The sequence below is a fragment of the Lissotriton helveticus genome, chromosome 2_2, assembly GCF_964261635.1.
Source record: "Lissotriton helveticus chromosome 2_2, aLisHel1.1, whole genome shotgun sequence".
Lineage (NCBI taxonomy): Eukaryota > Metazoa > Chordata > Amphibia > Caudata > Salamandridae > Lissotriton > Lissotriton helveticus.
In genome coordinates this window covers 268,891,009-268,963,097 of record NC_136060.1, presented here as the reverse complement: position 1 = coordinate 268,963,097, position 72,089 = coordinate 268,891,009, and the positions used below count along the sequence as shown (strand labels likewise).

The 72,089-nt window shown below is 43.6% G+C and overlaps 1 long non-coding RNA gene across 1 annotated transcript; it reads right to left on the bottom strand.

The window, feature by feature from the left end:
- Positions 1–32,889: 32,889 nt before the first annotated feature.
- Positions 32,890–53,529, bottom strand: LOC144821794 (uncharacterized). The gene is made up of 2 exons (XR_013608444.1): positions 53,346–53,529; positions 32,890–35,288 (listed from the first exon to the last, which is right to left on the bottom strand). It is a non-coding gene; the product is annotated as an uncharacterized LOC144821794 (long non-coding RNA).
- Between the last annotated feature and the right edge of the window lie 18,560 nt (positions 53,530–72,089).

Genomic DNA, 72,089 nt, shown 5'->3' with positions numbered 1-72,089 from the left:
AGAAATTGTGGAGCTTTGTCATTTCAAAGATGGACACCTTCTTTTTGTATTTATTGAAGTATGCACAGACATAATTAGCCTAACTTTGCACTAGTCAGTGAAACATGCATTTTAACTGTCATATCCAAAACTGCCGGATGTCAGCAGGAAATCAAAGGTAAACTTATTATACTTATATATATTTTTTAACTGTTCGTTTTTCACCCGATATGCTGTAATAAATCCTAATATTTGAAAAACATTAAAAATACTATGGGGCATGTTCACAAGAAGCTATTGGCGAATTAACGGCACTTGTGTGCAGCCAAAGTCGTGATAAATTTACCCCACCATTCACAAGCTGGTGCTAACAGCCCACAGCACCAGTTTTTCTGCGATAGCAGCCGCAAAGAAACATTGCCACATGGGACCCCCGCAACTATCGCTAATGAGAATAGGCGTTCCTGTGACAAAACCGGTGACAACACCACACCTCAACATTTACAACGACTAGCCAGACCGGCGATAAGAGCACAAAACATGCGATAAGGCACGTTAGCAGCAGGAAATTAACACTTGCCCTGACCTGGTGTAAAGTAAGTCGGATCACAGCCTGCACAACAAAAGGGAGCTTAGCCCACATCCACACCTGAAGACAAACAGATGACATAGAGCAACTGAACATGCAGCACAGACACCCAAGAGGGCCACAACACCCACCGACACCACACCCAGGACCACCCCTCCCTGGCACCCCCCGACCAAAGACATGCCACATCAGCTACAACGAAACATGTAAAAAATATTCCACCTGATGTTGTACAATCACAACTGGTGACATGCATGTGACGTCACAGAAATGAGCATCACACATTCACTTTTCGAAGCAAACAATGAAACTTTATTGAAATCAAACACAGAAATCAATGAAGACTCATGGCAGCTCCCCTCAACACAATCCGTAAGTCACAGGCTGCAAGACAAAAAACATGATGAGAAGGTGTGTCCTGCACACATCAAAGGACAGAGAGAGAGCGAAAGAGAGAGAGAGAGAGAGAAGAGAGGGGGAGAGAAGGGGAGAGAGAGAGAGAGAGAAGAGGGAGAGAGAGAGAGATAGTCAAACCTGCGCACCCAGGCCACACTGCTCACTTGCTGCCACCGCTGTGTCTCCAACACATCTTAGACAGAGCCATCATCTGAAACAGAGTCCAGAGACATGACTGGCACAGTACACACACTCGCACAAGATAACATCTCCCGCCCATCCACACCCAGGCAGAGGCATCCCAGCCTCTCCCGCCGCCCATCGGAGCATGCCCGCCCATGCATACACAGGCCTCACTGCTCACCTTCTGCAACCGGCGTGTAGACTGGAGGTCCTACCACACCAGGCAGCCACGCTGCGCAGCCCACCCTGTCTCACGTTTGGTGCTGGGTCTTGATTACACCATGGGATGGGGCATACCAGGGCACCCGGCAACATTGCAGCCTGCACAGCTGCTCAGCCTAGTGGGTGCCACTAACTCTGTGATCCCTGAAGCAAAGCCACATGGCGGTAGGCCCGTGCAGCCCGCTGGCACGGCCTACACGGCGGTCCAGCAAAGCACACTAATCCAGACCGCCGGGACAGGCCATCATCGCAGGCTGCACACCCGCAGAGCAGCTCAAGGTGCCAATGACTCAGTGCACCCTAAGTCAACATCCCGTGGCGGTGTGCCTGTGCCGGCCACAATGCGTGTGCAAACAAAACCCCTGTCCAACCCCAGTCAGCGTCCGGTGGAGCGGTGCCTGTGCGGGCTGCTATGCAGCGTGTGCCGCAAACCCTGTTCAACTCCAGTCAGCGCCTTATGGCGGGGTGGTAGGCCTGTGCAGGCTGCAATGCAGCGTGTGCCACAAACCCTGTTCAACCCCAGTCAGCGCCACGTGGTGGTAGGCCCATTCCGGCCTCAAGGCCACAGGTCCATCATCCAGTCACCACCGGCAGAGGGGTATGTGACGTCGTTGGCCCCTTATATTTGCGCTGTCACATGGCCTGTGCCGGTGGGTGTGGTGTGCGTGCAAACCAGCCCTCAGGGAGTGACTGTGACATATAAACCAGTGACCTGCACAAAAACAGCAAATAAGCCTGCGACGGGTAGCAATGAGGACCCCCCCCGGGAGCGTCAGCGGAGTGGATTGGCCTGCCATACGCCGGAACAGCGCCGGGCTTGCAATAATGACTTGGGGGCACCGGGCGTGGTTCAGTCCATGTCCGGACTAGAAAGTGGCTGGTGCGTGTGTCCCTGTTGGGGTGTCCACGGGACCTGTGCACACATCGCTATGTAGCACCCTCACACTGGCATCCGACAGGATGAGCATCATTATCCCTACATTCATCCACACATACATACATGAATGATGAAAGACATGACACAGCAGTGCGTCACTGGATGTTTATTGCACATCCAATGCAGTTCCACAGCCGGAGTGGTACAGGTCACTGCTGAATACACCACCCCATTAGGCCCGTGGAGGGCCAGCCAGAGTCCATCCGTGGAAGACAAGTACTGCGGATGAGGGGTGGAGCAGTTTGCAGTCTGGTTGCTGTGTCATTGGTTATCAAACAGGATGTGGCGGTCCATGTCGCTGTCCAAGGTGAGTGCATCTGAGTGAATTGGGGGCCAGTGGAAGGTCATGAGGCCATATGCGGGACAAACCAGGAACAGGCCAGGTGGAGGAAATGAATGTTACTGAGCCTTTCGGATCACAATCCCATCCATGTTGCTCTACCAGCTGCGGCACTGTGTGCCAATGACACCTCAGGTGCCGCAGGTGAGTTGTGGGCCGCACTGTGTGCCAATGACACCTCAGTTGCCGGAGGTGGATTGTGGGCTGCACTGTGTGCCAATGACACCTCAGGTGCCGCAGGTGGATTGTCCGCCACACTGTGTGGCACTGTAACATCAGGTGCCGGAGTGGTGAGGCCTGCCGCACAGGGAGGCATGGACACACCATGGGGCGGAGATGTGCATGGTGTGGGGAAGCAACATTCAACATCGCCACGCCTTGTAGCAGCAATGCCATGATAAGGATTTGCAGGGCATGGTAGATCCCAGCTACATTCCGCTTACGTGCAGCAGTGGCTGTCACCATTTCCGCCTCCATCCGCACCCTGTCCTCCATGAGCCTCCGAATGTGGGCCAGCTCACGGCTGGTATCGCGGGAGCCGCTCTGAGCCGACATGACTCCAACGATGTCAGTCAGGGCATATTGGAGACCATGGAGTGGGGCTACACACCCAAGGATGGCTTCAAGTTTAGTTTCTATGTTGCCGAAGCCCAACCGCACCTGCTCTGAAGTCTTCCTCTGGCACTCCAACACACGCTGTTGGAAGGCCATGTGTTGTTCCTGGGGGTCTTGGGGGAGTGCTGGGGCTGTGGGTGCCTCCTGCTGGGTACTTTAGGTAGTGGGTGGGGTCATCTCGATGTAGCTGGCTTGCCCTGATCCTGGAGGTGAGTGGCGATGAGGTCAATGATGTCTTGGATGGCTTGGGTGTCGATGCTGGTGTTGTCCTCCTCATCATCAGTGTTGAGTGGCTGGGACTGCTCTGCAGGAGGTGTTGACGGGGTCTCTCCGATGTGAAGGGGAGATGGTGTATTACAATGTGTCCACATGTATGTAGCCACATGGTACATGTTGACATTCAGACAGCATGGCATTGTACATTGTGACAGTCTGTAGATCTGGGCGAGGACCTAGAGTCATTGTGGGTGTGCACTGTGCTCTGCTTGATTGTGCATGTGTGCCATTGTGACCATCTCCACCCGTCCCCCCAATACCTGGTGGTCACTCACTCTGTTGCGGTTGTGTTGTGTCCTGTCAAGCAGGGTCTGATCCCCCGACTCCCTCCACAGTCGCCACACTGATGACTGTCAACACCAGCTCCTCCATGTCATCCAGCACGATCTGTGGGGCTGGGTCTCTACCTACAGTCTGCATTGCTACCTTCTGGTTGGCGGAGAGTTTCTCCTTGGTCTGCCGCTTGATGTCATTCCCTCTTGACCTCGACCATTGTCCTCTTGTGCTCCCCTACGGCATTCACCTTGTCCATGATGTCCCGCCATATTCCAGTTTTGGTGCCCAATGACACGTTGGAGGTGACGAACAGTTGTTAATGATAATCCATCACCTCCTGACTATGATCCTGTTTGCGGCGGACTGAACTTCGTCTTCCTCTCCTCTTTGCCCTTCCCTGTCCTTGAGGTCCCGGGCTGGTTGTCCGGGGTTCTTGTGGGGTTGCGCTCGTTCTCTGAGCCTTCTCCTGCTGCCTCCATGGTGCTTGGGTGTTGGTCAGCTTTTGTTTGGGTGTTTTTTCTACTTTTATGGTGAATTTTCCCGCCTGCCAGGTGTGTGTTGCAGGCCTGGCTCTGGTTATCGCTGTGTTCCTCATCGCCCTTTGGGCCATCGATTGATTTTTGCTTTTGGTGTTGTGGTTTGTGGTTTTGTCTCCCTGGAGGTTGTTGTATCACGGACATTTTCCTCGGTTTCGGCAGACTATCGCATGCTACCGCCTTCTTGTGAATTCCACGTTGACACAGGGTTATTTACCCACTATGGGCTGCGATGTTGAAAGTTGCGTTAGGCTACTCTTGCGATAGTAATCACACATTATTGTGAATATACCCCTAACACTTGTATATATAAAACTGTACCTGAAAAAATCCATATATTTCAATTAAAGCTTCTATACTTATCTGCTCAGAAGCAGCAGACAAATGACGAAGAAGTTGGTTGACAGGAGGCGTATATTGGACTGTGGAGTTCTATTTTTATTGTTTGTTTTTGAGTGTTCTATTAGAGATTATTTGAAGAGTTGCCACTTAGACGAGGTAAAATTAAAGATTAATGCATAATGCTAGCCTCCTGTCTTGCCATAAAATCCTCAAATGTATTCTGTAGAAAATGTTACTTATTGCTGGTTCCCGATTGGTACATATACTGTGAATCATGTACTTGTGTAGTGAATGAATGAAATTGTTTGTCTAAAGTCCTATTAAGGACCTGCTTCTCTCTGCCAAGGATGTCCACCTTTTCCCTTTTATAGAAGGCAAATCTATGCTGGATGTTCTGCAGAACTTTAGTGAGTTCTCCATGTATTGTTGATTAAATGTGTATATGCTCAATTGATTGATCATCTAGCTTATTTATTTCTGTACTTATACCATGATATAATTAGAGACTCCCTTTTGTGCGAAACCAAATTGTATATATACAGCGTAGTTATATCTCTGTAGCCCAATAAGGATGGACTAAACACTCAATTGTATATATATTCACAATGCTATGAACCATATATGACTCTGTTTTAGAGTTTTGACATACTCAATGAGCTGTACACATAAAACATGTTATAATCTTAATACACATCTATATATTTTATGTATAGATTTCAGTACAAAATTTATACTGCATGCATCATATTATCTTGTTTATTTATAACCCTGCATTAACAAACACTCTTCTCTTTGTTAACACTCTTCATGTATTCCACTTTTTCAACAAAAATTATTCCCATCCCAAGAGAACAACAATAGATCACTAATGCATGAAATATTCCACCATAAGTACTCATTCCATTTAAGAAAAGTCGATTGGGCATTTCGGCGGTGCTCAAGGTAGATCTCCCGGCTTCTTCAGGACATATTTATATAAAAAAATGGTTTCATATAATCAGTGTACTTGATTGAGAGATGTTGGACCCCTCTCACAAAAAATTGTATTACGTTGGTTTGACCCAATTACCTCCAGATGTTTATATGTCTTAATAGACTGACGGTGTTAGTTCACAGGTCCTGCTCGGTATTTCGTTGTGATGTCTTAAAGAGACATATCTCTTGATCTTCAAAGATGGTACTCCCCTTCGTGGGCAGATACATAATGGACCTCTCTATTTGTAAAGTATCCTCCTAGATCGCATCAATATGATAATAATAATAATAATAATTGCTTTATTGCATGATTAATTAAAACCTTCGCAAACAAGTAAAACATGTATTCACAAAAAGCGGCTTCATTAGATAATGCTAAAAGAGATTGCAGATGTGCAGTGATTCTATAAAATCGCGGTGGATTTAAAAACTAATAGGTGAGGCAGTTCATCAAAACGCTTATTCTCGTGGTTAGTTGCGCCCTGTGAAGAAATGTATATGAAAATGTTTTCGTTCGATTAACTGGTAGCCGTCCCAGGATGACTGCCGACAACTTAGGGACCGTGACAGTAGAGATCCGGTCAAAGTCCTAATGGATGGTGTAGTTGTACTTGTCTCATAAACCAAATAGCGTGGCCTGAAGAGCGGTATCTTGTGGTCCTTCTAGGCTTAACTTTGTGTTTGCTTCTCTCATAAACCGGTCAAGGCTGCAAGCAAGGTGAATTTTGCTGCCCTCAAAACAGGCCTTTGCCGCCGACCTGAATGATCAAACCTGGCTTGCGATCAGGAGCGGCATTAGAAACTGTCTTCTTTCCACTCCCAAGCCGTTGCAGATGCATAGTAGGTGTATTACATCTTCATTTTGGTCTCCACACAATCTGCAGCAGTTTGAAATGGCTGTTCGTTTCCACAGAGGGAGGTGGCACTTTGCTTGTAGAATTCCAAGCCTCAGATGTAGGAACCTTTCTTTTGTAATTCTTGAAAAACCTGTTCCTAGATATGATTGGGGGTTTGTAGACAAGTAACTCTGGATTACAAACCAGCCGTGGGCCCTCCTACTGAGGGCAGCTTTGTCTTCTACAAGAGATGCAATCTTTACTGATTTGTTTACCAGGTCCTTGAAATTTTTTGGGGATGAGCAGGAATCCCATAGGTCCTGTAAAGCTAGCAGCCTGATTGCTGATTGAAGGTAACTCATAGCTGGACTATCGTTTTTCCTTGTGATTTCCAACCACAAGTGTGAGTTCAATGTGCCCGGCTCTGCAACCTTTATTTTAAACCAGCACTTGGCGTAGGCCCCCTTCCGTGAGATTTGCTGCTTTTGAAGTCCAAACTCTAGCCTTATTTGGGCTGATGAGGTAAATTGCGGAAGATTGAATATTATTCTTAACGCCTTGGCGACCACTTTGTCCAAAGTAACCTCGTCTCTTCCTCTCATTGATTCACTTCCATAAGTGATCGAAGGTAGCAGTCACGCTCAAAGCACTTCTAATAATGGGAGAAGACTAGGGCCTGTTATTTTTTGCTTGATGTTTTTTAATTCAACTGCCAGTGCGATCCCTCTGCCTTTGATGGTTGCTTTCTGTTTGGTGAACGAGCCGTTTCTCTCAAATATAACTCCCAAATACTTGTACTCCTCTGTTGGCACCAGCGTCCGGTCCCCCATTGACCATCGCGGGTGGCGTTTGTTCATTCTTTGATTTAATACCATTACTTTGGATTTTTCCAGGTTTATGATCAGCCCGTTCTTATCGGCGAAGATACTTGTGGTGTTTATCAAATGCTGGAGGCCGATTGGAGTACGGCTGATTAGTAGCAGGTCATCTGCGTACAAGAGGTTCGATAGGGATAGGCCCCCCAGTTTCGGGGCTTGATGGTTGCACTTGTCCAGCTCAGTGGAGAGGTCTGAGACAAAAAGGTTGAACTGGGTTGGGGCCAGGACACAGCCCTGCTTCAGCCCTTTGGTGGTTGGTATTCTTCTAGACAGGGTGTCTCCCGCTCCGACTTTAATCTGGACCCACGTTTTAGAGTGGAGCAGAATTAGCTGGTTTAGAAGGTTTGTGGGAATTCTCCACCTTGCAAGTTTGGCCCAGAGTGTCCCCCTATCAACGCTGTCAAAAGCAGCTTTGTAATCAATAAAGCAGACGAATAGTGGCTTGTTGATGTTTTTGGAGGCGTCTATCAAGAGAGAAAGGGCGAGAATGTTTGTTGTGGTCCGCAGACCTTCCTGAAAGCCAGTTTGGTTAATGAGAATTAGGGCTTTTTCCTGAGCCCAGACTGTAAGTTCATTTAATAAAAGCCCTGCATAGAATTTGGCTTCAATGTCAATTAAAGCGATGAGCCTGTAGTTTTTTGGATCAGTTGTGGCGCCCTTTTTATGGATCAGTGAAATAATTGATCCTTTCCAGGAGTCGGGAATTCTCTCAATTTCCAGGATGTTGTTATAAAGGGGTAATAGTGCTTAGACTCAGTAGTTTGAGTCCTGCTATTATATGATTGGTGGTAGGCAATTTGGCCCAGGAGCTCCGTCTTTCCGACATTTCGTGATTCTACCCACGAGCTGCTTGGTTGTGAAGAAGATGGGAAGGTCCGGTCCTTCAAATCTGGGGTGCTGTTTGTCACATTGGTGCACCACTGAGACTTCTGCGGTTTCACCGGCTTCTTTTCTGTATTGAAGTGTCTCAATAGGTGCTTTACCCAGATATCCTCAGTTCTGTGTGAGTTAATTCCTGGAGCTGATGGGTTCTCAAGGGTTCTGACGGTCTGCCAAAACCTGGCGCTGTTGTTGTTTTTTGCGTCGTATGTCAGTTCAGCCCATATGTCAGATCGCATCAATATGTTATTGTCCCACTGGTCACTTTCCATTGTATACGTGACAGACAAATTTCGGTCATCTTGTTTTTATGATTAAATTCCAAAATATGACTAAGGGCAAAATGACACATTTTATAGTGCCCTCAATTGTAAAAAAACATTCAGACAGGTAATCACATTTGCTTTGTTTCTCTCAATGGCTCAACGTGGCTCCTTGTCAAAATACTGGCTAGACTTGGGGCTTGTTGTATGTAATACTAATACTTAAATCAAGATCCAACTTTAGCTGTTCATTTCAGAGGTCAATGTTGTTGAGTATTCTTTTAATTTCTAAGTGCTAAGAATTGAATTGCACCATTAATCTAACTGTATCTTTGTTTTAGCTCTTACCTATAGACAGTTTCAGTCTGGTGAAGGCTTATGTCCTCCCACCACACCACACACTTCACACAACAAGCACATACAAATACACAAGCTGAATTGGAGTTTGAACAGCTTCATCCAGCCACTGGGTATTGTGGAGAAGCTGGCTTTGGGCACTAGTTTTAGGTGTTGTCATTAGAGTTTGTATCAGCTCATGCCGTTTTGTTTATGTTAACTGCTTTTTAAAATAGTTCACTCACAATATCAATTATTTATTTATTTATTTTATTTTTTACATTTGTATGGCGCGCAGCTACCCAACAAGGGTTTCCCGGCGCCGATGACAGGAATGAAACGATTAAGGTTGCGTGGGATTTATGACTGATGGATTATTTCTGGAAAAGCCAGGTCTTTAAATGCTTCCTGAAAGTGACATAACTGGTTTCTTTGCGGATGTGGATAGGGAGTTTGTTCCAGAGTGTGGGCCCTAGGACAGCGAAAGATCTTCCTCCCATTCTCGCTAGCCTGAACTTCGGGATGGAAAAGTTTGCAGTATGTTGAGAACGTAGTACTCTTGTCGGGATGTAAGGGGTTGCCAGGGTTTGTACATATTTAGGGGCAGTACCATCTTTGATCCTAAACATATAGCTCATGGCCTTGAACCGTATACGGCTCTCCACCCTGAGCCAATGTAGGTCTCTCAGGTGATTGGACACACTGGAGGTTTTTGGGATGTTGCAAAGTAGTCTTGCCGCTGAGTTCTGGACCAGTTGTAAGCGGTTTATGACAGCTTTGTTTGAACCCAAGTGTAGGATATTGCCGTAGTCAAGACGAGATGTAATAAGTGCATTGACTACGGTCTTTTGCGTGTCTGGGGGTAGCATCCAAAGGATCTTTTTTAACCATTTCAGGATCGTGAAGCAGAGTCCAACCACTTTGTTAGCCTGTTGCTTCATGGACAGGGTGTTGTCAATGGTAACCCCCAGATTTCTTACTTGGGTTTTGGGTGTGGGAATGGAACCAAGCTCAGGTGGCCAGTGAGTTGTGTTCCACAGGTCTTTATTTTTCCCCAGGAGGAGGATTTCCATCTTGTTTCCGTTCAGCTTTAGCTGGTTTGTGGACATCCAGCTGAAGATGTTGTGGAGACCTTGTTTAAGACGGGATGGGCACAGTGGGTTAGACTCTGACAAGGAGAAGATGATTTGAGAGTCATCAGCGTATGTCATGAGGGTGAGCCCTGATTCATCCGCTATGTCGGCCAAGGGCCGGAGATAGAGGTTAAAGAGCAGAGGGCTCAGGATGGAGCCTTGTGGTACTCCGTGGGGGGCGCTAACCGTGTCAGAGCAGGCTACTGAGGATGTAATTTGAAAAGTTCTCTGTGACAGGAAAGACTCAATCCATTTTAGCGCATCCCCCCTGATGCCATATTTCCCCAGTCTGGTCAGAAGTGTGGAATGGGAGATGGTGTCGAACGCCGCACTCAGGTCTAATAGGATGAGTGCGACTGTCTGACCATCATCTAGGAGTTTCCTGATGTTTTCGGTGACTCCTAGCAGGGCTGTTTCCGTAGAGAAACCAGCTCTGAAACCCGACTGTGATGGGTGGAGAAGGCAATTCGCTCCAGTAAAGGTGGTGAGGGCAGAGTGAATATGTCTTTCCAGTAGTTTAGAAAAGATGGGGAGGAGTGAGATGGGTCGGTAATTTTCAAGGAGTTTCGGGTCGGCAGTGGGTTTTTTTAGGAGTGGACTGACCATAGCGTGTTTCCACATTGCAGGCACTGTGGAGAGCTGGAGGGAGGAATTTATAGTTTCTGCAATAATGGTCAGGGAAGGAACATCCAGTTTTTTAAGAGCATGGACCGGAGCTGGGTCCCTTGGGGAACCCGATTTAACAGTTTTGAGGGTGGAGATGAGTGATTCCAGGGTAAAGGAGGGCCAGGAATCAATGATGTTGATGTCATTCGACCAGAAGGGGACTGAATCAGCGGAGTCTGGGGTAGGGAGATTGTTCCTGATACCTGAGATGATGTTTTCAATTTTCTCATTGAAAAACGAAGCGAGATCTTGGCATTGTTTTTTATTAAGTGGGCAAGCTGGTGCAACCGTTTTCTCCCCAGCAAGGTCTTTTACAGTGTTAAATAGCATTTTTGCTTTATTTGACGCGGTATTGATGGTATTAGCTGCAAAAAGGGCTCGGGCTTTAATACAAGCTGAATGATATTCGTTTCTAGCTTTGTGGTATATGGCTTTTTTGTCGTAGGCGTAGTCTTTCCGCCATTTCCTCTCGAGGTTTTTGCATTTAGATTTAATCGTTTTCAGGGACTCATTAAACCAAGGAGCTGGGGGGCGATGAATATTACTTTTTACTCGAGAAAGGGGTAGACATTTTTCAACGGCGTTTTCAATCCAGGAGTGTGTGGCCCGAGCAATACTTTCCATGTCAGTGCCTATGCTTGGAGAATGCATTTCTAAAATGTCGTTTAGTTTCCCAATGTCAAGAAGTTTCCAGTTTCTTATTGTGGATATAGGCCAGGCGGCATTTGTTTTAGGAGGTGTTGGTAATTGCAGACAGAAGCGGACAAGATGGTGGTCTGACCAACAGATTGGGATAGTATCGCTCCAGCTGAGTTCAGGAATATTTGTGAAAATGGGATCTAGCAGATGCCCCGCCTTGTGAGTAGGTCCAGAGTTAAGTAGTGTTAAATTCAGAGCTGCTAGATCATCGAGCAAATTTGTGCAGGCCGTATTTGTGGGGTCGTCAAAGTGCAGATTGAGGTCTCCCAGGAGGGAGAAGTTTTTAGAGGCGAGGTGGAAGGGAGAGATGTGGTTCACCAGATTAGCGGCCCAGGAGTTGGCATACCCGGGGGGCCTGTAGATTAGGATGCCCGAGGCCGTAAAATTAGGGTTAAGGGTGATTTTAAATGAGGCTGCTTCACAGTCAGGAATGTGGACGGGTTCTAGTGTGCAAGTAAATTCTCGATTGAAAATGATAGCAATTCCTCCTCCAATATGACCTTCTCTATCTCTCCTGACTATAGCATAGTCAGGGGGGAGGGCAGTTGCTATGTCAGGGCCAGCGCTCTCATGCAGCCATGTTTCTGTGAGAAAGAGGGCGCTGGGTTGGTTGTCGAGTAGAAGATTAAATATATCTAGTTTGTGCTGCGGTAGGGACCTGCAATTCACGCTATAAAAGGAGAAATCCCAGGTCTCAGGTTTTGCTCGCAGTATAGGTATTGGCTTGCCAGGTTTGGGGTCTGGATGGGGCTGAAAATTAGTTAAAATCAGGTTACAGTTTTGGCAAGCTGTACTACTAGTGAGTGAGGGCACTAGCACACTGCAGTCATCGTGTTTTATAGGGCGCAGGCTTTTGAGATATGCAGCGCTCATACCTGTATGTTGGCGGCCCGATAGGGTGTTATTCCGTGCCCCATGCCCCGTACTGTCCCGGACGGGCCCAGACGGGCTGGTCTTAGGCTTGTCTTTAATAATTTTATTTTATCAATAATGTATTTTCAATTTTTTCCCATTTTGATTTTGTAAGTGGAAGGTTTCATCCACTAAACTGTGCTGATATCCTTAATTTTCCTGCACCCCAGCTCTTATACTTCCCCGATCTGTCCCCATCAGCACGCTGTTTTTAAAAACAAATGTAAATGTTTTTTCTTTAGAAGGGCCTAGCAGCTGTTAAGTGCTACCATGCTACTTGCTTTCTTTTTTTGCACTCCCAAGATTTGCTAGTTCTATTTATTTTGCCATTAGCCATGTTGGAACAGTAACATGTTTTTAAAAAGTCAAATGTGACTGCCATACATCCTGATGCATTCATTGTGCGCATGCATGGCAACATAAGCAGACACATATATTGTGATGCAATCAAACATGTTCATGTGCACAGTTACCATTTTGTAATTAAACCATTTAAAAACAGGTTACTGTGTTCATGAATAAGTGGCCGCACACCATCCATATGTCTGTATATGTCTCCATGCATGATACATGTGTCTTGATACACAGCGGCTAATTTGGCAATTTTATTTAACCTCTAACATGGCTGAGCGCTATGTTAGATTGGTAAAATAAGGGGGCATGGCTTAACGCCTGACGGAGATGGCAGCTCCCGTGTGAGGCTCCTCGGCGGTACCGGGCGGCGGTCTCCTCTTCGTGCTGCCTCGGCGCTTTTTCTTACATGAAGCGACCTCGGAACCTCCGCTTAACGGCTTCGGACCTCTCCGGCCCATTTTCATAGAGTATTTCACCGTGTTTGGGACAATGTGAGTCTTTCTCCTCCTGTCGCTATATCGCGACCGCCATTTTGTTTTTACATGCAGCGCTGAGGTGCCGATTTTCCCAGTTCATAATGGGTTGCTGTGGCTTTCTAAGACAGTTACTGCCTTTGTTCCTGCTTCCTTACTGCTCTGTGGGATAATTTGATGTTTTATGCACGTTTCCAGCGCTATTGACTCTGCCTGCAGTGAATGAAGACTTGTGACAGCCATTTTGTGTTTTTCTTCCTCCTCACCGCATTTTTTTTGGCCACCTCTTTGTTGTTTCTCTACATGGGCAGGTCCAAAGGCTCCTTTCCCACAGTAACTGCGACAAAACATATTTTTATCAAAAATTCGAAGGTTTTTACTCAATTTTCTCGCCTACAAGACTCTCTTCCCCCAGCTGACGACATGGCAGCTTCTGAAAATGCGTCGATATCTTCTGGGAAATCTCTCACTAAACGCCTCAGTCAGAATTCATCTTCGCCACCGAAATCCTCTTCACCTGTCTCAATGGAGGTGTCATTGGAGGAAATTAGGGCACTGTGTCCCTTTATGGAGGACACCAATGCCAAATTGGAAGATACCAATGCTAAACTGCAAGTTCTCACTCACACTTGGTCTCAACTGGATAACAGAGTTACGGCAGTTGAACAGTCCATTTCCTCCATCACGGACACTTGCACTAAACTTTCCCCTCTCCAAGCTCAAGTCTCTCTGCTCCAACGTCATGTGGAGGAGTTGGAATAGGCGTAATAATCTCCGTATTTACGACCTTGAAGAGGGACAGGAGGGGTCTGACCCACTTACATTCTTTAAATCCTTTATTCCCAGAGTTCTTCGTATGCCAGAGGGCACTGTTCTTAACATCCAGAGAGCGCAAAGACTGGGTCGTCCAGCTTCATCTACTGTTCCCTCACCGAAACCTCGAGGGGTAATCCTATATTTCTTGGAGTACACGGATTTATTGAAGGTTCTTTCTGCTGCCAAATCATCTCAACGTGTTACTTGGTCTGGATCCACTTTATTCTTCGCCCAGGACTACGCCAAGGCCACTGCGAACAGGAGGAAGGCCTTTCTCAACTTGAGACCTGCTCTTCGTGCAATGGGCGCTCAATATGGTCTTTTCCACCCCTGCCTTCTTAAGGTTACTTTTAACAACAGGACCACTACTTACGAAGACCCACTCTGTCTCCAGAGTTTCATAAATGCTCATAATACCGAATCCATGGATGCTTCCTCCTCCAATGTTGGCTGATTCCCTTTTATATGTTCCAAGTCTTGTTGGATGAATATTATATAGTCTAACTCTCCCTGTATCGTTCTTGTTTGACTTTGCTTGAATATTATATGTTCTAACTCTCCCTGCATCGTTCTTGTTTGACTTCGAGTTTTCATATTGTGTTTATATTTTCTCCCACAGCTTTTTCCCTTCCTTGATGTGATGCCTCCCGGTCCTCCGTCTTGCCAGTTCCCGGTTGTGCCATTCATCCTGTCTGGCTCTTCCCCTCCCCTCGTATCCTTGGATACTTTCTTTGTAGGTATGTTCTTCTCTCTTGTTTTCCTTTGGTTGTTTCTATGTAAGATGTACCGTTTACATCTTTCTTTATCTCCTGCTTGTACTCTTTTTCTACCATTTTTGTCCTTCTCTCACACTATTTCTCATTTTCCTTTCCCTCTTTTCCTCTATTCTATTTTTTCTTCTATTTTCCGCTTCTGCTGCCTTCTCTCCTTCTCCCTTTTCTCCCTTCCGTTCTCATTTCTTTTCATCTCCGTTTCCATTTCCTTCTTCCTTCTCTCAGATTCATTTTTTCTAGGTTTTTGCATAAATTGGTTTCATGCTTGTTTATTGCATTGTATGCTTTTTTCTCTAGCATGGTTGTTTTTCATGAGTTACAGTCCGAGTTATTTCATGCAATGTTAAAGGATTGAACAATCCCATTAAAAGGCAACGAGTGCTTTCGCATTTGGCTAGACTGAAATCTGAATTTGCCATGTTACAAGAGACTCACCTTTCTGATGATGAAGCTGCTAAATTGCAACGTCTTTGGGTTGGTCATGTTTTTTCCTCTCCCGTTTCTGGGGAAAAGAATGGCGTTGCTATTCTAGTTCACAAAAAGTTTAAGGTCTCTGTTACTCATCAAGAAATAGATTCTGATGGTCTATGGGTGTTCATCAAATTAACTGTTGATACTGTTCCTATTGTTATATTTAATGTATATGCTCCTGTTTCTGTTAATAATACCTTCTGGCCTTATATTTCAGATAAGCTACTTTCTTTTCATGACAATTATATTATTTTTGGTGGCGATTGCAATCAAGTCCATGACCCCATCCTCGACAGACATTCCCCTGTTAAATTTGTTGCATCTAAAATGCACAACCAATTCACTTCCACCATTAGACGAAGCTCCCTGACTGATATTTGGAGACTCTGTCATCCCGTTCTCCGAGAATATAGCTACTTCTCTCCTCCTCACAAAACTCAATCCCGTATTGATTATCTGTTTCTCAGTAAGTCACTAACCCAACATGTTCTTTCCTCAGATATAGGTTCCATCCTGATTTCCGATCATGCCCCTGTAATAGTTGATTTTGATCTTATCCCTTTCTCTCCTCCTTCTGGAAGATGGCGTTTTAATAACTCCCTTCTCACTGATTCCAAATTCTCTGGCCAATTCAGTTTTTTCGCAGATGATTTCTTTCACATTAATTCTATTCCTAAAACTTCTCCAACCATGATTTGGGACTCTTTCAAAGCTGCTGCTAGAGGCTTTATTATTAACTATGTTTCTCAAAAGAAAAAAAGCTTCGAGAAGCAGTCCTCTCTTCTTCTTGCCAAGATTAAAAAATTAGAGTACTCCTACTATTACTCTTCCACGGACTCATCTCTAAAGGACCTTCTCACCGCCAAGATCGCTTTCAATAAAATGTCTACTGATTCTGCGTCTTCCTATCTCTTAAAAAGTATTGCCCGCTATTACGGAGGTCAAAACAAAATGGGGAAACTTTTGGCTAATTATTTGAAAGTTAGACAAGACAGGACCCGAATTACTTCCATCACTGAATCTTCTGGTACATCTCATTTCAAAGATGCCGACATCTTGCAGGAGTTTATTACCTACTATAAACAACTCTATACTCCTGAATCTATTCCACTTCCTTCGGATCTGTCTTCTTATTCTCAATCACTCGTCCCTCCCCCATCTTCTCATGTTGACTTTCACTCTCTTGAAGCGAATGTAACTTTGGCAGAAATTTCTCATGCAGTCTCGGTCCTGAAGCATGGTAAAGCCCCTGGCCCGGATGGTTTCACCATTGAGTTCTATCAACACTTTTCAAAAAATCTCCTTCCCCATATGCTCCTCCTCTTTAATTCCTTTATTGCTAATGGTCTCTCTCAAGGTACATTTCAATAAGCTATGATATGTCTTATCCCTAAAGAAGGTAAGGACCCTGCTTTCTGCAAAAATGACCGCCCCATTTCCCTTGTAAATACTGATTATAAAATCTTTGCCAAATTGCTAGCTTTACGTATTGACCCTATTCTTCCTGAACTCATTGGCCCTGAGCAATCGGGCTTCGCCAAAGGGTGTCTTTCTTCTGATAACTCTCGGGTTTTCTTAAATATTCTTAGCAAGGCTTCTTCTTTTAACTCTCCTCTTGCGGCTATAACCCTGGATGCCGAGAAGGCGTTTGATAGGATTAGTTGGGATTTTATGTTTCACGCTCTTACCTGGATTTGTTCCCCCCCCCCAAGCTAATTTCCCTTATTTCTCTCTTGTACTCCGGTCCTAAAGCATCCATTTTTGCTAATGGAAACATTTCTGATTATTTTTCTCTTTCCAGAGGAGTTCGTCAGGGCTGTTCTTTATCTCCCCTTTTGTTTATTGTGGCCCTTGAACCTTTTCTCACTAGGATACGTCAAGACTCCCAAATTACTGGTTACAATCTGGCCCCAATCAGGTTGAGTTATCTGTATATGCCGATGACATTCTATTGTATTGCTCTAACCCTGAATCTTCTATCCCTTGTTTTCTCCGCCAGGTTGATGCTTTCTCTTTAGTTTCGGGTTACCGCCTTAATCGGGATAAATGCGAAGTTCTGCCTCTTAATATTTTATGTCTCAAACATTATTTTGACCATACTGGCTTCTCCTGGCAGCCAACCAAGGTAAAGTATTTAGGCTTATGGTTTTCCCCTACTATTTCCGGCACTCTGAAAGCTAATTTTGACTACATTAAGAAAAAGTTATCAGACTATCTCCAGGTGGCATCCTCTTTTGCTTTCCTGGTGGGGGAGATTAGACTCCATTAAAATGATGCTGACCCCTACTATTTTATACTCTCTATCTGTGATCCCTGTTCAGATACCTTCATATTATTTTAAAAGTCTGGACTCCGTTCTATCCAAATTTCTTTGGAAGAACAAGCCCTCCCGCATTGCCTTATCCTCGCTTAAAATGGATAAATCTAATGGTGGTCTTAAGTTCCCTGATTTCAAATCTTATCACTATTCCTTTATTCTTAAACAAGCCTCTCATTGGTTGTCTACTGATCTCCCTACTTATCCTCCAATCTGGTTATCTTTGGAAAAATCTCTGATCTCACCTTTTGACTTTCCTGAGTTTCTGACTTTTTCTGCTACAACATCCCTCTTACGTTCTCCCATCATTGCTCATTCTCATCATCTTTTGGCTCCATTATTATCCTCCATGTATCCCTCCCGTGCTTCTCTCCATCAACAATCTATTTGGCACAATAAATTACTTCGAATCAAGAATCGTTCCTTTTGTCTGGAATTCTTGGAAATCCAGATGACTGATGTGGATCTCCCAACTCCTTCATAACGATGCTCCCCTAACCTTTGTTGATCTCCAGTCTCAATTTCACCATCCTAATTCTGCACGGAAACAATATGATCTTTTGCGTCCTGCTCTTCTGCTTTACCTTCAATCTCTTCCTCCCTCCCATGATCTGCCTCCCCTCTGTAACACTCTCTCCTCGCTATTGTATTCCTCTCCTTCGGCATCTCACATTTATAATTCTTTGTTAAAATCTCCTATGCGTCTTAAAACAAAGACTGAATTGGCTTGGGAACAAGACTTATCAGTATCTTGGCCTATCTCTTTATGGGATAAATTGTGGTTAAAAATTCACAAAACTTCCAGAGCTGCCAACACCACTCAAACGTTATATTATGTATATCAACAACTGCTCCTTTCTCCAGTTAAACTGTCTTCCTTCTCTTCTGACCTTTCACCTGCCTGCTGGTCCTGCCCTTGTACTCATGCTGATTTGCCCCATATGTTATTTCACTGTCCCAATATCACCACTTTTTGGCACTCAGTTTGGTCCCGCATAAAAACTATTTTTAATATAAAACTCCCCTTTTCCCCTTCTAATATCCTATTAGGTTTCTTGTCCCCAAATCTTCCTCAGCACCCTTCTCATTTTAAACTACTAGATTTATTGTTAGCAGTTGCCCTTCACCTGATTACCTCCAATTGGAAGGTTTCCTCAAACGTCACTTACTCCGCTTGGTGGAATGCGATTTGCTTTATTACTAGGCTTGATACCAACTATGTTACCCCTATTTCCCTGGCTGTTAAGAGATATTTATTGTGGATACCTCTTACCACATACTTATCCACTTGTACCCCTTCAAATCACACCGCCATTACAAATCTCGCCGCTGGCTCTGATGAAGTCCGCAATCATCCTTGAATTTTCCGCTTGTTGTCTTTTTCAAGATCCTTTCCTTTGTATCTTTGCCAGATGTATTTTATTGCTTTTACTTTATGTTTGCTTGATATTGCTTTTATGCATACAATGTATACCTTGCTTTTGTTTTTTGAACTTGCCTTTTTTCTTTCACTTAGAATAAGTGTTTATTGATTCCATTTTACTATATATTTGCTTTATGCCCAGTTGTTTCTACATATATTTTTTTTTAGTTTTTTTTTTACCCTTTGGATGCTCTGTTATATTCTCCTATTTTGCTTGGTTTCAATAAACTTGAACTTAAAAAAAGAATGATAAAATAAAAGAATTAGCAATACGTCAAGCACTTGTCTGTTAAAATATGAATCTATTTGTTTTGGCAAGTCCTGATTCATCTGGCGGCAGCTTTGAAAAACATTGTATCTCTTTCAATGGTTTTTTATGCTGCTTCGTTCACTATCTGGGGATTACAAGGTCTATTCAGAAACCAGGAATTCCTTTTTTTTCCAGATAAACAAGTGCTGATACGGCGCAAATGAGGAGAGACACTTTTTTACCATATGGTTTGATGGAGCCCATCATTTATAGCAAAATAGCATCAGTAAGGAACTTGTCCAACAGACTACTAAGATTCACTCACAATATTGCTGGATACTTTGTAGCTCCTCTGGTTAGAGCCTATGTAGCGAAAATCACCTGCGTTGGAATGTATGGATCCCATATCCGGTTCCTAACCTTAATAGAAAAGCAATATATAATAGGTAGGCTCTGATATAGCGTAGATTGCTCATTTTAAACAAAAGTGCCCCACTTGAAGCAATCCAGTTACGTTAAAAACTGATTTCCACAAAAGCTAGAATACGCTAGTCTACATTGTTTTGGTACATCACTTTACCTCGATCTGCAGCAGATACTTTTTCAACTAGAATTTTTAAGATCTGACAGGTAAGAAACCATCATCATACAGCTGTAATAAATTGGATTGTGAGCAATGGATAGCCATTTTAGGAATCAGAGCTGGCCTTGAGGACACAGTGATGCCCGCCCCCTTTACAGAAGTACATCTCAAAAAGCACATGAGGGAATGATCATGTAAAACAGGCAAAGATTATATTTTTACAAAAGCTTCAAATGTGCCTTAGCCTTCACTAATGAATTGCAATTACTCGTCTAGGCAGGGGCATAATGCAGGGCTCTAAAGCCCATGCGGCTTCGGGGACCCCCAACGCTTCAATAGGCTCCCAATTCAAAGAATTTAGTGAAAACACTATGGGGTTTAGTCACAAAAGCATTTTAGAGTATAGGAATCAATACTACATTGTAACTTATCGACATACCCTTAAATGCGTTTGTGAATCATCCCCCAAACATTCAACTCCTTACTATTAAAAGTGAAAACGTGCATTGTTTTTTTCTATTTATACCAACTGTATAGGTGTTTGACCCAAATAATCACATTTTATTTCCATTTAAGATGCTCTGGAACTGATAAATAAAGGGAAGGAAGAATGAGTGAAATGGTTTATTTGTTTATTCTTAAATATTTTTGTGAATCGGTCCCTCAGTTGTAGCGATTCATTAACCCAAAAAGCTGCTGTGTTTGTATGTCAACCATATATTTTCTAGATAATTTTACCAATTTGTTTCTCTAACTGCAATTTGTAAAGTTTAAGTGACTATATTAGGATTACATTTAGAAATAAATGAATAGCTACATTACATTCTGCCAGTGGCAACAATCAATCCACATCTTGGTTTGTAAAACCCCCATTAGAGGCAAAAATGCATCGCTCCTACTCACTAATGCTATACACATAAAATGGCAGTACTCTGTGTGGATCTAAAAGTTTAAGACTTCTGTTATCAAAACTATGTGTGAATGTGTCTGGCCCTTATCCTACTCTTCATGTCTTGTTCTGTAGGCTGCTCCAAAATAGAAATGATATCCCAAGAAAGCAATGACTTGAAGAGACTGATTCAACTATGCATTCCTTTTTATGGTATGGCTTAACAATGTAGTTGTCATCAAACAATTATAGGAGAATCACCAAGAGAGTGGCTTTGGCTCGGTCCACATGTTGGGAGCCAGTAGTATATATATTGATTGGGCAGAAGTTGTGTGCTTCCATAAAAAGTGCTTGCCCTTCATGCAGCTGTGATCATTTTGTTTGTTTATCCAGCTGCATGAGCTTGAACCTTTAGGGACGCACACATATGTTAAAGTAAATGGGCATTTATGTGTGGATTGTTATTATTCTATATTAAATGGGTATTATATGGGTATCTTATTTAATGAAATCTCACAGATTATTGTAGTAGACAAGAGTTTTGACATTGACCACCCACTTCAATGAACCTAAGGGGAAGGAGGGGTAGTTGACTGTGATGATTCTTCTAAGGTTCTGTTATGTGCCGTTGAATATGTTTTCACAAGCAACATTATGCTGCAAGTTATATGTCTTATTGTTTATTATGAAAAGTAATGATAAAGGTAGTAGGCTAGATAAACTGATTTGGTTATAGGGACAAGCTAATAATAGCAGCTATAGGCTTCATCAGTGTGTATAGACATGCTATACTTAATACCACTGGTGTGGTCTGTTTATTATGACAAGTTATTACAAAGGCAATAGGCCTAGCTTTCTTGTTTTGAAACCCATATAGTAAAGTCAGCAGGCCTTGTTTTTATGAAGTAATATTACAGGCCATAGAAATGTATTTAGTTGCATGTAATTTCACTGATTACCATCAGAGGAAAGGGTAGTGGTGTTGATGACCTACTCTACAAACCGTGTGAGTGGAATTTCATTATGATGATTCTTGTTAGGCACTATAGAGATGGGCCATGTACTGTTTTGAATACTGTAATCTCGTACATATTTGTATTTTTAAAAATGTTTGCCTGATGGTTTCCAGTTTTTGCACAATTCTGTAGCCCTGGATTGTGTATAGCATTAGGCCCCTGGTAAAGGGTAGAGAGCTTATCAGTATATTGGGAAACATAATGTCAGATTTCGTAGTTGTGATCTAGTTATAATGAAAAGTATGACAAAGCAACTAGGCCTTACTTAATTATCGTGGAACGTATATGTTACAGGTAAATAGCTTTTAAGGGTGGATTGTTATTACACTGTGCTAAAGCCTGTAGGCAGGCATTTTGATTTTGATACTCAGACTCTCGTAGATTACAGTAGCAGTAAAGGCTTTTGGAGACGGTGACACATCTGATCAAACCACTGGGCTAGAAAATGTAAACTATGGTAATCCTTATTAGGAACTATCAGTAGGTATGTTGTATTGTTTTGAGGATTAATTATAAAAATTCCCATGTTATGGTGTGGGATCCTAAAGCGCTAAAACCCTAAACTTTCTGGTAAGTGGCTAACATATTTGTAGGTTGGAAAAGTTTTCTTACCTGGGTATTTTGCTTGATTCCCACCTTAACTGGTAACCGTTGCTAATCAACAATATAATGATCTTTAAAAGGACCATTTAGAGCATTGGTAGTTTTTCACAATGTTTGGGGCACAAACCAATAAAGGCGATGTTAGATATTTTTCAAGGCAAATGTATTCCCTTAGATAGTTTTGGCTGTGAGATCTGGGGATGCGCGTCAACTGCTTTCATACAGGTTGTGAAAAATAAGTTTTAAGAGGACTTTCACATATCCCACAACGTAAACCATTCGAGATTGTACATGGGTATGGGATATATATCAGATTTCATTCATCTTCATCCTCTTTTATTATGGCTCTCAATCTGGGTAAGGACAAGCTGAATGTTAATAAATTAATTGTGCGCGACTGCATCGGTTTGGGCAACATATTACACATTCCATGGCTGCGGTACATCCTGCGCAACTTGAGATATCTAGAGAGACTGGAACTTTTTTATTATCCTGGCAGCATTGTTAAAGCTGAATTTGCTTAGGTTAATCTGGTCTTTACCTCCAAGGGGACAGCTGAGTGAAAGGCATCTGCCTTGACCAAGCGTTCAATGCATAGGTTTATTGTGGTCAAATCAGTGAGCAGAATGTAACCATGCTTGACCCTGAATATGTTCAGTCGCCACTGGGGACTGTTGAACTATTTTGGGTTAAACTTGATCAATTGCTTGATGTTTTCTGATGGTTGCTGGTTAAAGGAATCAGATCTTCCAGTGTATGTCTGTGACGATACATAAATCCTTGACACTTTGCGCATTGTTGTGATTTGTCTTAGGTTTAGCAATTTACGCCACAAATATATGGCCTCTCCTGTTAACCTTGAACTTTAGATAGGTGAGACCCGTGTTAATGTTTTTACAACTTTTATCAACACCTAAAGCTTGCTTCTTTTTATCTTGATTTTTATCAGGCGCATTGAGAACTACATTTTTAGTCCCATCTGTATCTTATTTAGTATTTTTGTTATTTTTTCCCCTTTCGTCACCATTTATATTGATCAGTTAACCCCTTGCGCGCTGCGCTAATTCTCCCGCAGGTAGGCAAATTAACGGCTGGGCTTGATTCGGATGACCCCCGGTGGTCCTCCCCACATGATCACCGTCACATGGGACGCCCGGGGGCTGTCCACAGCACCGAAGGGGTTAAAGGGAAATTGATGATGATGTGATGCTTTTTCCTGTTGCATTGTTACGAAATGCTGCTAGATTTTGTGTTATGAAATGTTTATTCATGTCTATACATTTATGATTTTTATGAGACAATTTGAATAAAGTTTATACTGACTGACTGTCATTTTTTTTACGGTATTTCTGATGGTTGCCTGGTGGGTAGTCTTATGAACAGTGTAGGTCTGAGTTGCTTATGGTAACAACCAAACAATAACGTTTATAGGCTTGATTATTTATAAGGAAAAGTTTCAATATGTGCAGTAGGCCTGCTATATTGATTGTGAAAAGCATATAGTAAAGTCAATAGGCATTTTGGGGTACATTGTTATCACTTTGTATAAAAGCCCACATATATATATTTTATTACATCAGAGATAACAATTGCAGGCAAGCATTTTGGTGCTGCTTACCTTCTCTGACAAACTGTGGGCATAGAAGATTTGCATTGTCAAAATCCTTGTTTGGTCCTTTTAGAAGAGGTGATATTTAGATTTGAGAACTGTAATTTTGTATACAATGGAATGTTAAGACTGTATGTCTGATGGTTGTCTTGTGGGAAAGCTTATGGTTAGTACAGGAGGCCTCAGTTGGTTATGGTGATAAGCCACTGATAACAACAAAACACAGCTACAGGACTGATTGTTTCACTAACAAAAAATATTTGTGTTGCTATAGGTATGATCTGTGTATTATGAAAACTTATGCTAAACACAGTAGGCTTAACATTTTGATTCACAATAATATATGTTAAACTCAATGGGCAGTTAAGGGTGGATTGCTAGTTCTCTGTATTAAAGCATACAAACATTTATTTTGTTACACTAAATACTAAATTAATTTAGCAGATACTACTTTTTGTGTTGGTTACTGCCTCTGACTAAACTTTAGGGGAGAAGATTAGTATTGTAATTATTCTTGCTAGAATCTCTTCATAGACGTCAGCCAGGATCTTGTATTAAAAGTGTCACTAAATAATTCATAATTCTATTTATTTATATATATATATATATATATATATATATATATATATATATATATATATATATATATATATATATTTTTCGAAAACAAAGGAGGCGGCACAATCAGGATGTCTTTGTCTTTGTCTTTGTCTCACGTGAGCAAGGCCGTGTAAGGCTGAAACGCGTTGGTGGGGTGAAAGTCTTGAAATAAATAAGGCTTAACAAAGACATCCTGATTGTGCCGCCTCCTTTGTTTTCCAAAAATTTACTTGGGTCAGGATCCGACCCCTAGGCAGAGCACACACTGCTGAGCGCGTCCAGAGGGCTGAAGGATCACTTTGCATATAGATATATATATATATATATCTATCTATATATATGTATATATATATAGATAGATATATATATATATATACATATATTTTCCCAATCCTGGCTTAGGCTTCAGAAGAACATGCACCGACTCCGTGGGTCAAATCAAAGGTTTTATTCACCAATACATACGATCAGACGCGTTTCGGCGGACAAGTCCGCCTTGTTCACTTCATGTGTTCACTATATATCCAATTACCGCTCTGGTGCTTAAATCCACCACATAGAGAAACACAGACTCAGGAATGACTTTCTCTCACTGCTGGCAACAGTGACTTTTTATTCAGCCAAAAGCGCAAATGCAACGGACAGGATGTAGATACATAGAAGGCCTTTTGGTCCCCTCTGGTTTGCCATTGATATGTCTGAGTGTAAATGATCAATTCATGACAGCAAACTGCATGGGATAATGGTTTAGTCTGCATGAGTCAAGCAAACTGCATGGAACAATGATTTAGCCTGCATCAGTCATTGGCTTTTTGGCCCTGTGAATCAAGGAATTTTCTGATCAATGGTGTAGATTCCCCTGAAAATGAGTGCATTTTAGTGTCAGGGCTGGTTAGCCTGTGCTTCAGTTTTACATTTTTTCCTTTTACAGTTCTTTCATTTCTTTGCTTTGCCACTCTTTATTTTATTGTTTCTTAAGAAGAAACTACAGCTATCTAAGGCAGTGCTAGTGAGTTGTTTGCTTTGACTCTCTGTGTACATTCATAGTGGCTGCACTTATTTACATCACAAGTGGCCACCCCTTGTCGATCATATGGGACACACAGGGTCATACGCAATCCCTATTGTATTATAGATCTCGTTAGCATTCCACACGTCATACCAAAACTATATGGTGCTATAGACACACTCTGTTTGGACTCGCTGCATGCCACATTGCAGTCACAGCCATACATCCACCATGAGATATACGTGCACCATGTGCAGAAACAGCATGCATTCTCACCGGGCAATGAATATGTATTACCTAACTGTTGGGCCTACTTACCTGAGACTTGATTAGAGGTACTATTGAAATATGCGAAAAATTGCATTTTGTGTTAAATTTTTCCTTTATGTGTCTTGTCTTGCCTTTTATTTCCCTACAGGTTTTTCAATTGTGTGTCCGTAAGTATACCAACACCACCTAGCACTACAACACGCCTTAGCGCGTGTGTTGGATACTCACATTCACGTAGCATGATTTTTACCACTCACACATTATTCACCCGGTCATGACGAAAGCCCATTCACATGTTTTTTCTGGGCTGAAACATGTAGACCAGTTTTCCACAACTAGGAGTAAATCCCTCCATCAGTTGCGCCATTTGTTTTTAACTGTATCCTGGGAAGACACTAATAAATATATCAGGCAAAGATTCCCAGAGATATTTTTTATTTACATACACCACACTTTCTCCACTGTTATCAGGCATTGTAGCACAACCGGGGGGCATTCGGCCACCCGGTTGGAACCCCAATGATAAATCATGACACCAACTATGTTGGTGTGTGAGGGGTCTTTTAAGAAAACCTAATGGTCCCCTGACATAGCTTATCACAACAGTGAGTTTTGTTAGTTTTCTTTCCAGTGGGTTCGTTCACGATGTTTTGCTAATTATTGAACTAGGGATAAGGACGCAGCCCAATATTTCCTTGCTCTCTCCTTGGTTCATATTGATTCTGCAGTGGACAACTGTGAGAGCTTACCCGTACCTTTAACTAAACAAATAGATTGCAACTGCAGCATTTATCATGCCAGAAAACCCGGGACTTGGGCTTACGGATGATGATATCAACCTCATTCGTTACGCCCCCCCCTCTTTTGGCAGACCTAAATGTAGCAACATCCATCGCACAAATCGCTGACTCGGAAAACCTGAATGAAAAAAAGCGGAATAGAATACTTACTATCCTCCATGGAGTGATTCTCAAAGAATACTTGAGGAACAATACGGCCCCTAGAGGGCTCATTGTCACCAATGCCCCACGCATTTTCCTGGAGGACCCTTTCTTTCGCACAGACTGGACACAGATGGGGTGGCGGTGTACATGCAATTGGATAATCCCCATCATCCAGATGAGAAAGAGTCTATCTGATGCAGTCCTGATTGATATCCAAGCCACAGAGGCCCATTTTAAGACCACAATAACCTCCTTCAAGAAAAAACTGGAGGAGACTGATAGAGAGATTAATTAATATAAGGAGGGACTCACTCAAGCCAAGATTCACAAGGTCCAAAAAGACTTAAAAAACTTCTCACATCTCAAGACCTACCCGTACGATGACGGCGACTACAAACCCTCAAAACGCTCAGACACATCAGAAGGCTCCTCGGACAAGGATTCATCAGCCAGCAGTGGCTCCAGCACGGGGAGCTACCGGAAAAGAAATCGGGGAAGAGGGAAGAACAATAGTTTTCAACAACCATGGCCACAACTACCCCAGAATGCAACATGCATTTTTAAGCACCCTACCCCAAGATGGATCCACAATTCATGTATGGATGGAAACCCATTTCAGACCACCACCTCCCTACAGAACCAGAATCAAAGGTTCCCATTTTTAGGGGGAAGTCAACGCAGACAAGGAAGAAGATGACGACAAACCCAAGTACACTGGGAGGAAGATCAACACCCGGGAGCCCAAACAAGGAGCAAGACGAAGGATCATCAAGCAAGCTTCAGCTCGAGATAAGCCTTGTGACCAACCTTTACCCCCACATACTCACACCATCTGAAAAGACAGTCCTTGACAAAGGACTAGGATATGCACCTACAGCCAAACTGGATAAATTCCAACTGCATTGTGAGCTGGCGGAATTTTTCCGCAAGCTCAAACTAAAAGCTTTTTTTGAGAACTCCCCTGATCAACCCAACATGGAAACACAGGGTGACACTCAGTTCAGAACCAAGTCTACTTTTATTTCACCATCAAGTGCCATACCACCGGAAATTACAGTGTACGAACAAGCAGTCTTCAATGAGATAGAATCCCTGAAGGAAGACGACATATTCCAAAACACCAGCAATATGGAGCCTCAAGCCTTGAAAACCCTCAAAGCAAATGAAACAATCATTAAACCAGCGGACAAAGGCGGTGGAACTGTCATCTTGAACAAGGAAGATTACCGCTCAGAATGCAAACGCTTGCTGAACGATACCAAGAACTATCAAAAACTAACTCATGATCCTAGTGAATCTCTTAAAACCTGAATTCCCAATCTGGTTGAAGAAGCTGAAAACACTGGACAAATCACAAAACAAGAAGCAAGGTTCCTCACAACCACCCCAGGGAAAATTCCATATTTTTACACAGTCCCGAAAATACACAAGAACAAGACACCACTGCCCAAACGCCCCATTGTTTTGGGCATAGGGTCACTGCTAGAAACCCTCTCACGTTATTGTGACTTCTTTTTACAAACCATAGTGCAGTCCAAAAGCAACCTATGAAGGATATGAAACACTTCCAGGGACTGATCAACACTCTGGCCTACAATCAAGAGACCTCATTTCTAGTCAGTCTCGAAGTTGAAAGCCTATACACAAGCCTGTCTCAAGATGACACATGGACAAAGCCACTGTACCTCAGCACTCTTCAAATATCTAACAATTATCATATAGTGTGACAGAATTACAGTTCACAAATAACGTGATTACTCACAGGAAACCAATCCATACAATTAGACTGCTGCACAATATCATTTAATATCAAGTAATAATGTTTTATACAAATGTACACAACTAATAGCCAAGGTGTAAACCAAAACACAAACATATATTTCTTCACAGAGATTTGGTTATCATTGGTCAGTCCACGGAGGTCAAGATCATGCGGCCTCTCTGTTGGCGATGATGAAAACAGCCGACACCTGTTTCATTACAAAATAACTTCTTCAAGGCTTTTCATGTGGATGAATGTAGGTCCATAGACATTTGGATTATCCGAAATGCTAATATCCTATTCTTTAGAAAGACGGAATTAAAGGACCTTTAAAAATCGTGTTAGTCTCTGGCCCGTCATGTAACGTAACCCCAGATAGGGGGAAGTTTTGAAGAGGGAAGTGTTCAAAGTATGGTTTCCCACCAATGAAGCGAAGCACCTGTAAATGTTCCCAAGGTAAGGAGAGTTCCCCAATGACGGAGTTCAGTAGAGGGACGGAGTCGCCTAATGTAGATGCATGCTATTTCTATTGATGTGCTATTCTCCCACTTGGGTTTTGCTGGGATATGATAAAAAGGCGCAGTTTCGTTCATCTAGTAGTCTTGTAAGCTTTGGGTGATACAGGATATGATAGGTCTCCCAGTGAACTGCGTGTTCGCTGTATTCCGGCGTTGTGTCTCCCACTTGACTATTAGTTGTGTACATTTGTATAAAACATTATTATTTGATATTAAATGATATTGTGCAGCAGTCTAATTGTATGAATTGGTTTCCTGCAAGTATTCACATTATTTGTGAACTGTAATTCTGTCACACTATATTACAATTGTTAGATATTTGAAGAGTGCCAAGGCACAGTGATTTTGTCAAGTTTTGCACGGGAGCTCTTAGTAACCCCTGTGTGGTGACATCTGTGGTAGTGGGATGTATTTTTGTTACCTTGGGGGGCACCAATATTACTGGCATTTCCAAAAAAAATTGAAATCATTTACTGTCTACAATTGATGTGCAATCCTTTAAAACCATCACTACCTTTTATTTCTATGTTACAAGATGACACACTAACTGTATTGAACTTGGCATTGGACAACACCACCTGGAATGACCATGCTCCCAAAAGATTCATACCAGAATGTGCGACGCTGGCACTCAAAGATAACTATTTTGAGTTTGACGGAGAGATCTATCTACAAAAGTATGAAACTTCCATGGGAAGTGTTTTTGCCCCAAGTGTGGCAGGTCTTTATGTTTACAACTTTGAGATGAACCACCTGCTAAACCAACACATGTCACAAATTCCCCAGATCAAATTTTCCCAAAGTTATATAGACGATATCCTTCTTATCTGGGAAGGGGACAATCAGTTCCTCAAAGCTTTTTGCAAATGAATAAACACCTGTGACCCTAATCTTAAATTCACACACAATATCCATAGGCACAACATGATTTTCTTGGACCTGGAGATACAGGCAATAGAGGGCAGACTAAAAAGTAAAGCACACTTTAAGCCTACAGCCCATAACTCCTTTTACATTACACCAACTTCCACCCCAAAACCCTACGTGAAAACCTCCTCTATGGGCAATTTCTTCGGCTGCGCATAAATTGCAGTGACGTACATGACTTTAAGGATCAGGTCAATGCCCTGAGCTCAAAACTACAACACCGAGGCTATCTCAAAAGAATAACAGAGAAAGCAAGGAAACGCACATGCAACCGAAACAGGGAAGGACTGCTGGAAAGGACACAACGTACACCCCCGCCTAACCCCCTCACGTGTGTTGTAACCTTCAATGCTGTTTCTAACAAAGTCTCCCACATCATCCAAAAACACTGAAAGATACTGCATACTTGTAAACTGAAGTGGGAACAACCTCTACTTTCATACAGGAGGGCCAGAATCATTAAAGATACCCTTGTGTCCACACGTCCTGCTCTACCCTCAAAACCAACAAACACAGTTGTTAATGTTTGGAGCCTCCCGAACATTGTTGATCATTTCTCGTGTGGAAATTGCAGCGTCTCCCACATCAGGGAATCCACAAAAAGTCTACAATTGGAACCAGGCAAGCCATGGCAAATCAGACAACATACAAACTGTTACACCACACATGTCATCTATAGCATTGCCTGTCCCTGTAACCTTACATAAATTCGCATGACTAGTTGTAAAAAAAAGGCCCACATCTGTGAGCATCGCAGTACCATCAGATGCAAGAAAAACACCGCACAGATGACCAACCATTTCCTAGAGGCAGGTCACACCACCAACGACATGCAATGGGTTGTGATAGAAACATTAGACCGAAAAATGCCCAATATACAGAGCCGCCTCTTGGAGAAGGAGCAAAGATAAATTTACTGCTTATCCAGTCATCTGACTGGCTTAAATGACAATATTCCATGATATTGCCTGAGCAAACCATTGTGAGGCAATTTGCTACACAACTGCTGACATATCCTTATACATTAATCAGTATAGTGGTTACTCATTACCATCTGGAGCCTCACTACGGGCATATCACTTGCTATTACGCTGACACCATTCGTTCTTTGACCATTAGCTTTTTGCCGGTGACATTTGGGTTAACTTATGAGCCCTTTTTCGATAGCCCCACTATTTTTCTATTTATCTATAGGAGCTCACTCACTTATGTCCAGCAAGGCCGTTCTTTCCAAACGGCATTCTCTCCATTGCTACTCTGCCATGACCCGCTATTTGAATAATCGAGCACTTTCCTGTTGATCCACTTTGTTGCACACTCATCACAAAGAGCCTACACAGTCTTACCTAATGCTGCTGTCCTTTCCAATATGGAACTGATGTCTTTGTAACTTTTCCCCAATATCCCGATACTAGGCGATCCAGCACTCCCCTCACCTAAGATGGTACTCACACATGCGCAATCAAGCAAACACAGGTGTCCATTCTTCTTTGACTAAACACATTCTGACGTACACGCCCACGCGTCAGAGACCGCGACCTTCTGATTTAAACCTCCTACACACGGGGCGAAATCAGCAGCCAGGATCATGGGAGACCGCAATAGGTTAATGCAAGTTTTCATTTTGATGAAGTAAGGTTTAGATGCAGGGACCCTCTCTTTTCCTTTTCCCCGTAGACACAGCTAATCGCCATGCATTGCTTATTGGTCACAATGTCTCTTGCTCTTTCTCCAACTTATCAGAGCGTGACTACAGATGAGAACCCTCCCGGGCCCCGAATTTCTGCCTAACACCACAGTCTAGTGTAATGATGCCATTTTGTCTTTTGACAGTTTCTCTGTACGCAATCTAATTTCTACTTGTATTACATTCATAGTGGCTGCACTTATTTACGCCACGAGTGGCCACCCCCTTGTCGATCATATGGGGCATCCAGTTCCTCATGACGTATTGCACCAAGGGTACACACAGGGTCATACTCAATCCCTGTTCTATTATAGATCTCGTTAGCATGCCACACGTCATACCAAAACCATATGATGCTATAGACACACTCCGTTTGGACTCGCTGAATGCCACATTGCAGTCACAGACATACATCTACCCTACCGTGAAATATACATGCACCATGTGTAGAAACAGCATTCATTCTCACCCGGCTATGACTATGTATTACCTCACTGTTGTGCCTACTTACCAGAGACTTGATTAGTGGCACTATTGAAATATGCGAAAGATTTCCTTTATGTTACATTTTTCCTTTATATGGCTTGTCTTGTCTATTATTTCCTTGCAGGTTTTTTCAATTGTGTGTCCGTAAGTACACCAACACCACCTAGCACTACAACACACCTTAGCACGCGTGTTGGATACTCACATTCATGTGGCGTAATTTTTGCCACTCACACACTATTCACCCAGTCTTGACGAAAGTCCATTCACATGTTTTTTCTGGGCTGAAGCATGTAGACCAGTATTCGACAACTAGGAGTAAGTCCCTCCATCAGCTGCGCCATTTGTTTTTAACTGTATCCTGGGCCACCACTAATAAATATATCAGGCAAGGATTCCCAGAGGTAGTTTAAATTTACACTACTTCACACAAATACACCACACCCGCTCCACTATAATCAGGCATTGCAGCACAACCAGGGGGCATTCGGCCACCCAGTTGGGACCCCAATGATGAAGCATGACACCAACTATGTTGGTGTGTGAGGGGTCTTTTAAGAAAACCTAATGGTCCCCTGTCATTGCTTATCACAACAGTGATATTGAGTTCCTACACTGGTCAGGTGTCAGAGGTGTGGTGCAGTGGCCAGAGCGGTTGACTCCTGAGCATGGGGCTAATGGTTAGATCCCTGGCGCCAGCGGCAGCTCAGCATTATGTTACTATGAGCAAAAGCTCACCTAATCTCCCCGACAGCTCCCCAGTGCGTTGGCACCATTAGGGGTGATACGTTTGCTCTTACCAAATGTGGAATTATTATTATTAACACCAACACAAAAGACATTTTCCTTCCTAATCCAGACCTTTTGGCATTGCCAATGCTTGTTGTTTCTTATTTATTTGTGTTATTTACAAAAGCTCAAGAAGACAGCAAGATCAGATTAAAAAATGCCTCTGCAGCAGGTCATTTCTTACAAATAAGAAGGTTACACTTAGTGACCAGTTAAATTGCATGAGATGTGCTTTCCATCAATAACTTAGAATGAAAATAGCTTTGAAAACAGCACAGCAATCGGAATGTTAGGAGCAGAACAAAATCTTTTTTTGCTAAATGTCATTGTTGCATACAGTACATCCATGCAGAAATTCAAGATTGAAAAGGTAATGATTAACTGTTTCCTTGTTTCCACTGCTCATGTCAGTGTTTCTTTTGACTGTTAAACCACTTATGAAAGATATCACCCATGTTGCTAGAGTTAATAACACTATTAAATAGCAATGGATAATTTGCCCTAGGTACTGAGCATCATACAAGGAAGTATCCTTATCACTGAATTCAACTCTAAATTCTTGTTTCAAAACGAAGAATCTACAATGTGATAAATACATATTAGACATTAAACATTTTCTCGATCTTTAATGTTCTCTTGTTTTCCTGCTCTGTTTAATTTGCCTATCTTTCTTCATCTGTTTGGCAAAATCCCTCCATTTTGTGGCTCACTGCTTCACTCAGCGAAATTGAATCATTTTAATACAGCTTGCTGTACTCATAAACTCACACTCAACTATAATTTTGCAACCTTGGCTTGGTCCTATAACCTTGGCTTGTAAAATTATTATGACCATCCTTATCCCGGCGTACTATTTCAGAAGGGATACCCAGGTTCACCTTCTGAAAAAGGCATTGGGTAGGAAAAATCTAAGTTTAAATAAAGGAAATATTGTGAAGGCATTTTTACCAATAATATTAAGTTCGTTGAGAAAGTAAGAATTCAGATTCGAAGGGACTACACGCTGAGAAAATGCCTTTCTGGGTACCCGATTCGTCATTTGTCTTAGTCATACTATCTTGTGGAGGAGATCTGTCAAGTGTTGGGTGTCTGCCAACAGAACACTCATGCTATTTTATCTTTTACAAAGGTACAGTGGACATAGGAGGCTGCAGCAGAGAGCAACCTTTGTTCTGCATCACGAGTTTATATCGCAGAGGCCTTTCTCTTAACAAATGAGGTCGATCAATGTCAAAATGAATGTCTCTTAAGAAGGGATGCGGACTTACACATACATTTTCTCCCTTTTAGATGCAGTGGCCCTACAGTAAAATGCGAATTGGAAAATGTTCTCTTGGGAATACTGTTTTTCACAGCTTTACTTAGGTATTTGGTGATTTATGCACGGGGATGGTGCCACATTTAAACACAGCATCACGGAAAGAGATGATATACAATAAAGAAACAGTAGTGAAAACTTCACAAACATACTATCGGCCTCACTCTTAATTAAATAAATACATCTGAACCAAGAGGTTTACAACCATGCCTGGATGCCGATGTACGCAGATCACAAAATTATTCTCTGCGACACACGCAGCTGTTAGATGTAATTGAGGATCTTTTTTGTGAATTCCATTTTTCGATTTAAATGTGCATGTATATTCATGCACGAGAAGAAACAATCATTGTAACTGCAAATGCATATGATCATCAATATTTTTACACCACAATGGAAATATGTTTCCTGCGGGGGACAAACGCCTTTCCCTTATTTTTTCGAACAGGTTTGTGGACGATCCATTCCCACAATAGAAAGGGATTTACTCCTACCAGTTCCCAGATGTAAATCTATGACCTTTTCGATTATCAGAAGGGACTATTTGAATTTACGGGTGTGCACAAACTTCAAGGGCTTTTACACCCTGAAAGGCTTAGTCCAGCCTTTTAGGAGGACGCTGATTTGCATAGTCCCCCTATGTGCGAGTAAATCCATTTACAAGTGCAAAACCAAATTTCCTGAAGTGGAAAGGCAGATGTGTACTCATAACGCAGACTATGTGCATATGTAGACCTGACTAACACATGCAAAGATTTTAATAATGACGACCTACATGTTTACAAAGTAAACATAGAAAACGAATGAGGCTGAGGGTGCAATAATTCAAGCAGGGAGGGAATTCAGCAGGCTTACATTAAGCTGCAAAAAGCCACGTTTCACTCCTATGTCATGTTAAATCTTCCGAACAGGACTCGTATCCTAGCATATTGATGATTACATTTTATGTTTGTCGTTTCCATGTGGGTCCTGGCTATAAATGGACTTCGGCAAAGTGCAGGATGCATTTCACACAGACAGCCAACGTCCAAGGAATACAGCCTCCTTTGATCAAGTCTCAGACAGCCACGCTGACTTTTGTTGATTGATTTACTAGCCTCTTGTAAGCACATCCGTACAGCGTTCAGTTCTAGCTGAAAATAGAAGAGATATGGGGTAGACTTTAGTTTGCATTCCTTTAATATTATTCATCTTAAATGTTACTGGGCATAACCCGAAACAATCGAAAAAAGTCTCTCTCCCAAACACCCAAAAATGATTTTACTTTTGTAATTAAAAAGGTGTTAGTGAGCTTGAAATTTTGCTTAGAGGGTGTAAGCACTAGTTTATTTGACATCTTAAGACATGGTGTGACTATACTGGAGGTAGCGTATGTTCGAAGGGACAAATACGTATTTTTAAGGAACCTAGCATTAACAAGCTGATACTAACTCATCTTCTTGCTCTAAAGTAGGCACATTTGGTGATCATCATTATGTATAACTTTGCCTTGAATATGAACGAATGCTCTGCTTTTTTATTCATTGAAAGAGTTCAGAGGCTTGGTACCATTATTTTGTTTGTTAAGATATGAGCCTTTTCATAGTGCACATCTGCTATATGAATAACCCTTACAGTACTCTCAGAAATTGGGGACTGGTCGGGGGTACCTTTCCACATGACACTGGGATTTTATGGTAACTCATGTCGTGGTCGACTAATACCATCCGTTTCTATATAGTGTTAAACGCCACACTTCTGCCATTTCTAAATGCTTCGAAAGAACATGTTAAGATTACCAATATAGGGTGCTCAATTTGCCCAGCGCGAAAGGATGCAAGGTTTCCAGGATTTAAACCCATGACATTAAGAACATTGCATTTTCCAATGATGAGCATTCAGCTCAGCCAATCATTCTCTCATGAGTAGTGTTTAATAATGATTTGTTCAGTGGGTTGAGTTAAAAGTGTCTGAGCAAACGGCAGATTCTGTGGTGTATGTTGTGTTAGAATGAGTCAACTGAATGTCTTTGCTACTCATTTCATTCCATAAAAGAAGACACTTGTCCATTTCATCACCAAATGTATAGGGTTGGTTGTTTGCCTGTGTAGGAAAGAGACATTTTTGTGTGGCACCCAACACTATTTTCCCCACTGCTGATGGTTATGATCCTGAAAGTGCACTGGAGCCTGCTCTCCAGGCCCCAGTGCCAGTGCTTTCTCCCTTAAATATGATGCATTTGAATTGGTACACCCAATTGGCAAATACCTTAACCCCTTGTAAGCCCCAGGTAAGCGGTACCAGTGGTAACCAGGGCATGTGAGTTAAAGGGTTCCCCAGGGCCTGAAGCACTGATTGTGTCTCCCTGATTGGCCCATGTAAACAGATGACAGCAGACCTGCCATTGCAGGCTGCAGGAGCTCGGCAAACTGCTCAAACTTGACTTTACCCTCACCATGAGTGCAAGGACAAAGCACTTTAAATATGCGAGTCACCTCTAAGGTAGGCCTACTGAGCCCAGGAGTCAGGATGCCTTATACTGAAGGTATGGACCTATACATGCAAGCTTATACATCCCTAAAGTAGCATATTTCCATTAAGGGCTACTATAAGTGGTCAGGGGGCCACTGGATAACATTGGCTGGCACCCGGGCACCCCAAGGTTGTCAGCCCCATTATGGTCCCACTGAGAAATGTCACATTTGGTTTCAAACGACTTGTCTCATAAAACCTGACATGATTCCCAATTTGGATTTGATATGGCAGGCATCCAGGTGGCTACCTTAGAGGTTGCCTACATAGTTGCCACTGCCTTTCCTTTGCCTTGGCTGAAATCCTGCAGCTGCTGCCACCAAGACAGGAATCTGACCCCCTGCAAGGAGATGTGAACAATCCCAGAAGCCAGAAAAAAATATCTGCCTGGGCAAGAGGTGTCCCCACCCTCTCTGACAGGATGACTAGTGAAGTGGCACATCAAGGTGGTGAGCTTCATAGTTCTCACTGCCTCCAATATGCAACCAGACTGCCTCCCAAAGGAGGAAACCGCCAACCCCTCGCCCCTGGCACATTTGCACCCATTCAGGCAGGACAATGAGGAAGTCAGGAGGCATGCACCCCCAGAAGGCCAACCACACCCCTAGAGTGGGCTACCTGGTTTGTACAACCGATTATGGGCTCTGCCATTTTTAAAACTGGCAGAACAGAGGGTTCTGGCTAGAAAAGGTGTCATACACCCCCGGATGAGGTCACCTCAGGGGCAGAATACCCACTGGGGCTAGTAGCCCATTGGCTACTAGCAGTCACACTCCTAACACCCCTATATCTAGGGAATAAGGGGCTCCCCTGGCACCAGAACCTCAGTTCTGGATATATTGCAGCCAAGGACAAAGAAGAGACCCAAGTCTGTGACTTCAGCACCTTCACAAACTAAATGTGCAGTAACCTGAACCTGTGGCAACCACCTTGTAACACCACAACTGCAATCCATCCCGGAGCAGAGACCAGTTTCAAAGGGAAGAGAGCTGATAGCCAAAGGCAACACCAGAACTCCCTTGGACTAGAGGTACTATTCCCCTGCAGCCTGCAGGTGAAGCACGCTTGCAGAACCAAATAACCACTGGCCTTCAGACCCGCCGAGTGATCACTCAAAAGTAAATTGGCTAATATGTAATGGGAAACATAGTCCTGACCTCCATCAATTTTCAGGTGGCTACCATTTTCTCTTGGACTCCAGGACGTCTAATTAACTCAAGTCTGAGCTTGTTGCTGCCAAGGCTTGTTGATGACAAGTCCAGCTACAACTTCCTTTGTTTGACACTGTGCCTAAAGGGAACCCCACAGCACCTTCAACCCAATGCTTCACCAGCCCCGTTGTCAAGTTATTGGATCCATGTCTTTACCAGCACAGTTTAAGCGGTAAACCCAGGAGGCCCACGGCTCCCACTTCAGCACCAGGGACAGCCAAGACAACTCTGCACCCTATGAGACAGGTAAAATTAAACTGACTGTCTGAGCCTAGTCCTGGGACCTGCATCACCTTACCCCCCAGTGTTTTCCACTGGACTCGACTTGCAAGTGAAACTAACGTGGTTTCCCATTGACTGCAACGTTATTGTTTTTAAAATGTGTTGACTGCACTGATTTAGTCTTCCTTTAAAAATCCATACCTCTGGTTATACTCATCTGATTGTTTTGATGTCCGAAATTATATAAAAATATACTTCAGTTTTATAAATTAGCGTCTGGTTTCTTGCAAGTTGTGTTGAGTACTCATCGTCCATGTTGGTACTCTGAACTGCTTAACAGATGTTCCTCTAGTAAAGCCTGAATGATCTGTGCAACACTACCAGGACTGAGCTAGGTTTTAGTGTGAATCAAAAAGACATATTTGGGATTTATTTATAAAGTTTTATATAGCGTGAACATGATCCCGAAGGATATCAGAGCGCTTCACAATAACAGATGGTCATGGTTAGGCAGGCGTCAAATACATAACAAAGGAAACAGTTATGAAGGGTGCAGCACAGCATCATAATAGTTAGAAAAAAATAGTGCAACTGGGAGGGGAAGAAAAGATTAGGTAAGGGGATATCATACATCAGTACAAGAGCAGATGGTGTAAGTCCAGTATCTTAAAGTTAATGATCGGAGCCCAATTAGGGTAAGAGCTTCCACATAAGGAATCGTTTTACTTCCATATTGAAGGCGACATTGGAGGTGAGTCTGCGAATTTCAGTAGGGAGAGAGTTTCATATCCGTGGAGCAGAGCCAGAGAAAGCTCTTTGACAAGTACTCTTTTTGCTAAGTATCTGTGGTTTCAAAAGGAAGGTGTTAGAACTTCTTGAGGGTCTACCACCTCCAGATAGCTCTAGCTTTTGGCATAGGTACTTGGGGATTTTGAGATGGAAAGCTTTGTGAGTCAGGCAGGCGATCTTTAGCTGTATTCTTGCTTCAAAAGGCAGCCAATTTAGAGATTTTAGGACTGGGGAAATGTGCGAATATATTTTTGTGCCCGTGGTCAGTCTGGCCGCCGAATTCAACACAGCCACAAGTGGGGCCAAGGTATATTTCAGGAGGCCACATAGTGTAGCACTGCCATAGTTGAGCCTCGGCAAAACCAGCGCTTGAACCACCTCCTTGAATTCAGCTTGTGGGAAGAAAGACTTGAGATTACTAGTCCCTTACAAACCTTACTAATGTGGTTCTTCAAATTTAAGTGTTTGTCTAGGGTGATTCCGAGCGATTTTGCTGAGTCAATAATGACGGGGGGCAGTTGAAGACAATGAGATGGTTCATCCAGAGATCTATCTTGGGGGTATTATGCGGAGGAGAAATGAGCAAAAATTCGGTCTTGGAAGTGTTGAGTAGGAGGTGATTCTCCGTTAGCCAGTTTTGAGTGCTCATGAGGGTAGTGTTAATTGCTGTGAGATTGTCAGGGGAGGAGATTTTCAGTTAAAATTGTGTGTCGTCTGCGTACATGGGGAAGAGAATGTTCATTGAGTTTAGTGCATTTGCAATTGGTTCCAAGAATAGGTTGAATAGTATGGGGGATAAGTAAGACAGACCCTTGTGGGACACCCATGGATACAGTTGTGGGTTGGGATACGGAGTGGTTCACCTTTATTCTTTGGTATCTGTGGTGGAGGAAGGACAAGAACCATTGCAGCACCAGACCAGAGAGGCCCATCCTGTGTTCCAGAACTGATAATAGGTTGTTGTGATTTACAGTGTCAAAAGCAGAGGAAAGGTCAAGGAGGATCAGGAGGCAGAATTCGTCGTGGTCGAGCATTTTAAAAATGTCATCGAAAACATGAATGAGACCCGATTCAGTGCTGTGTCCGCTTTGAAAGCCAGATTGGTGATGGTCTAGGAGCTGGACATTTTCAATGTGAGCACAAAGTTGACATTGGACACATTTCTTTTTCAAGGAGTTTGGCCAGGGTAGTGACGTTGGAGATATGGCGTAAGTTGTTAAGGTCTGCACTATCAGCATTAGGGTTTTTTTTAAAATAGGAGAAATCTGAGCCGGCTGTAGGCAGTCAGGGATCATACCTTGAGACAGTGAGGCATTGACAATATTTGTCCGGAGGGGGGTGATGACTTCATTGATTTCCTGGAAGATGGAGGGTGGTAGCAGGTCATTAAAGTGATTGGATGGGTTGATACTCTGAAGAATTTTGTTAATGTCCCTTTCGCTAAAAGGGGTGAAGGTGTCCCAAGAGGCATGGTTTTTGGTGGTTAGATTAGCTGTTTCAGGCTGTTCAGAGGGGGATGGAGGGTGCGCAGGCCAATAGGATGGTAAAGAGGCCATTTTAGATTCCAGTTCGATATTGATGAGTCTCAGTTTCTCGGAGAAAAACGTAGCTGAAGTGTCGCAAGAGGGTGGGCTGTGTTCTGGGTCAGAACGAGTGGGTGCGTCACACGATTTCATTACAAGAACGGAGGCTACATTATGCAATGACTTTTAATTGCAGATCCAAGCCAGTCGCATCACAATACAAAGGTTCCAATAAGAACACTGAGATAAAGTAATACACAAAACATAGCAAACATCAGCCTCTTTTAAATGCGGCTCCAAGCAGATAAGTAGCTTACTATCTTCTCTCCATACTTTCATTAATATTGTGTTTTGGTAACTATATAGAGTTGTATTTGGGGGTGTGCATGAAGGGTGGCTTTATTCCCACCTCCCCCCCCTCCTCCCCATGATCTGCAATTTATGGAGATCATCCTCTCCCTCGCTTGTATAACCTCTGTTTTTCAGGTTGTCTTTAATACGCCTTTTCCCTACAGTTAGATCATAAATGTGTGCCTTAACCTTCAGGTTCTTTGTTCTCTATGCTCATTATTGCCGTTTTTCGCCGTTTTTTCCCCCGAACCTTGCGCGGTTTTTGAACCTTGTAGGAGCTTTTTTGGACTCCTCGCGCTGTTACCCCTAGCACTTGTGTTAAACATTTAAAAATAAAAAATGAAAAAAGAAACGTGTGTTGAGTGCCTTACGCTGTAGTTAACCTTGGCGCTTATGTGAAAAAACGAGCGCTGAACTCCTCGCGCTGTTCCTAGAGTGAAGCGCTGCCCCTGAATGATTGATTTAAGCACTGTACTTGCCAGGGTAATTGATCCCAGCGCCGCTGCTGGAAACGATAGACTGAGCGCATTTCCTCCAAACTGTGATCTCCGATCGCGAAGATGGCAGGATGCGCATTAGAGGAAAGTTCCTTGGCGAGCGTCACGTTTCGTGAGTGTCCCGCCTAGGAACTTTCCTCACTCACCGACAGTTGGAAATCAGCTGTTTTGACCGCGTTTCACAGGAGGATCATTGATTCGTCATTGTATCCATCGAAATATTAAGAAATAACTCGAAATATTAAGAAATAACTATCCTATTCTACTTTTACGCTCTTACTGCCGCATAAACACCACATTTTATACATTGGCCTTCGTTTTCAGCCATATATGCCCTTAAAAAAGATATCATTTATATAAATAAAAAAAAATTTTAAAAAAGGGGGTGATTAATTGGAAATTCTATTTATATTAAAAAAAAGAAAGAAAAAAAAAAGAAGGGGCAAGATGGAAAATGACTCAGAGTCAGATATGAACAATGCAACACTTCCTAATTTTAATAAGGAAGATTTTCGCATTATGATTCAAAAAGAAATGAAAACGTGTATGTGAGAGACCTTTGCTCAGTTTGTACCCTATAAAAGACCAATTCCCTCTCAGGAAGATGTGTCTGATGTGATTACTGAAAGTTGGGGTTAAACGTACAAAGAAGACTAACCACACTGTTACCGAGACCAATGAGAGCACGGGAGGTCCTAGCACCTCTTTTATTATTGGTGGTCTTAACACCACAAAATATTTGGAAGGTCTTCGCACCTCAACTAATAGAGTTGTCTCTTATGACACACAACAATCGGGAGCCCTTCGCGGCCCAAATACCTTGGATGCCCTTAGCGGCTCACTATCTCAAAGTGCTCAAGACTTCCCAGAGGGCTTGGATAATGATGATGATGATCGTTCTGGATTTAGATGATGGGGATGTAGGAATTTTTGATGAGGAGGACGAAACTCCTTCCTCGAAGGACAGTATTCTAAACCCCATGGGAGAGGAGGTGTTCTCCCCTCTTAATCTAAAACATCCTCGTTCCTCGCAATGGTCTCCACAGGAACATGTCTCTAAATTTATTAAAAATGGATTCGCTTCCCTCTTGAAAGAGAGGCAAGGAATATTTTAAGGGCAGAGTGTTCAAGACCCTCAATAGATGAAAAAGCATGTTATGCCCCTAATATAGATCCGGAATTGATTAAGTATCTGTTTAGACTTGAACATGATCCTAGAAAAGGCCTAGAAAAAGCTTTTAAAGGGTGCCAAGATCGCCTACTGGATGTGCTTGGACCACTTAGCAGAATTCTTGACTCCGCAGAAGAATGTTACCTTAAAGGTACACCCCTTAATATAGATTTAATAAGGGAATGGAGTCAAAGAGCCCTCATTCTCCTAGGTAATGCTAATACAAGCATTAACGCAGAAAGGCGTAGGCTCATACTTTATAAACTTGACCCTAAACTCTCAGATATGGCTGAGAAGGAGCCTTCTTCAAAATCCGAAAGGACTGCTCTTTGGTGAAGAGCTTTTAAAATCATTGGGAAAATACGTTTCGACCTTTACATCGCTTGATAACGGCCAGAAGAATATAAAGAGAGTATTCAACAATAATGTTTTTGGAAGGGCCGGGAGAAGGGGCCTTTCTTCTGGCCGCTTTAACCAGAGGCCCTATCAGAGATCACGCCCCTTTGGAAGAGGCGCATATCAAAATAATTACTACAACACCTCCAACTGTGGAAGAGGAAATCGAGCAAAAGGAGCAAGATCACGAGCTTCATTCTCGTCAAACCCTCCAAGTAAGTCCCCCTCATTTACTTTCTCTTTCTATCCCTCCAAAGATGGGAGGCAGGCTGAGACTTTTTTTCGAAAAAATGGGAGGAAATAACTCAAGACCCTTGGGTTCTGTCCACAGTGACAGGCTTTATGATATATTTCATTCAAACTTCCCTACCAAGGGATATTCCTATCTCATTAGAGAAAGAGAAAATAGTAGAGGAAGAAATCTCCTCTATGCTCCAGAAAGGAGCGATAATAGAAGTTCCCTTGGACTCTCTAACCTTTGTAAGCTCATTATTCCTTGTGGAGAATTAAGGAAAAGGTTGGAGACCGGTTATAAATTTGAAGGGCCTCAACAAATTTCTTGTTTACAGGCACTTCAAAATGGAAGGAATACATCTCCTGAGAGACCTTCTTCAAAAAGAAGACTGGTTAGTCAAACTGGATTTAAAGGACGCCTATTTCACGATCCCGATGGCGGAAATACATCAACCTTACCTACAATTCCTATGGAAAAAACATCTTTATCAGTTCAAAGCGCTCCCCTTCGGGCTTTCGTCTGCGCCTTGGTGTTTTACCAAGGTAATGAGAGCAGTAGCCTCCTTCCTAAGAGAACGGGGTGTACGACTTATTATTTACCTCGACGACATCCTGATAATGTCCCAAGATCTGCATCAGATTCGCCTCGACCTGAATTCAGTTATGAATCTGTTGGAAAGTCTAGGTTTCATTGTCAACAAAGAGAAGTCTATTCTAACCCCCTCAAAATCACTGGAGTTTCTGGATTTCACTCTGGATACTTCCTTTTACCTCCTTCAAAGATCTCGAAGATCAAGAAAGAGATCCGTCACGTTTTAAGACAGGAGGACATTCCCCTAAGGGAACTGGCAAGACTTCTAGGTCTCTTATCTACCTCCATTCAAGCGATCTTCCCAGGCCCTCTGAATTATCGGGCTTTGCAAAGTATAAAAGGAAGGGCGCTGAGGTCCGGACTTTGGTACGAAGACCGAATCACCCTAGATTTGGAGGCCAAAGCGGAACTGAACTGGTGGTTGGAAAACCTGGAGGCTTGGAATGGCAAAGCAATTTTCGGGTCAGAACCGGATTTTGTGCTGGAATCAGACGCTTCCCTTCATGGTTGGGGTGCTTGTTTCCTAGACCAGAATACGGGTGGTGTTTGGTCTCAGGAGGAGTCATCTCACCACATCAATTTCCTAGAACTTACTGCTGGCCTATACGCCCTTATGAGTTTCAAGCACTCAATTCAAGGGAGATTGGTTATTCTGAAAATGGACAATGTTTCAACAGTGGCCTACATCAATCGGTTGGGAGGTACGAAATCTGCCGACCTTTCCAACCTAGCAAGGAGACTCTGGATGTTCTGCTTAGAACACAAGATTTCCCTCCAAGCAGAATACTACCCAGGCAAATCGAACGTATCTGCCGATTGGAATTCCAGATTCCTTTCGGACTTCAGCGATTGGAAACTCAACGTCGCTGTCTTCGACTCACTAAATTCTTGCTGGGGTGCATTCGAACTAGACCTCTTTGCGAGCCATCTCACCTCTCAACTAGAGCTTTACTTCAGCAGGATGCCCGATCCCGGTGCTCTAGCAGTGAACGCATTTCTCCAATCTTGGTCAGGGATCAGTGGATATGCCTTTCCCCCATTTGCAATGATCCAGAGAGTCTTGCAGAAAGTGAGGCAAGAGCGATGCTCTCTAGTCCTGATAACTCCCTTCTGGCCGTCACAAGCGTGGTTCCCCACAGTTCTGGAGCTAACTTACGATCTTCCCTTTCTGATTCCTTCTCTAGAGGATCTCCTTACAGACGTATACGGAGATCCTCACCCTCTGATCCTATCCGGGAGTTTGAACCTTCTTGCTTGGAGAGTGTCAGGAAATCTAACGAAGTCTCAGGACTTTCAACATCGGCTTCTACTCTCCTCAGAGAGTCTTGGCCTCCGGGAACCCATTACAGATACAACAATATCTGGAAATATTGGTTTCGTTGGTGCATGGAGAGGGATTTGGATCCCATACAGGCACCTATCGTTGACGTAGTACATTTTTTAGCTGAACTCTTTGACAGGGGATTGAGTTATAGATCAATCAATTGTTATAGATCCGCAATCTCTGCGGGTCATATTCTCGTTAACTGCAAAACGGTCGGGAAAAACGTAATTGTTTGTAGAGTTATGAAGGGTATTCGTATTAAAAGACCCCCGAAACCGAAATATGATACCCTTTTAATTGCAGATCCAGTCTCTGGTACGAAGACCGAATCACCTTAGATTTAGAGGCCAAAGTAGAACTGAACTGGTGGTTAGAGAACCTAGAAGTTTGGAATGGGAAAGCAATTTTCGGTTCAGAACCGGATTTTGTCCTGGATGTTTAAAAACTTCAAAAAGTTTCCTGGGACGATTAGAGGCTTGGTTAAGTTGAGATCTGAGTTAGTCGGGCTTGGTGCTCTTGATTTGTTTGTTATAGGAGCTCCTTACCGTTCTGAGGACTTTTAGCTGATGCGAGGAAGGATTGGATTTCCAAGATCGCTCAGTTGCCCTTAGGTTGCATCGTTCGGAGTTTAAGTTGTCGTTAAACCATGGTTTAGAGATTTTTGTTGATGTATTTTTCTGTTGGATTGGTGCAACTTGATACTTGAGATAGTAGAGCTGTAAAAGTCAGTAAATAAGTGAACTTCTGGCTTGACAACTTGGGCAGAAAGGGCAAGTTTACATTGGGTTGCTAGTTCAGCTGTATTGATATGTCTAAGGTCCATCTTCCATACCGTTAACTTCTTCGATTGAGGCTTCCTCGCTGACACCACTTGCTAATGTAAAAAAGAGGATGATGTGATGGTCAGACGAGTCGCAAGGGGAGATGTTATCCAGTGATATGGTGTTTCCTTTGGAGATGGTGAGATCCAGGATTTCTCCTTTATTATGCGTTGGCCTGTCACAGTATTGAGTCAGCTCGTGATCATCTAAGAAGGATTTAAGGCATGTAACACCTTGGTCATTAGGGTTAGACCAATGAACGTTGAAATCACTGAGGAAGATTTGGCGAACTGCGGAATTGACATTACCGGAGATGATTTCCAGTAAATGTCCGATGAAGGAGAGATTGTCCCCAGGGGAAAATAGAAAGTATGTAGTTTGCATATCAGGATGTGGTTACTTAAAGTGTTGAGACAGAGGTATTCACTGGAGGAGGGCGCAGAGGTCTCGGAGTGAGAGACCGAGACAGTGCTCCGATGAATAAAAGCTAGGCCACCGCCCTACTTTTTCGCTCTATCGAGACGAATTATGTCATGGGAAGGAGGCACTAGGAGGTCTAGGATAGGAGAGGAGTCGGAATTCAACCAAGATTCGGTTAGGATGATGATGTGCATCTATCTCCTGATATTGAATGGGGTCGAAGATATCCGAAGCGTGTTTACTGGCTGATCTGCAGTTGAGGAGTGTGCATTTGAGTCGTCCCTGTGAGTGGAGGGAGGCGTCTGAGTGATGTTCACTCTTTTGAGGTTGTCATTATTTATGACTCTGAGGTTGAGTAGGGGTTCTCTGATCAGGTTAGGGTGAATGGCTTGAATTCGACTGAGAGGAGTCTTGTTGGTGACTAAGTTAAGGGAGTAAAAGGAGAGTAGATCCTTGATGTCTTTATATGCAAGATTGTTCTTCATCCTTCTAGACCAGGAGTCTGTGTTAGGGAGAGCTAAGGTATTAAATGTGGGGAGGAGAGGATATTGGACTGGGTGGGATATCACGCTAGAGGGACCTACGGGCAATTTTCGGAGGGAGAGGAGGGAGTTGATCGAGGAGAGATGCTAGATTATCAGGGCTTTCAAGACCTGAAGTTCAGCAGTAAAAAGGGAGAGCATTGCTTAGTGAAGGCTAACCGGTCTCACTGCATAATAGTATACTTTTCTACAGCCTGCAATATTTAAATGATGTTGTGGAGTGCTTTGAATGTGTTTGTGAGGATAATGGGATGTTTGATTAATGACATATTCTACAGTCTCAGAGAAATGCATGAAAAGTGGGGTGTGCTGATATGATATAATTCAATGTGATACATACAAGACTGCTAGTCAACTAATATGTTCTGTTTTAATTGCGGTCTGTAATATTTGTTATGCATGTGCTGTATTGATAAATGTACTGTTATGTCAATGATATATGTTTGGTGTTGTGCAGTTCATGTGAGCATTATGGAAGATTTTTGGGCTTGGTGTGTGTAGAAGGATGTAATGTTGTGTGGTAATATTTTTCCAACTATGTAGCTTCGGTCGAATATTATGTACTTCAGGGTGTGAATTACTAACATGTTTGGTTTCCTTTTGGAAGAGTGGCGCTAGAAAGAAAGAGAGGTGCTATATGGGTGAAATCGATGTACCAACTATGTGGATGTGGTGCTGTGACTTGGCTGTGAAAATATGGTATGGTTTGATTAAAATGTTATGTTGGATTTGTCAGGGATGAGTGTCTTACATGTTATATGTGCTATTAGGGTGGCATAGCTTTGCTCTCTGAATTGCATGGGAGGCGGTTTGTACAAGTGAAGAGCATTATTGTCTGAATTAAATGTTCTACTACGTCTTTGAGATTTAGCTGTATCAAGAGTGAGAAGTGATATTGGCTCAGGATACTCTTTGCCAAACTATGTGACTTTGTTGCAGTGTTGAGTATATGTGGGTGTGGTGAGGGCAGACTAAAATATTCAGTTGGCTCTTGGAAGGATGGTTGTGTGAGTTGAAGTGCTGTTCGGTGATACCATTAAGCTATATATATGATTATGGATTTGGTGCTATTTTTTGTGAGTGCCGATCCCAGAGACCTGTCCAACTTGTTCTCTTGGGGTTCTTCTACATACTAATCCAGTCTTCTAGATCATATGTGGTTAATAAGGTTTATTTTGATTCAAAATATTGTTATTGTAGCCGAGCTGCAAACCGGTCTCACTGCATAATAGTATACTTTTCTACAGCCTGCAATATTTAAATGATGTTGTGGAGTGCTTTGTATGTGTTTGTGAGGATAATGGGATGTTTGTTTAATGACATATTCTACAGTCTCAGAGAAATGCATGAAAAGTGGGGTGTGCTGATATGATATAATTCAATGTGATGCATACAAGACTGCTAGTCAACTAATATGTTCTGTTTTAATTGCTGTCTGTAATATTTGTTATGCATGTGCTGTATTGATAAATGTACTGTTATGTCAATGATATATGTTTGGTGTTGTGCAGTTCATGTGAGCATTATGGAAGATTTTTGGGCTTGGTGTGTGTAGAAGGATGTAATGTTGTGTGGTAATATTTTTCCATCTATGTAGCTTTGGTCGAATATTATGTACTTCAGGGTGTGAATTACTAACATGTTTGGTTTCCTTTTGGAAGAGTGGCACTAGAAAGAAAGAGATGTGCTATATGGGTGAAATCGATGTACCAACCATGTGGATGAGGTGCTGTGACTTGGCTGTGAAAATATGGTATGGTTTGCTTAAAATGTTATGTTGGATTTGTCAGGGATGAGTGACTCACATGTGGATTTGTCAGGGATGAGTGTCTCACATGTGATATGTGCTATTAGGGTGGCATAGCTTTGCTCACTGAATTGCTTGGGAGGCGGTTTGTACAAGTGAAGAGCATTATTGTCGGAATTAAATGTTTATGTCCAAGTTTGTACAAGTGTTATGTCTTATGTTATGCCATATTGTTCATTCTCAGTAAATAATAAATATGTGCTGTGAAATGCACTTGTGCCTTTTCTCTTGTTTGTCAGATCAGTGGGCAAGAAATTAGCAAAGGAATCTCTCTCGGTGGATGGCAGAAGATTCAGGAAGCCTTTTGATGGGCCATGATGAATGGGAAGTCCTTGAACAACAGTAAGAATGGAAAAGCAACATGTGCAATGTTGCTTCTGTGAAAGTCTTGAGGCTAAGCACAATTTTTGAGATGGTCATGTCTTAAATTATAGTCTATGTTAACTTTTAACCATTGCCTTCATTTCTGGATACCAATGCAGGGCTTGTGAAGGGGACAAATAAAACTGTTAAAAAGACCAGACTCAGGGCTGGGGGGATTCAGGGGCAGGAAGATTACTAAGGTTCAGGAACTGAGATATCATTACTAAGGTGTGAGGACTGAGATTGAAATCGGTCTCGGGGCAGAGGTGTGAGTAATGGATTTTTGCTGGGATTCTTAATACCCAGACTTATGCAAAACAGCCTTGGTCCTGCTCCAATAGGAATAGTCCAGCCCAAGCAGCAAGCAAGGTTGTCTGTAAACTGGAACACAATCAACCTGGTTTTGGCCAATTTAGCCCTTTTCAATTGGGTTCAGCTTGGTTGCAGTGGCACAGAGAGCACAGACACATCAGAGCATACCCTAAGTCATCCTGGGTGTGATATCAGGAACATAAAAGGCGCTTGTAAAGAGCCTAATTACTGGCATTCACTTAGGGTAGCATTCCAACTCATATTTTGTTTGCCCACAATGCCACTTCAGATTAGACCCAGCCATATGCGAATCAGCCCTAGTCTTCCTGAGGAGCAGAGTCAGTATTGATGCGCATAAGGCGGGACTTCGGAATCGCAAAGTGGGCAAGAAACGATTGTTTGGAAAGCTATCCGGAGCAAAGGAGGGTGGTTCGATTTTCTGCAAGCATTCCTCCCATCACCTTTTGCATGCATTATGCAATGCCCTAATTGTCAAATGGTATGCCCAAACATGAGTCCTTTGCTCAATCTGCCACAGGATACAAGTTATACCTTGCCGATGAAACCTTAAAGTTTTGAAACCCAACTTGGGGTGCCTGTGTCCTCTTCTGAAGAGGCCATATCCGGGCAGTTCATAATGGACCATTTCTATGAAGAGCAGGGTCATTACTGATTTGCATAAGGTAAGTCTTTGTCTATAAGGGAACATTGTGTGAATAATGATGGGATAGACTGTTAAGCCAAGCTGCTTACAGTGGTTAGACTATTTGCAAGAATTATTCCCATCACCTTTTGTGTGTATTATGCAACAATCTAAGCAACCAAGGGCATGCCCTGATGTGGGTTACTTGCCTGCTGTGCCGCAAGACACAAGCCATACTTTATTGACAAGGCCGAATTAGGCTGAAAGTAGTTTGGAGTTGCTTGTAGTCTTTTCTGTAGGGGGTCCCATTTGGCGATGAACTGTTCGTCAGAGGAGGGGGGGTCAGTACTGATGTGCACAAGATGGGTCTTTTCTAGAGTGCCAAAGTAGTTGAAAAACAGTGGGTTGGAATGCTCTCCCTATTGGTTGCCAGTGGTTAGACTTTTTGCCTGCATTTCTCTAATCACTTTTTTGTGTAGTGATTCAAATCCCAATCATTGTTTTCCTCTTGTTCAATTTCTACTTTGGTCTGCTTCCAAATATCTTTTCATCCTTAAATCACAGCAGTTATAAGTAGAATGAAGAAATCGAATCCTTGTAAAGCTTGAAAGCTCATCTGATCTTGACTTCTGCATTATGGGGAAAGAGACAGAAGCATTTTATCACTGCATGTTTGCCAACAAACTCAATCTCAACACTTTGACATTGGAGTTTCTAGGATGTGGCAAAAGGGCAAATCATTATCCCTCAACCATTTGTCCTAAGGTACTGGGGCCTCTAACACCGTACTCCAAAAAGTCTTGAATTTAAGATTGATCATGAAGTCCAGTCATTCTCATATATCAGTTAATGTTATGTCATGTTAATAGTACCTGCTAAAGCAAATGTTCTGCAGCAGTTTCTTGGCACTTATCAAGTAACCAAATGTTCATAACTCGAAGGATCAGACTCCTGCCTTTCCCCTCTGAACCCACAGAGATCAACTGATGAGTACCCCAAGGATCATCGCTCAGTCCCACGCTCTTCAACATCTACATGGCCCCCCTCACGCCATCGTCAGACAGCATGGACTCATCGCCATCGTCAGACAGCATGGACTCATCATAGTATCCTATGCCAACGACATCTAGCTCATCCTGTCCCTCACAAAGGACCACCAAGTCACCAGATTCTGCTTCCAAGAAGTAATGAAAGACGTTGCAGCCTGTCTGAGCATCAGCTGTCTGAAGCTCAGCTCGGAGAAGACAGAAGCCCTCGCCCTTGGACCCATCCCTTCACCTTGGGACAACACCTGTTGGCCCACTGCCTCAGCACCCCCCACCCCTACGGACAATGCCCAGAACCTCGGCATCATGCTCGACTCCTCGCTCACCATGATCTGCCAGATCAACGCCGTCGCCTCCACCTGCTGCAACATCCTCTGCATCCTTCGCAAGGCATTCATGTGGATTCCCCCCTAAAGCTAGAAAGACCGTCACCCACACACTCATAGCAAGCAGACTGGACTACGGAAACACCCCCTATGCTGGAATCAACAAATCTCTGTCACAATTTAAGCAACAGATAGAGTTGTTTTTGCAAGATGTTATAGGGATATCTATATCAATAACAAAGGAAATTATGCTATCAGGGATATGGGCAAATGCCACAAATGAGCAGCCAATATACAAATTTAGATATTTAGCATTTATTGCCACAGTATTGGCGCGTTTATGTATTGCCTCATGTTGGTTTCAGAGTGAGGCTCCCACATTTGCGATGTGGAGGGCTAAATTCTACAACGTCTTCAATTTGGAATAGAGCTTATATTCTCTGAAGTCAATCAGACGGCAAAAGCTTGGGATGCAGATATGGGAATTTATGATACAGTATATGAAATGATTTTCCGATCTCGGCTATATAATGATATTATGATTGAAATATGTTGCTGTTTTTTTCTTTTATCTTATTCTGTTTTTCCTTGCATTATTTTTGCCATCAGAAATGTTATCAAATAAATTTTTATGTATTGACCACCACTGATATGATAAGTACTTGTGACATGGATTAAGCCAATAAAAAGGAATCAACAAATCCCTTCCACACAAACTCCAGGCCATCCAGAACGCCGCGGCAGACTTGTCCTTGGCATTCCATGACATGAGCACATCACCCAACACCTGCAAAACCTCCACTGGCTCCCGTCGAGAAGAGAGTAACCTTCAAGCTACTCACCCACACCTACAAATTCCTCCACAACACCGGACTCAAAATACCTCAACAAAAGAGTCTCCTCCCATGTACCCAAAAGAAACCTCCGCTCCACCAACCTTGCCCTAGCAGAAATCCTGAGCATCCACAGAACCAGAGCGGGTGGAAGAGCCTTCTCCTACGTTGCGGCAAAAGGCTTGGAATGAGCTCCCAGTCAACATCAGATGCTCCCCTACTCTGCACACCTTCAGCAAGAGTCTCAAGGCCTGGCTTTTTGGCTGACCTGGCGCTGCACTTCTATTGCCCCCCCAGCACCTTCAGGTGATGCTTCAACATGATGAGATAACTTTGTCAAAAGTTCCTGTATATTCGGTTTTGTCCAGTCTTTAACATACCAAAGAAATATATCTTGAAGAACCCCTAATAAAATTGAAATGAAAGAAAATACAGAATGCAGCCACACAACAGCTAGACATCCTTCCAGCGAGAACATCCCCATTATCATCATCCTGTACGTGCTCCCAATGGCAGAAAATCATGCTTAAAGCCAAGCAATCCACAGGCCTGCAGTACTCTTCCATATTTATCTTTAAGCTGGACCTTTGCATCGAGGGGTGACCCCTAAATGTCTGTATCTTGATGAAAAAAACCTCAAAACTGGTGGGCCCTCTTCTCCACACAGTCTGACAAAATTTGGAATTCATTGACTGCTCACATAAGGAGTTGTGACAACCATATCAATGTCATCAAAAGATTAAAATGGCTTGTTCAAATACATAATCACAAGATTCAGAATATGATCCAAATATATAACTTGTTAGACAGGTATGCATCGATGCATCTGTGCTCATGCACTCTGCAGCACTACATGTTTAAGTGCTGCCATCTACACTGCACCATATTGAAAGCATCTATCTGAAATTCAAGCACCATCATTTAGATGTCCAACGCAATTCCAACCATTCAATCCAAAAGGATACCAGCGGATTAAGGTCATGTCAGGACTTGGAGCACTTTTAAGCTTTGTGAGGTGTATAGAGCACTATACAAATGTTACAATTCAATGCAATAAAAAAATCTGAATTAGCAGTGCAGAAAGGATTGCATGGTAACAAAAGGAGCCACAGTGCAAATATTATTATTTGGTGAAAATCATTTGTGAATTGCAAAACCTCTTTGAGCATTCACAAAAGCCTACGAGAAGTGGTAACAAGACACAAAGGCTTTTTGCAGAGCAATATTTTACACAGTGCTGCAACAGCTCCACCCACCTTAGTGGTGAGAAAGATATTCAAATCCTTTGCTGTGGAAGGGGGACTGTTCACAAAACATCAGATACACTGCTCAACAATATTAATGGGCTTGAAACTCTAGCTCCTTGTGGAGAGTTGTAAATGCAGCGAAGGTGATGTTTCTGGACAGCAGGCCTCCCTTTCAACACTTCTGCTGACACTGGAAGGAAAAGAACAGAAAGAACAGTCTCTTTAAAGGATAGTGTTTGCAGTTCTATCACTATATTCATACAAATGCCTGACTGAATGTATACTGTCCTCTGTAGCCTTCATGTAGCCTTCATGTCATACGTTTCTAGATTCCGCAAGCAGTTGCCATCTGATTCCCTAATATTATTGAGGTGGGAGATTCTGACTTTTTGTGTAAACAACCCTACGTTTGATGGCATTGCTCATCAGCTGCACTGAAAAGGCAGCATAATATAAATGTTTAAACTTCTCTCTCTTCATTTCCTAGAGTTTATGAAAGCCTTCCTTAGACCCTCTAGATTCAAAGAAAGACACATTCCTTCTAAGCACTCTCGACTTCTCTGTTTTGATGATTCGCTTTGACTGAAAGTTGCCAAAACAGAAGAGTGATGGCATGTAGGTTAGACTTTGTAGGAGTTGCACTTTCTTCTTTGACAGGTGAGAACTAAAACAGAAGGTAGTGAACTTCAGGCAGTCCTTTGGATAAGCTGAAACTGTGAGGTCAGGTAGAATGCTGTTTCTCTAGAGAAAGCGTTCAAACAGTAGGGGGTAAAGCACCTTGCCCAGAAAGGAAGGAGTCATGAAGGCATATCACTGCCAGTGGACAGTGAAGGAATCAGCAGAAGAAGGAAATTAGGCCACCTTGCCAAAGTGGATTTTTCACTGGCAGGATATCTTTCATATAAGTCGATGTTGCAACATATAAAGTTGAAACCCCATGTTTATTAACGACTTTTATATTTAGTAATTAAATATATATGTCTCATGAGAGAGAGAATTCTCAAAGTCAAACTTAGGAATTCATAGGGTTTGGAAACATGCAGCTTCATTTGACAAAACACCTCCTAGCCAGTGTTACTCAGTTTGAAATGTCGAGGGATACTTTAGTTCAATTTCAAATTGAAAGCTTACGCAGCATAGCATAAATTATGTGACTCACAGTTATAGCTGACTTACATAGTGTTAAGCGTGCCATTCCAATAGCAAAAACACATTCAGTCTGCATATGAACACCCATGCCTGTCTGTAGTGTTACTTGGCTGGTTTGACAAGTTAGATTCAGCCATGTAGAGCTTTTCCAAAAGCTCTGTAATAAATGAAGAGACACCAAAAGCACTCTTACTTGACCTTGAGTAGACATACTTTCTTCCAACCAAGAATGCCTATCTTCTTTTCACATAGGAGGTGTCAACAAACAGTATCCTTTTACCTGATGGTATTTATTTTCAGTATATATTACTGCAAAATCTTTTTCATTGCAGATGTTATTACTCAGTTTTCAAAGTGGTTACTTGGGAATTACATTAGTGGATTTCCCACATGTTTTTTTCATGACCCTCCATATAAGTAGAAAGATACAGGATATCTGTCATAACAAAGGAGCTCCAAGATACGAAAATCATTGCAGCAAATACACTTCTAAAGGTGGGCAAAAATAAAGTGTAATTGTTCTAGAATATGGTACATTGTGATATGATTGATCAAATAAATATTTTATTTCTTATTAGAAAAAGCTGCATGGGAGAGACTGTTTCCAAGTCATGCTGAATTTCGTGGTGTGGATTGGAGAGGGAGAAAAATATGCCATGTCTAACAGTGAATTGTATTAGAAGTGTCACTCTACCTAAGCATAAAAGGATCTGCATCATAACACATATCTTTTTCCTTGACAATTCCCAGAATTGGCATTCACTATTGCTAGACGTATATATGTTTAGAACGATGTATACAATCATCCTAATATACAAGACAACACTCATCCATCTAGCCTCTTGAAGAACCAGTGTATACTTGATGCTTTTTTGACAAAAACACAACCACTAATCCTCTGTTCCTCTTTATCGATCAAGTAGAGCATTGCACAGGCCTGCATAGCCTTACAATAGGATAGTTTTCTAAACTTCTGTAGATTGTCAAGACTTTTAACATTCGTCAGTTTGCTCTTTGAAAAGTATTTCTGTAGTTGTGTTTATCAGCATCATCTGCCAGAGAGAGGCTGTGTAATTGAGCCACTGAGTGTGCACAAACTGAAAAGCATGCACATGCCTAACTCATCCAGCCAAATCACCTGCCTTTTGTTACAGAGCAGCAGAGATCAAACTAAATATGTAATCCAGGTTTTCAATGTAAATCACCCATTGAGGTATCAGACAACCTCATGTTTGTCCAGGATATCTCTCTCCTAGATCTTCTATTTTTTACCTGGACAAATGGCAATAGTTTTTTATTTAATAATGCATTGGAGAACGCTTAATCACACTGAAAAAGACAGCAGAGATCTTTTCTAACAGCAAGCTAAAGACCAAAGTTTGCTAGACGGCAACAAGAATCCAGTAACCATTAATGGACATTCCTGCAATCCAAGGATATTTGGAGTGACGAAATATGTGATATGGTATTGGTCAAGTGGTGGAACTATGGCAGTTAGAAACTAAAATATTAAAACCACATTTTCATGACAGACAGCTTATGATCATTTTCATACAGTCTTTGGTTCTTCATTCTCACCATCTCTGCCTCGCCCCGGATAGCTCGCCATCAGTGTCGTCCAATTTATAACCAAGATTTTTATGCGAATGCAAAGGAGTTCAACAGATGGCGATTTCCTCACATTTGACTTGTTCAGTGAATTTAGTTGAGATGGAAGCCTCTTGACCACTGTCAGACATTTTATCAGAATACCAGTATGCTCGCTTAACATTCTGCTGGATCACCCCTAGAGATCCAGTGAGCAATTTGAGGAGGGAGAGCAGAGTGCAAAGGGGTTATTCAAAACTCCATAGCACAAACACTATATCAAGCTTAACCCAATAGGCACAATAAAGCAATGCTAAGGTAGAATTAGCCCTTCCGGCATGATTATCCACCAGTCCATCTCCTGTGCACTCAAAAACATCAAGGGTCGTAGGTGAGATTCTACACCAGAGGCAGATAATATTAAAATAAATCTGATTGTGAAAATGTGCAATGCTGATACAGAGTTACTTAAGACTCTTTAATGATCTCAGTGTAGGCAGAGATTTCAACGTTATATCAATCAATCAGAAAAATTTGTAGAGCGCGCTACTCACCCGTGAGGGTCTCAAGGCGCTGAAGGGAGGGGGGAGCCGCTACTGCTCCAATAACCAGGTCTTCAGGTGTTTCCTGAAGGTGCGATGGTCCTGGGTCAGTCGTAGGTGTGCGGGGAGGGGAGTTCCATGTCTTCGCTGCCAGGTAGGAGAACGATCTTCCTCCGGTGGTGGTTCTGCGAATGCGTGGGATGGTGGCAAGTGCGAGGCTGGTGGAGCGGAGCTGGCAGGTGGGGGTGTAGAAGGAGAGGCGGTTGTTGAGGTATTCGGGGCTCATGTCGTGGAGTGCTTTGTGTGCGTGGGTGAGGAGCCTGAACGTGATCCTCTAGCTGACGGGGAGCTAGTGCAGGTCTCTCAGGTGGGCGGATATGTGGCTGGGGTGAGGGATGTCGAGGATGAGTCGTGCGGAGGGGTTCTGTATGCGCTGGAGGCGTTTCTGAAGTTTGGCTGTTGTTCCTGCGTATAGGGCGTTCCCGTAGTCCAGTCGGCTGGTGACGAGGGCCTGGGTGGGGATCCACCGGAAGATCTTTCGGAGCATGCGCAGGGTGTTGAAACATGAGGACGAGACTGCGTTGACTTAGCTTGGTCATCGTGAGGGAGGAGTCCAGGATGAATCCCAGGTTGCGTGCGTGGTCCGTGGGCGTCGGTGCGGTGCCCAGCATCGTGGGCCACCAGGAGTCGCCCCAGGTGGATGGGGATTGTCCGAGGAGGAGGACCTCCGTCTTGTCCGAGTTGAGCTTCAGACGGCTGTGCTTCATCCATTCTGCCACATCTTTCATTCCGTCCTGGAAGTTGGCTTTGGCGGTGAGAGGGTCTTTGGTGAGGGAGAGTATCAGTTGGGTGTCGTCGGCATAGGAGATGATGTTGATGTTGCGTTTGCGTGCGATGGTGGCGAGGGGGCTCATTTAGATATTGAAGAGGGTTGGGCTGAGTGACGAGCCCTGGGGTACACCGCAGATGATCTTGGTGGCCTTGGAGCGGAAGGGAGGGAGGCGGACTCTCTGGGTTCTGTCGGAGAGGAACGATGTGAGCCAGTCCAGGGCCTTTCCGGTACCGTGGCAGACAGTGTCAAAGGCTGCGGAGAGGTCCTGGAGGATGAGAGTGGCTGTCTCTCCATTGTCCATCAGGGTCCTGATGTCATTGGTGGCTGCGATGAGGGCGGTCTGGGTGCTGTGGTTGGCTCGAAATCCGGACTGGGATGGGTCGAGCGAGTTATTTTCTTCGAGGAATGCAGTCAGTTGTTTATTCACGGTCTTCTCGATGACTTTAGCTGGGAAGGGGAGGAGAGAGATGGGGCCGAAGTTCTTGAGGTCTTTGGGGTCTGCTGTTGGTTTCTTCAGAAGGGCGTTGATTTCTGCGTGTTTCCAGCTCCCAGGGAAGGTGGCTGACGTGTCTGTCTGCCAATCCACTGGGACTTCATGAAATGAAATGAACATAAAATGATCGAAGTGATACCAATTTTTGAAAAGAAAGAAAAATAAACAAACAATGTAAGAGAATGTGCCTGTTTTACTTTACATTTTTCTATAAACCAGGTTGTGACAAAAACACAACAGAGGCATAAATACACTTTATTCTCACAGCTGGGAAACATGAAGCCTAAGCAAGACAGCTTGTGTTGTATCTTATGACAGGCAGCCAGGTAGAGCTTTGTAGGTTTCTTTATTAGTTCCAAGTTGCTATACACATCAGTCTTCAAGCAAGGTGTATACATTGCACCTGCTCTTACTCCAGCCTGTTCTGGTCAAGCACCAGCCCCACCAGGAGCAGCCAGCCTGCTGCTCAGCCCATCTCCAACTGTCACCACTCATTCACACAGGCACCCAAGCATTCCATCCATCACAGTCACATCAACATTCCAATACCATCTCTGCACTTACCTGCATCTCTGACACCCGCTGTTAACCGCCAAATCCCCGGTCCACCACAGGTTTTTCCGGTTGCTGTGGCGGGAGTGAAGGCGGCAGATCTATTCAAGTCCGGGTTAGAGGTGCAGGGGGCGGGGCTGCTTACATCAATACTATTTAGCTACTTCATGGATGCCACACGCAGTGGACGTGCTCAGCGGGCACACCGAAGGCGCACTAAAGGCAAGCCCGTCTGCGCCCATCCACGCCCGACCGGGGCTAGGGGCCATAACCCCTGTACCAAATTATATTGTTCCTTGTTTATATTCTCATGAAGATCTTATTACTCTCCACCTAACCACCAACAGAACTGCATGATTATGCCATTGGAGAATCACTCCCTTTCTTGACCTTGTTGCAATTTTTCTTTTTCCTCTATTCCTCTATACCTCATACTCATGCACCCCAACATTGGTTCATAATGATTCTACTTCCCATTTGGAGCACAAAGTAATAATTGTAGGTCTCTTCCGAAACATAAAGAAGATATTTTCGACCTACTCATGCTGGAGCCTTCCAGACTTTATTGCCCCCTTTCTACTTGACGCTACCAATTTTTCTATTTTAGGAGACCTGAATTTGCATCTTGATGACCCTAACTGTTCCATTAGTTCCACGCTAATTTCGGACCTGGCTGCTTTAAATGTCTTCCTATTTAATGATGGCCCTACGCATAAAATAGGATACCAACTGGTTCTTTTTTTCTCCAATTTAAGTAGTATTACATGCGAACCTACCCTCCCTTTACTATGGTTGGAGCACTATTTAGTTAGCTTCAAGCTTAAACAGGTGGTGAGTCATGAGTCACCGTCCTCCACCACTGATGTAACTTGGTTCAGAAATTGGAAAAAACTCTATGTTGATTGTCTTACCGCCCACCTGCTGGACTCTAGGCCAAACATAAAATTAATCAGCACCACAGATGCTGACATCATTCATAGCTGGCTTACCTCATCAGTGGATACATGCATTCCTTTAGCTAAAAATAAAACCAACAGCCATTGTCCTCCTGCCCCATGTTTCTCAGATAAACTCAAACTAGAAAAAAACAAATGTAAGGTGTTAGAGAGGCAGTGGAGGAAACACTATGCACCAGCTGAAAAACGACTTATAAGCAGGCCATTAAAGGCTATCAGGCACTATGTAAAGTGGCGCGAGCTGAATACACTAAGAATTACATTATGATGTCTCAAAATAATCCTAAAATACTTTTTAGGTGGTGCAAGAATTGTCTGGCGCCACATACCAATTGGAAACTCCAAAGCTAACGGAAATGCAATGTGAAAATCTAGCGGTGTATTTCATTGATAAAATTGATAAAAATGTACTCGGAATTTGGCACAATTGGGAATGGCTTTCTAAGCCTAATTACGTGTTAGCAAATTCTGCCGCTTTCATTGGGTCATTGGACACTCCGGAGAGTACACTGAACAAACGGCTACCCCTAGACACAGTGTCATTTATTGACACCCTAATTAGCATCAGATCAGGATCCCCTAAAGACCCCTTCCCAATTTCTGTTCTAAAAAAACTAGACCCTTTGATTCTAAAATGGATTAGGGAACTTCTTAATGCCTCACTTGAGGAGGCAATAGTGCCTGCTATTTGGAAACATGCGATGATCCTCCCTTTGCTAAAGAAAGCTAACGCTGACCCGGAAGTTTCTTCTAACTTCCGTCCCGTTTCTCTGCTTCCCGCATTTTCCAACATTTTAGAGAAACATGTTAACAACCAACTGACTCAATTTGTGAACTCCCAAAAGTTCCTGCATCTGTCTCAATACGGTTTTAGAACAGGTTTTTCTACCGAGTCGACACTCCTGGGAGTCACGGAAACCATCTGTCAGCGACTGGACAAGGGTGATACAGTGGCACTCATCTTGTTAGACTTGAGTGCCCCTTTTGACACCATATCACAGGAGACCCTTGTTCAAATTTTGCATTCCAAGGGGATTGGTGGCGCTGCTCTGAAATGGCTGGCGAGTTTTTTAACTAATCGTACATTTCAGGTATTCTCATCGGCGGCTAGCTCCAGTCCTCATGTCTCCCCATATGGAGTTCCACAGGGCTCCATTTTGAGCCCTTTACTTTTTAATATTTACAATAGTCCCCTGACAGCCATTGCAGAAGAAGCTTGGCTTACAATATATTCTTACGCAGACGACACTCAGCTTATCTTGTCTTTATCTACAAATGACACTTCTAAGGTGTCTTCCCTCCAAATAGTCTTACCAAACATTGCTGGATAGATGCATTCAAATAAATTGAAACTGAATGGAGAAAAAACAGAACTCCTCATTCTTGGTGGCAATAAAGATCTTTGGGGCCCACAGCACTGGCCACACCAAATGGGTCCTTCCCCAGCCTTCGCAATCTGTTCGCAACCTGGCCATTATTATAGACGACCAACTGTCCATTCGACAACAAGCGGTCAAGGTCACCTCAATGTGCTTTGCCATTTTTAAATGGTTAAAAAATATTCTATGGATGCTGCCTCCTGTGGCTCAAAAGACGGTGATCCAAGCCTTGATTGCATCAGGATTGGATTGCGGGAATGTCTTATATCTAGGGGCCAACAAGGATGTCATTTGCAGACTGCAAGTGGTTCAAAACTCAGCAGCCAGACTTCTACACCAGCTTCCTCGAATGGCCTCTATCACAAAGACCCTTCGGGACTTACACTGGCTAAAGATTGAAAATCGATCTAAATGCAAAGCACTCTGTTTCATGAAAAGAATCAACGCCGGGATGGCGCCTCAATATCTTAGTGCTTTAGTTCAACAATACACTCCCACTCGCCTTCTCCGCTCGTCCAAGCAGGCCAAATTTGTGACCCCTAGGTTCAAACTGGCTTGGATGGGTGGTTGATCTTTTGCCCAACTGGCCCGCGTTCTGTGGAACTCACTCCCACTTTCACTCTGTCTTGAGCATAACTATGTCAAATTTCGGAAAGGGATTAAAACATGGTTATTCAATCATTAAGCTCTAATGGCTGCTCTTTCTCTTAACATGTGTCCGTAGGCGCCGGGAAACCTCTGGGTAGCTGTTGCGCCATATAAATTCAAATATAATAATAATAATAATAATCTCTCACTCTGGCTGAGCAGCTAGGAGACAGTTAGGCTTGGTACCATACAACAACAGAATGAGGATATAGCATTATCCCCTTCCTTTTAAATGAAAAATAAAAGTGTGAAAGCACAAAGGGAATAACTATAAACAAAAAATAAGCAAGTATACAGAAAGAGAAAAAGTTATAAAACTCATGGAAGCAAAACTAAATACAACTTCTCAAGAGTAGGAACACTTCGTAACCTGAAGGTAAAGAAAAATATTGACTAGCAAGAATAAAACAATGACAGGCAATATCCCCATCATTCCCAATAATTAATTAAAAAAATGTAATGAAGGGTGGGCTACACCCCAACACAAACACCTAAAACAAACACAGGCAAAAATGGTGGAACTATCACGTAAGGGACAAAACCCAGAAGACCAACAAAGAGTAGGGAGAGACGAAGCACACGTGTAGCACTAGGTGAACAACACAGAGTGAACCTCAGGCGACTAACACACAACAACAACACATGAAGCGCAGGGCGACTTACACAGAAGAACACGTGATGCGCAGGGCGACTTACACACACGACACTAACCAGTGATGCACGAGGGCAACTTACACACAAGACAAAAAACGTGAGGTGAGGGGGCTACTTACACACAAGACTACAACATGTGAGGCGCAGGTCGACTTACACACGAACAGACAGGACATGCAGACCAGGGCCGGACTGGCTACCGGGCGTTATGGAATGCTGCTGAGCTGGGGGCTGATTTCGTTGATGGGGACCTGCGTGTACTGAACGAAATTCGTTTTGCTTTAATTATTTCGAAGTACACGCAGGTCTCCATGAACTAAATCAGCCCCCACCGCAGTGAAATCAGCCCCCAGCTCGGCAGAATTCTAAAATGCCCGGTAGTCAGTCCGGCCCTGATGCAGACCAAATGTGCAGCATATGATGACTTATACACAACAACAATACAAAATGTAAGTAGAGGCAAACCAACACATTGACCCAGAAAAACCAGAAACCACCCTCATGTAAGGGTACAATGTGGCTACCACCCACTCTGTTAGAAGTGCCACCCATGTGTAAGAGAGTGTTAGCTGTGGCATCACAAAACAAGAAAATGTTCCATTGGTCATGCAAACTCCATTCGTATAACCGTAGTACGATTTTAAACTGTAACACATGCCGGTGAGCGGCCTCTCACCCTTGTACTACTACTCTGTGCATACACAGGTACAGTGCACCGCACTGGAAAGTTGTTGATTTAACAACTGCAACATGTAGAACCTTGGCATCACTAATACAAATATGTAATAGAAGGGGGTTCCCCCGGGGGATTAAAGATGTTGGCAGGAAAATTGGGAGAACATTACAACAAAATAGAAAACAGCAGACCCTGCCAAAAAACAGATATCAAGGTCCCAATAGGGATCCACAAGATTGTATATGGGGTGACATCAGCAAATCATCTGAGCCGTAGACTTTACTAGTATTTTGGATATATAATCCTTTTATTGTTTTTTAATGACTTTTTTCTGGTTAATTATTTTTGTGATATACATTTCATATACATACATTTTTCAAGACCGATGAAACAAAGAATAATAACAAGTAAATATGCAGAAAAATTAGATAAAATATATGCAGTCGTTCCTCACACTCGCCGTATACACAAGAACAACTCACACACACTCAAAAAAACCTCATAAATTCATTCACTTTCTCATTCATTCAATCAGTGACATACAAGGGGACACTCCCGATTGTCAAGGAGTAGAAGAATAGTGGTTTGGACAGGGGTGTAAAATATGAATGCAGGGTGGATGGAGGTATATAGTCCACAAGGACTATGTTGCTGCTGTCCAAAGAGTTCACGCCGACGCGCGTTTCGGTGTTTAGATGGCAATATAGGCCACACCTTCTTCAGGGCGGGGGTGTATACAAGCAGAGAGGGGAGACACACAAGTGAGTAGGTATAGGTGATATCGTATTCACGTTTATATTAGTTCATCAAGGGTAGTCACTCCAAGGGTTTTCTTAGTTGATTATTCAGAGGTTTCAAGAATTATCATATAGGATCAGTTGTCTTTCTATATCATCACCTAAGATTTCAATACTGTATCCGTCCAGTCTTGAGGGATCAAAGTGTTTTACTCAAAGATCGTGGAGCTATCTGTTCTGTTCCTGTGTAGTCCGTCGGTGATAAAGATTGAACTAATTGTCAGTCCATAGTAGATTAGGAGCAGGAGGGAGGTCGGCGCTACGGTCAATCTTGCCGTCCTTCTATTAGAGGTATCACGCCAGAAACGTGAAAGGGTACATCAAAAAAGAGATGTTCGTAGATAGGTGGTTTGGGCCGCCGAGCAGTTAGGAGATTTGAGGCCGATAGGATAAATCTTAAAAATATTCGCAGATGGATAGTTTGAGCCGCCGATCCCGCCCTCGTCCCGATGTCAAACAGGATACAAATGCCAGAAATTAAACACATCGCAATATTCGACCACGTTGCATTAAGCTTGAATGCACAGTTTTTGAAGCAGAAACTGGGAGCCCCAGAGCAATGTCAAACTACATAACCTATACGTTGTATGTGAATGTCACAAGGCAGAACAGTACCCATAGTTCTGTATGTGAAACCACTGTCAAACTATGTCCCCCAGAAAACAGATCTTCACAAAAATGATCCATAGCTTGTGCAGTGGAGCATTACACGTGGACCTTGTGACGTGCTTGGTCTTTATCATGTTTGCAAACTAATATGCAGATAACAGTTGCCTGGATCCAAACGGAAACAAGCTGGGCATTACAGACAATACCCAATATAACATTACCTCCAACACAGTGTTCAAAACACTGGGTCATAACTGCACATAACCATAGGTGAAACGGGAGCATCCCTCCAAAGAGTCCCACAACTACGATTCTTTATCATGCTCCTCAAAACTCGCGGCTGACTCTTGATGCCCGTGACAGGCCAACGATGTTGCAATAAATGTGTTAGGCCACAAACAAACAGGAACTTCCAATAATAAGGACAGAAGTGGCAGCTGCCAACCTCAAGATGGCGGCATGCTGTCCACGTTGCGCCGGATGGCTCACAGGGCCTCCATGCTGCAGGGCGTCCACCATCAACCCTGATCTGCGTGGAAGGAAAGACGTAGTCCCGAGGAGATTCCACGTGAAAGTGATCATGCAGATAAGCTTACACGTGCAGTGCCATACTCGTTATAATTTGAAATACTGCACGTGCTTAGTGTATGCGTGCCAAACAGAGCCCGTACCAAGCTTTTTAAACAGGAATCAGGCGGTTTACTAGCACCTACTGTCAACAAGTCTCAGGTGAACAAACAAATAATAGACCAAAAGCGTCTCACCTCTGTTGGCCCCTAGGCGCTACCATATCAAACTGCCTCCACATTGAAGAGGAGGAGAGCCACACGATGGTGCTTTCTCACGAAATTGAGCCCCTGAGGCACACAGAGACCATGCACCGGCATAATCAGATTGATGGTGGTATTGAAATACACAAACACTGCAAAGTGACAATCACGGCACGTGTTTACTCCTTCCCAAAGCAGAGTGCACAACAAAGTCTTGCATGAAAACGCAGCAAACAAAACTTCCTCTGTAAACTTTTGGAGATCGTGGTAGTTGGCAAGTATTAGAAGTGAGCCCTGGAATAGGTTGTCCGCAGTTTAAAATGTGTATGGTTTACAACATCACCAAAACCAGGTGATCCATCTTGAAGTAGAGGGTAACACAGTTGAGATGAGGACACGCAAAGAAAATGTAAAAGCACATCAATAGTGACCATTAAGATGACTTTAGTGAACTTGAGCTGCTTTGTTCATCAAGCCATAAACTCTTTGGCGACCTCAGCAAAACGATGTGGCTGGATCACCCACAAGTGGAAGTAGTAAACCTTACACTACCTACTCACTAGCATCAAAGTCATTTTTATAAGTCCAATGAAACATGGCCAGGCTGGGGTCGTCCTTTGACAAGGACACTGATGGGGCTGGCTAGCCTGTAGCTCCATACTTGACGCTTTACTTCTTGTTTCTCTTTGTTTCTTAGTTTCTCCTAGTCAAACCAAAGACAGCTTCTTTAAATGTTGTATCACGCTCGAGTTCAGGTCATCGCCAATATATGTTGTATCTTATGACAGGTAGCCAGGTAGAGTTAGGTTTCTTTATTAGTTCCAAGTTGCTATATACATCAGTCTTAAAGCCAGGTGTATCCATTGCGCCAACTTTTACTCCAGCCTGTTCTGGTTAAGCACCAGCCCCACCAGGAGCAGCCTGCCTGTTGCTCAGCCCATCTCCAACTGTCACCACTTATCCACACAGTCACACCAACATTCCAATACCATCTCTCAATCTGAGCAGCTAAGAGAGGAGAAGTGTGGCTCACTGGTTAGAGGAGGCAGACCTGGAAGCAGAGGTCAGCCCGGGACCAGGGTTCAATTCCCGGCTCGGCGGGGTCTTGAGTCCTAAAAAATGTCCATGGACTCGACAATTCTCGCTCCGGTGCCTACTCGATTCACGGGTTCACACTCTGCGACTCTGGGCAATAGCTTGCTTAATCTCCACAACGGCCCCTCGCGGCGGGATGCCTGGCTTTCACCTTGCGGATACCCTGCCGGGGTTATCTCACAGGGGAATACCAGGACGGGTTCCCTAAGCAAGCGCTTAGAAACCGCTTGGTGATTTGCGCTATATAAATTCCTGTACATTTACATTTACATTTACAGAGACAGCTAGACTGGGTAGCATACAATAACACAATGAGGATATATAACAGATTGGAAATTGTAAGTAAGATTTTGGGCAAAGAATGACCTACCAGAGCCACTCTACAGTTTATGGTCAACCAAGCATTTGAAGTAGGAACAAAGTTCAAAAACTCGGGCCTAAAGCCCCGCTTCACAGTCTGAGATGGGTTTGCCCCATTACAGGAGGGGCCGTTCTGCTAAGGTTTATTTAATATGCATTTATACTTATGTCTTTGTTTCTGCCCTGTTGAGAACTCTCTCTACCACCCTTACAGTCACTTTAATCCTGCAGAGGAAGAGTCAATACCGTGCCTTTGAAGAGAAAGATAAGTGCTTAAATGGATCCCATAACTATACTGCACACAAATGGGAAGAGTATTTAGCTCTAAGCCCCATCCTCTTCCCCAATGCATCCAAAACATCTAGAACCCGTCTACTACAGCCTATTATAGAAGAAAGCTTTTAGAAGGTGGTTCTGACACTATGGTCCGCCCGGATTTTCCGCTTTTTGAGCACCTACATGTTGAGCTTTTACTGTGGGGGAGCCTCATAAATTGGGACTCACGCACAGTGAACTCAGGATGTAAGAGACTGCATGGGGATTTTACTGGTGTCCCCCTGGCTTGACCAGGCTACTGTGCAGCAGCTGGAGTAAGGGACACAGGGCTGGTTACATGCAGACACATGTGTACATGTGTGTGCACATGTGTAGGGGCAGCACAGGGGAGATTCCTAGCATGCGCAGCCAAAGAGCAGGTGCAGATAGATTGGTGTGGTAGGACTTATGCAGAATGGGGTAGTGATATGGAATAGGCTTTATACACTGGAAAGAAACATGCCAGGGAAAGTCAGTGTGTTTTACTGTTTTTCACTTCATTATTCCCCTATGGAGATGTGGAGCCCATGGGCTAGATTAACTTTCCTAAGACTCCAGACACGCACTAAAGTCCACTGTAACAGGTGTGAGAAGAAGTATTCTGCAGAGTCCAAAGTCATATTTGTACTGCTTTGGGTCATCCAGAACTGTCATATTTCTCTGAGTCAGTCATAACCAGGCCCTGGCTGGGGGCTCACCTCAGTATCCTGGATTGATGACCCTTCTCCCCATCCCGAAGACCTCCTTTCCACAAAGTGAATAAGGGTGGGGCTACAGGCTCATCCATCAGCAGCTATCACTGGGTGCCAGGCACCAGGCTGCACCAGGGAGGGAAGGCAGTGAGGGGGGAAGGGACTTTCAGAGACCATGTGGCAGGAGACCCTGGATGACGCCATCTTGAACCAACCCAGAGGCCTAGGGCACGAAGGAGGGAGCAGGGGCAGAGAACTGATGTGTCGCTGTGTTATAGGGCAAACAGAGACTTCCTGGCAGGCCCCGCCCCAACCTCTTAAAAGAACTTGCACAGGAAGAGGAGCCCCCTATGAGATGTGGCCTGCTGAGGCAGAGGGTGCTGGAGCCTGACGCAATGGGCAGTTGGAAGGAGGAACCCGCTGACTACTCCAGAATCTTAAACAGCACCAGGAGAAGAGTCCAAGACCAGTGCACAGAAGCAGGGGCCTCTGCGCAGGGAGTAGAGAGGCCCAGGAGGAGAGGCAGGTGAAAGGCTGGCGCAGGGAGCCAGTGAAGACAGCCCTTGCAGAATCCACCCTCTGGGAGACCCAGAGGGCAAAGGAATGTGCTCCCAATGGCTGGGTGCACCACCAGGAGCAAGAGGAGGCAAAAATGGCACAGATCTGTACCCTGGCGGCTGAGATATGCCCCCCAGAAGGTAGACCACCTTTGACTCCCAAGAAGACCGACGACGATGCACGTGTGGCTCGGCCGGCGGTCTTTAATGGGCCCCCGGGGTGCATCAGGTCCCGGAGGCTGTCCCCAACAGAAGTAAAGGTGGGGAGCACTGTCGTGCTCCCTGTGAAGAATGTGCCCAAGAGGTCCCAGACCCCATCCGGTCCCTGAAGAAGAAGAGGATCAGAGTGCAGGGAGCACCGTCACGCTCCCTCTAAAGAGGTCTCTAGGGGCCCGGGACCCCATCCCTGGGCCCTGAAGCAAAGGCGGGGAGATCCATTGTGCTTTCCGTGAAGAGGTCCTTGGTGGCCCCTGACCCCATCCCGGGCCCGAACCAAAGATAGCGCTCCCCGTGAAGAGGTGGTCACGGGGGTGCCAGGAGCCCACCCTGCCCCGCCAAAAAAGCACAGCCAGGGAGCACCGTTGCGCGCCCCACAAAGAGGAGGAGGAACTCAGGACCCCATCTCCGGGCCCTGGCGGGGTAGTCCAAGTTGGGGAGTGCCGTTGCGCTCCCCGTGAAGCTGAGCCCAGGTGCATGGAACCACATCCCTGGGGCCCTGAAGAGATGGAGGAGGCCAGGAGAGTGCCACCTCACTCCCCGGGGTCCAGCCGGACCAGCAGAAGACTCTGTGTCTGCCCGCCGGAGCGGGCAGACCAGAGAACAGCACTAGCTCCAGCGGCCACATCAAGAGGGTGCGTGCTGAGCGGGGAACTGGTGGGAGCCACTGGGGGTGGGCTCCCCGGTGGCTCCCCACATAGGCACACGCGAGGGGCCCGGGTGGGCCTGGGCCCCTGCAGAATGGCAGGAGCAGCCAGGGGTGGGCTCCCCAAGCTGCCACACTTACCTTGGGGTCCGGATGGGACTGGGCCCCCCACCACAGAGCTGAGACCGCGGGAAGTGCCACAACGGTGATCGCGGCTCTCCCCGTCACAGTGGGAGAGCTGCTGCTATGATATGCAGAGAAAGGTGCACGTAGCGCCCCATAAGGCCTTGCAAGGCATGGGGAATTCTACTGTTCATTGGTGGTTGGTGGCTCCCAGAGGAGGGGGGTCACACTCAATTGTGCTAAGGTGAAGGGGGAACTGCCAGAGCAACGCAGTCTCTCCCTGCACCAAGAGGATAAGTCCCACCCTAAGTTTCTAGGGGACCTAAAAAAATAACCCCTCAAGGTCTCAGCAACGTGGCAACAGCACCCAGTGGCTGGAACTTTTGTTCTTCAGCTATGGGTGCCTTAGAGAGTGCGCCAAAATGGATGAAGGGCTGAGTTGGAGGATGTCTGGAGAAGGGCATCCTCAGGAGGTGAAGCGGTGTAATTGCACCAGAAATGCATTTACTATGGTTATTTCTTTTAAAGGGACTGAAGGTCACATATGTAATGTGAAGTACCTGTGTAAGGTGATGTCATAATCAAAGTGGGGTTATTTTGCCAGACATTCCGGCTGGGGTGACTGGCTGTATATGCTTAATGCTGTGATTTCATCTGTGTTGCCTTTAGGGGCTGTAATTGCAATGCATTCTAATGATCCACATATGTGATGAGTACTGTCATTCTAAAGGGATGCTTAAACATGTATTCTTGCTGCTGCGCTTAGGTGAAGAACCCAGACTGCTAGCCCCTAAGATGTAGAGGTGTATACTTCATGGTGTGTAGGAAACGCTCAGTCAGGGTTGTGTGTCACCAAGGCAGGGTTACCTATTTTAAATGCTTGTTGGGATAATGGGGTGGGTCGCCACTGAACTGGTGCCAGTGCGGAGGGCCCTCCCTCCAGGTTATGTTCAACTAACTGCATTGTGGGCAAGATGATGTGCATACATGGGAGTGGTAGTACTAGACCCCACCCCCCTTCGGGAGAGGTGGAGATGTTATGCACTGTCACAAAGTAATTCCAACACCTTATGTATATTTGTAAATTGATGCATAGTATTGAGTAGTGTGTGTTTAAGAAATGTACTCTTACAAAGCAAAGTACAGACTGGACAACCAATTATTGAGCGTTATTTCTGCGCACCTGCAAATGGCGATTACTGGCCCACACCACCTCCCTTGAGTAAGCCTCACACTGCTCTGCAACGCTACCCTCTGAGAGTCAGGCGCTACCATTGGGTGTTTGGTACCCAGTGAGGGACAAATGAAGTCATGTTATTTTTGCAGGCCTCACAGATGCTGCCTCGTTTTCCAAAAAAAGCCAGTTTGAGGTATTTGATTTTCAAAGAGCACACCAAGAAAGGGTGAGGTTTTGTTAGCTTTCGTTACACTCCGCCTCCTAACTGCAACATTCCAGAAGGGGAAAACTACTGGCAAATATTGCAATTAGGTCTGGACGGAAGTTGCAGAGTTTGCTTGCCAGGATTCAGTGGAGTTCCCCCCAAAAAATCTATGAGGTTCCACGGAACCCAGCAAGCAGGCAGAAGAACGCTAGTCTGCTCATTCGCACTGCTTTTACAGGCCAGTGGCATGCACCGGATGGAAAAATCGGAGCAAACGTCACCACGCGAACCGCATCAGTGTGGCCATTTTGTCTTTCCTGCTTTCCGGTCTATGCATTTTGCCCTTTCCTGATGTTTTGTATCCATTTAAAATCTTTTTCAATCCTCCTCCTATTTCTCACATCCACCCCTAATTTTCCTTTTTTTTATCAGTGTTGTCTTTGTGTAATTTGTTTTTGTCTTTTTTTTACTTTTTCTGTGACTTTTGTACTTTTTTTAGTTTTTCTGTTCTATGTCCTTTACTTCTTACTTTCTGCTTCTTTTTCGTACGTTCTACTTTTTACCACCCCAGTGCCAAGTCGGTGGAGCAAAAGGCAGGAAGCAACAGTGCCAGTGCGGCTGCTACAAGCCACACACCTTGCATTTGCTAGCGCTACCAATGGCTACAGCCAGGCCCATTTTTACGGAGGTGTAGGTGACTGCACTTATTTTTTATGGGCAGTGCCACCTCCTCTCCATGCTGGCAGCTGGTTGAAGGCCTGGGAGGGGATACACACTGTGCAACAGTCAGCTGCTGTGGGGAAGAGTGCGCCAGTGCATGTGTGGGAGCACTGGGGCTCAGTGCAAGAGGCAGTAGTTGATGCATCGCTGGGCCGACCTGCTGGACAGGGACCAGGATCTGCTCAACCTACTGGGATTCAAGGTTGCGGGGCTCAGTGAATATTTTTTTTTCTTGTTTTCTAAAATGCTAGTATTGTTTTCTCGAATAGCATGCTGCTCACACTCAGAGTTAATTGAAGTTTAAGTAATGAATATTCTATGATCCAGCTTGAGGAAGACAGGTGCTGGGTGCTCCATAATCGTACTAGTTGGCACTCGCTTGGGCTGATTATTTAAAAAGTCATGCAGAATCTTTTTTCCTGCCAAAAACTTGTGATAGTAATATCAGTGAGTTAGCATTCTCTGTACCTTTCTTTATGTAGCTCAAACAGTCCCAATCTCCCAGTGATGTGTACTATGCATCTAAGCATTGAAAAGAGAGACTGAACTGGCCCATCAAAGGGGGATGAGAAGCAAACATCTTTCATTCCAATGGGTTAAGATTCAAATGTATTTTAGAATTAGGAAATTAGAAATAGGGCTTAGTTTTAGGAAATTAGAAATAGGTCAACTCAATACTAGTACTATAGGCAAACTGATTTAGAAAAGTACAATGCTACTGCGTTTATAGGAGGAAAGGAATGGACCCTTCATCTGCACGGTCTGAGAAACATCACTGGGTTCCCTACCCTTTTCTTCAATTGACTAGATTTACGCATCATTAAGATAAGAGACTTTATGATTTTGGTTATGGTACTTTAATACACCTTTCCTTTTGTTTATATTTTTTCATTTTTCTAATTATGGTTAAAATGTATATCAACTCATTGCAGTAATATGCAATTGGGTTATATATCATCGTGATGCTATGGTTGTTGATCTATTTTCGCATCAAATCGAGCAA